The 72089-nt window shown below is 43.0% G+C and overlaps 1 pseudogene across 1 annotated transcript; it reads right to left on the bottom strand.

The window, feature by feature from the left end:
* Nucleotides 1–25929: 25929 nt before the first annotated feature.
* LOC146658442 (uncharacterized) lies at nt 25930–35765 on the bottom strand (annotated as a pseudogene). Its single transcript, XR_014913716.1, has 10 exons — nt 35547–35765; nt 33538–33667; nt 33057–33197; nt 32782–32921; nt 32473–32566; nt 32223–32346; nt 31880–32105; nt 31602–31788; nt 27105–27226; nt 25930–27016 (listed from the first exon to the last, which is right to left on the bottom strand). The product of XR_014913716.1 is annotated as an uncharacterized LOC146658442 (transcript).
* Between the last annotated feature and the right edge of the window lie 36324 nt (nt 35766–72089).

The raw sequence follows: 72089 nt of genomic DNA, 5'->3' as shown, positions 1-72089 counted from the left end.
ACTTCGCCCGGCAGATTCCCCCGGCTCAACATCGCCAGCCGGCAAAGATATTGCCGACATACTGGAGTCAATCGACAAGCGATTGTCCAGTTTCGACGCAAGGCTGTCCTTGGTGGAGATTCTTCACCGAGAATTTAAATGCTTGCGAGAATCCCTGGAGTACAGCCAGCAGCAGGTGGAAACGCTTGCTGCTGAAAATGCCACGCTAAGGGAGTCGGTGAAATGTCTCACAGATAATGTTACCCAGCTCAATAGAGAAAATAAAAAAATAAAAGAAACAGTTATTGATCTACAAGCTCGTAGCATGCGTGATAATCTGGTATTTTCTGGTATTCCAGAAGCCGCTGGAGAGGACGCGGAGACCACGGTAAAAAGCTTCATCAAAACCCACCTGAAGCTGCCGGAGGACACTGTGAAGAACATCGTCTTCGATCGGGTACATCGCCTCGGCCCCATTCGGGCTACGGCCGGGAGACCACGTCCTATCGTGGCCAAATTCGGCCACTTCAAACAAAAGCAACATGTGAAAAGCCGCGGCAGGGAATTAAAAGGAACGGACTTCAGCGTGAACGACCAGTTTCCCAAAGAGATCTTGGAACGACGCAGGGTCCTCTTCCCAATCCGACGCGGCTTCATCCAGAAGGGCTCCCGCGCTGTCATCGCTGTGGACCGGCTGTACGTGGACGGACAGCTCCACCGCGACCCCAACATCACTCCGTGGCTGTATTAACCTCACACCAGATAAGAATCAGCTACACCATTTCCCTATCCACTCACACTAACTTGCATTAACATCTGTTTAACTTACCAGTATCAAATCGCATCTTAAAGTGTGATTTCATAGCAGAATAAACACCGTCACTCTCCGTCAGTGATTTAACTGGAATGTTTACGTTTTGTTTTTTTTGTTTTGTTTTTTTTCTTCTCGTTTTTTTTCCTCTCTTTTCCCCCTCTTGGTTTTATGCTGCTCACCCCTGTCCTTGGTTTCTTTCTTTATTCCTTTCACTGCCTCGATCACCTGCTTCGACACTCATCCACAAACATCCTTTATTTCGATACATACGCACCATGCGCTCAACGGCAGCACATTTACTTCAGTCAGACAGCGCACACAGTCGTTTAGGATACACACACTTAAGCCAAGCCTACTCATATTAGTAATTATGCATACACAAAGTCAGACTCAGGGAGCATCTCGCCACACATTTTTTCTCTCTCTCCTTCTCTTTATTTATGAACAAGTGACGTATTCTCTCCACCTGTCTAAGCGACGCACACAGCATACATCCCTAGTTATACACAAACATCTATGGGTACACTGAGGTTCATTACATGGAATATAAATGGAGCTGGCTCCAGAGAAAAGAGGTTAAAAATATTTAACCAACTCAAAAAACTACAGGCGGATGTTGTCCTATTACAAGAGACCCACAGACCTCTTAGAGGTTCGAATGAACTTAAAACACCTGAGTTTCCCAATGTGTTCTCAGCTTGTTATAATTCTAGACAAAGGGGAGTAGCAATTTTAATACATAAAAATATTAATTTCACAGTACTCGATACAGTTATAGATCCAGAGGGCAGATTCTTAATCATTAAACTATCTATACGTGATAAAAAGCTATGTATTGCAAGTGTATATGGTCCAAATGTTGATGATCCCTCATTCTTTCACGGTTTTTTCAGTGCACTCTCTGAACACTTAGATGGCACACTTGTTCTTGGAGGCGACCTCAACCTTGGACTAAATGAAGACATGGATAGGCTCAATACAGCGGGAACTCAGCGTAATTGGCAGTCCACAAATATAATCAAACAGTATATGAGCGACTTTGGTCTTTGCGATGCATGGCGCTCCCTTCACCCCACCAGTAAGGAATATACTTTTTTCTCACATGTCCATCACTCCTACTCTCGTCTGGATTATTTTTTGGTCAGCAGCTCACTGCTGAACGACATTTCAGACACTGAGATTCACCCTATAGCTGTCAGCGATCATGGTCCTCTATCTTTAACACTAATGCACAATAATAATACTACGCCAAGAAAAAACTGGAGATTTAATATATCACTACTTAAAGATGACGACTTTATTAAATATTTTAAAAAAGAGTGGACTTCATATTTGGACTATAATGACACTCCCGAAACATCAGCTTCTGTTCTATGGGAAGCAGGGAAAGCTGTGATGAGAGGTAAAATAATTTCTTTCTCATCACATAAAAAGAAAAAAGAAAACAAAAATATTCGGGAATTAGAAAAAAAGATCAAATCACTAGAAGAAGCCTACGCGTCCCACCAAGATCAGGAAACATTGAACAAAATACGCAAAACAAAACTAGAATTAAATGAGATAATTGATTAAAAAAAACAAAATTCTTAGTACAAAGACTACGCCTACAAAATTAAGAACATGGTAATAAATCCGGTCAATTTCTAGCAAACCAGCTAAAAATAAATAAAGAAAAAACAACTATATGTGCTGTTCAAGATTCATCTGGGAACACATTATATGAACCGATACAAATAAACAACATTTTCAGGGATTTCTATAAAACGTTGTATTCACCACAAATAAACCCATCTAAAAAAGAAATTGATCAGTTTTTGGACAACATAACTCTTCCAAAATTATTGGACACTCAAGCAATGGCACTGGATTCACCACTGACACCAGGTGAACTCCAGGAAGCCCTGATAAGTATGCCCAATAATAAGGCTCCAGGTCCAGATGGCTTTCCTGCAGAATTCTACAAAGAATTCTGGTCGATTCTAGCACCAGTTTTCTACAGAACGTTGTTGGAAATTAAAGAAAAGGGCAGACTTCCATCAAATATGAATTCTGCAAACATTAATCTCCTGCTAAAACCAGGCAAAGACCCTGTATATCCCTCAAGCTATCGTCCAATATCCCTTATAAATGTAGACCTTAAAATAATCTGCAAAGCTCTCTCAAAGAGACTAGAGAAAATAACCCCCCTCTTAATTCATCCTGACCAAACTGGTTTCATAAAAGGTAGGCACTCATCAACAAATACACATAGATTACTTAATTTGATAGACTACTCATACAGTAAAAACCTTGAAACTACAATATTCTCTTTAGACGCAGAAAAAGCATTTGACAGAGTTAACTGGAAATTTCTATTTGCAACTTTACACAAATTTGGTTTTGGATCCTCTTTCATAAACTGGTTAAAAATATTATATAATTCCCCAACAGCTTGTGTTAGAACAAATGACCAGACATCCTCCAGCTTCTGTCTCTTGAGGGGCACCAGGCAGGGATGCCCACTCTCCCCTTCACTGTTTGCAATTTTTATTGAACCACTAGCAGCAGCAATTAGACAGAATTCAGTAATTAAGGGCATAAAATGCAAGAACGTGGAACATAAAATCAGCCTTTATGCAGATGATGTGTTACTCTTTCTCCAAAATTCACAAACCAATATCTCTGGGGTGATTGAATTGATAAACTCGTTTGCAAGAATATCAGATTACTCAATTAACTGGTCAAAATCTACAGTCCTACCGATTAATTGCTCCTTCCATAATTCCTCTTCTACACCACTGCAATCGGGAAATATAAAATATTTAGGTATTAATGTTTCTCCCAAGCTTGCAGATCTAACTAAATTAAACCATATCCCACTTTTAAAGAAGGTAGAAGATGCTCTGGCTAGATGGAAATGTCTACCCATATCACTCATGGGAAGGGTTGCCGCTATAAAAATGATGGTCTTACCAAAAATAAATTATTTATTCTCAATGATCCCAACTAAACCGCCACAAGATTGGTTCAGATCTCTAGATTCATGTATGTCCAAATTCCTTTGGAAAAATAAACCCCCACGTATAAGCTTAAAAACACTACAAAAGACCAAGGATAAAGGAGGACTAGAACTGCCTAACTTTCAGCACTACTTCTTAGCCAACAGGCTTCAGTTTATCTCAGGATGGCTAAAACATACCCTCTTAGATGAACCTTGGCTAGATGTAGAACAAGCACTCTGCAATAATCTAGAGATCTCAGACCTACCATTTATCAGCTCAAACATCCAACGACATGAATGCTTTAAAAGCATCAACATCAGCTCTTCTCTGATAGCATGGTGGGAGTTTCTAAAATTGACGGCGTCTTCATTAATCCCATGCAAACGTACACCTATCTGGAACAACCCTGACATATTACAAAACAATAATATGATAAACTTTTCAGATTGGAGTGGTAAAGGAATCAAATATTTAGAACATATACTAGAAGGAACAGAATTTATTTCATTTGACAGACTAGTTACACAATATGGGATCAACAAGAAAAGATTTTTAGAATATCAACAAATTAAATCCATAGTAAAAAAGAAATTTAAACCGGGTCAAGTTGAACTACAAACACCACCAAGTGTGGTTCAATTTCTTACTCTTAAACCCCCCAAATTACTATCCAAAATATACAGAATGCTTTCTAAAACAGATGAATCAATATCACTTCCTATTGCAAAATGGGAAGCGGATTTATCAGTTAACTTAGACCTAAACTTCTGGTCTCAGATTTGCTTAAAAACCTTTCATCTAATTAGAAATCCCAGTCTTCAATTAATTCAATACAAAATATTACATAGAGTGCACTATACAGGTCATCGGATGTTCAAGATGGGCTTTACGTCTACCAACAACTGCTCACACTGCCAAACCAATTCACCGGACAATTATATCCACGCTCTTTGGTTCTGTCCACCAGTTCAGAAGTTTTGGCGCGAGATATGTGAAGACTTATCGAAGTGTCTGAAATGTAACATTCCAACTTCCCCCTTAGTGTGTTTGTTGGGCAGTTTAGATAATGTCACTTCAGATAGCCAATGAGTTCCACAGTGTTCTGTGCTGAGACCTGTTGCGAAATCAGTTTTACCCCGGTTCTTTTTATTCCTCGAGCATCCAGAGATGGCACCGAACTCAGTAGTCATTTTCACAAAACTTTTATTCATCTTTACTCATCTTCATTTACTCTTCTTCATTTATCCTCATTCAAGCATGCACTTCTAGAAGGGAAGACGAGGCCGGTGTCCCTCTCCAAATCTTCACCCATTTGTCTGTGAAACACAGTTTTATAAAACCCCCTACGGTGTGCTGCACCCAAACATCCTCTGGGGAATTTCCACTCAGCATTAACTCTTCTCTGCTTTACTTTCACAGCTCAAGTGGGGGAGGGGTACCCTACAATCTACTCCTAAGTTCACGACACAGTCAGCCTTTATTATATTGAGGGCAGTGTCAGTGTCTCTACAACAGTTCTACATTCTATGATAACACATTTCTAAACTCTAAATCAGCTAAATATTCTACAAGTCCCCCTTTTTTATCTGCTCTATGGCAGATAAAACTAAACTAAATCCCTCACCATAATGTTTTCATACTGTGACTCCCCATTTCCCAAAAGTGGCATCATGGTATCTGCCTTTGTATGAGATTCTCCCACAGCACGATTGATGAGTCTTACAAACAAGGCTCTGATACAAGGCACACAACAACACCCACATGTCACTAATACTGCAATAAAACAAACAAAGAAACCATAATTAACATAATGAAACCTTTCCATTGCCCAAAGACAGAGGTCATCCACACTTCCAGCGGTCATCTAATCCCGAATGCTCCTACATTGCGGTGGACGTCTTTAGGCCTTCCAGAACTTTTGTGACCACTGTTTGGGAGGGATGGTTATATTGTGTATCTGGAATGAATTTTAGGTCTCTACGTCCATCCCATGGGGAATGGGAGCAGTAACAAAGGTGTTGCGTTTATATTTTTGTTGAGTGTAAGTGGCTTTCTCCAGAGCCCATTTTAATGTGGAGAAACTCACTTGCAACAATTTTCTCAACGACGTGTAGCAGTTTTAATTCCCGACGTACAGATCTGCTTAAAGAAAAGAAATTCACAAACAAAAATATGTGCACTGTTCAAAAAATAAAAATAAAATGAAAAATGACAAATAAAACTGAAAAACAAAAGAAAAATAAAAAATACAGAAGCCCGGTCTTAGGACTTGTCACAGAATAGTCTTTCTCTTATAGGTGAGAAAACACCCATACTTCAGAAACAAAAACAAAACAAAAAACAAAACAAAACAAAAATTGCTAGTTTCACTCATTTAAACTCTGGCTGCAGGATTCTGTTCACCCCTGCTATCATGTTCCCCAAAATAATACTAATTCAGTCGTCTATGTATCAGTTCTCAACCCACTCAATAAACCAGACAGGATGATGGTAACAGCATTACCTACTTAAAATTGTGTTTGATCTTCATTACGTGTGTGTGTGTGTGTGTGTGTGTGTGTGCGTGTGTGTGTTAGTCGGGTTAATACATTTTCTGTTTTTATGTATCCTTTTATGTACATTCCCCCTTTTTTCTGAAACAAAACTCTGTTTACTCCAAATTTTGTTTCAGAAACATCTAAATGAAAAACTCTGTCATAGTCAGGCACAGCTAAACCCCAAATGCTTGCAGGTTACCATAGGCAACCACACTGTGTGTTGTTAACCCCTTCTACAAATACCCTCTTTTAATGAGTCACGCTTTGTGTATGATTTTTGTTATCTCTGGTGCATATTATGTGCATGTGTGGTGTCACCTTTCCATCTTTCTAACAGTACACTTGCATACCTCAGTGCTGTCCTCCTCCCCCCTTTGTGGTGGTCTGGACACTGTGTCAATCCTCCACTTTCAGGCAGTCGTTTGTCTCCCTGGATTCTTTAACCCAATTTGATTCCCCACACTAAAACAGCCGCCTCAGTCCTCTTCTGCTCCTTTTCTTCTCTCCCACTTTTCAGTCCAATGGCAGTCAGTTTTTTCAGCTTTGTCCCGTGTCTCTCTTTGTCCCACTGTCTCTTTCATTGCCATCTCACTCCAAACATGGCAAATGTCAAGCTCAGACAGTCTTCTCAAAAGTCCTTCACACACAGTGAGGTTGCAGCTTGCTGGAAACGCATCTCCATCCATCCAATCTAGATGGTGGTTCTTCTCTTTCTGATGCCGTTTGCCCACAGCGCTGCTGGACCTCTCTGCTCAGAACTCTGGTATTGTCTCTTGGACTCCTGTCCACTGTTGATGTTCATGCTCGTGCTTCTGGAACTGCACTCGGTGTCTTCAGGGAGAGATTAGCTTCCTTGGAGCTTGCTTGTTCAGGACGAGGACGAGAAGCTGCAAAACAATTCAGCCAAAAATTCTGGCTGGGCGTTTCTATTTTTTCTAATGATTGTAACCTATAATTTTCTCCCGACTGCTGCCCGTGGAGAATTGATCCAGGTCTGTTCCCCACCTGTAATCGACAGACTGAGAGACTTTCATTATTCACTGTGACTGCATATGTTTTCATCACTCCTAAAGCAACACATCTCTACTTATTTTGTTTTGAACTCTACTGACTTTAAACCCCAAAAATGAAATTTTTATTTGTTCTTAACTGCAAACACAAAAATCTTCTTGATGTTGTTGTTAATTATTTAATCCACAAAACTCCAAATTATGTTTTCTTTTGTGTCCAGCAGGGGAAGAAGGTGACCTGTAGCGTCACTGCTTCCCCCAGTTGGAGACAATTTCCCACTCACACTTCCAGACTTTTTATTTTCTTTGTTTTCATGATTTTTCTTTCTCTTTTTTTTATTACCCCATTGTTTTACACCCACACATTAACCTGTTAACTCACTCCTCCAACCTCATCTTCCTTTCACCCCAACAGCTCTCATACAGTCAGCAATCAAATTCTCCATTCATCCTTGAGTACTTGATCACCTTTAAATGTCACTGTTAATTTTATCAATTTATTTATCATTACTTTAACACTAATCCACTGTTTATTTTTTATTTACTTTAGTTAATTTTCTCCTATTTGATCACTACGATTTCTTGACTATTTATTATTTCACAGAAAATCAACTAATCTACTTTGTCTCCCTCTTTGTCATCAAGGAATTCACACACACACACTCACAGGCTGATCACTAGCCCCCACCTTTTCTTTCTCTCTCACACACACACGCACATTTTACTCTTCGTTCGTTCCACCTGTGAACCCGCCCCTCGAGGCTGGCTAACACACACCTCATGCTTCTCGCAGTCCCATTCAAACTTTCTGCGAGACACTTCTGCTGATTCAGGACAACGCCCTAAGCGGCACACAGAGCGGGTGCCGTCCGCTCGTGCAACTCACAAATTATTCAAACTGCGCCGCGGACTCGATACCGCAGTTTCTCTTCCCCTAAAAAATATAAAACCAAATTAAACCCCCAATTGACTTCACAGTTTGTAACAATTCGCGACACGGCCTTCTGCCGCAATTTCTGCACACCACAAACACACACTTTTAGACACAAATTCTTTTTGTTATTTTAATTGACTCCTGTACTTCAGACGAGACACAGACTCTAACTGCGCTTTCACACACACTACACCATCCTCCTTCTGCATCAGGCAATGGTTCAACTCAGCTCGGAATCTAACCGTCGAAAGCAACCGATCCTGCTTTTATGCATACTTCAGACTGTGACAGGGACCTCTCCCCGACTTAGTTATTTAAGGAGCCACGAATCCCCAGGTCACCACCCTGGATCTCCTGCCCTCACAGGTCCTAGCCCCAAGTCCGAGACTAGGTGGGGTAACCAAACCCGTGACACGCACAGCGCTCAGCTGGCGACAAAGCCTTTCAGCCCCGCTTTCTAACTAATAGTAACACACATTTCCTGCTTTAACACACGGGGACGGATCACACACCACCACTTTTTCCTAATAACTAAGACGGATCAGACACCGCCACGGATGAAACACTGATTCTATTAATCCGTAACAAACGTCTCCTGCTTTAACGCACCGAGATATCCTTACGGGGCGCTAAACATCAACCTGAGTTCTTAGCAAAAGTCTCTTGCTTTAACGCACTGAGACGGACGCTAGCCGCCTTTTATTTCTACTGAGTGAATTTACACTGTGATACGTTCAACTTAGCGAACAGATAATTTAGGCTTTAAACAATATGCACGGTTCGAAAATAAACAGGTCGTGCTTACCTTTTAATCATGTGAGCTAGCTCTCTGTTCGCCTCGTTTCACGATCTCAGCTCTGCCAATTCATCTCTGCGCCTCGAGCGAATCCCGGGTTTCACGGCACCAAAGACCATAAGATCTTTTTACATTAAAAATGCTTTCGTTGAATACTAGAAACTCCTACATTTTCATTGGTATGCAGATACCCAGCTATATAGTTCTTGTGAAGCTTTCAGTTAATCCAAAATGCTGCATTAAGAGTAAAAAGAGAAATCATATACCATAATTCTCCCATATTACTCTCCTTTTTTCCCATTAGGGTCCCTGTCTCTCCGTGAATCGCTACCTTATTGTGGTGGAGGGGTTTGTGTGTCCCAGGGATCCCAGGGACTATGTTGTCTGGGTGCTTTTGCCCCCTGGTATGGTCTCCCATGGCAAATTGGTCCTGGGTGAGTGACCAGACAAAGAGTGATTCAGACGACCCTTATGAGAAAAACATCGAGGGAACAATTTACCTTGCCCGGGATAGGGTTACCGGGGCCCCGTCCGTGATCATCAAACAATCAAGCGTTTCATTCAAAATAGTCAACAGGGTCGCAAGAAGCGTGTGGAAAAACCAAGGCGCAAAATAACTGCCCATAAACTGAGAAAAGTCCAGCGTGCAGCTGCCAAGATGCCACACTCTCCCCTTCACTGTTTGCAATTTTTATTGAACCACTAACAGCAGCAATTAGACAGAATTCAGTAATTAAAGGCATAAAATGCAAGAACGTGGAACATAAAATCAGCCTTTATGCAGATGATGTGTTACTCTTTCTCCAAAATTCACAAACCAATATCTCTGCGGTGATTGAATTGATAAACTCTTTTGCAAGAATATCAGATTACTCAATTAACTGGTCAAAATCTACAGTCCTACCGATTAATTGCTCCCTCCATAATTCCTCTTCTACACCACTGCAATCGGGAAATATAAAATATTTAGGTATTAATGTTTCTCCCAAGCTTGCAGATCTAACTAAATTAAACCATATCCCACTTTTAAAGAAGGTAGAAGATGATCTGGCTAGGTGGAAATGTCTACCCATATCACTCATGGGAAGGGTTGCCGCTATAAAAATGATGGTCTTACCAAAAATAAATTATTTATTCTCAATGAGCCCAACTAAACCGCCACAAGATTGGATCTCTAGATTCATGTATGTCCAAATTCCTTTGGAAAAATAAACCCCCACGTATAAGCTTAAAAACACTACAAAAGACCAAGGATAAAGGAGGATTAGAACTACCTAACTTTCAGCACTACTTCTTAGCCAACAGGCTTCAGTTTATCTCAGTGTTAGAGTTTGTATTGTTGATTGTCATTTATGCTTAGAAATATTTACTTATATATGCTTAGAGTTTTGTAATTAGTTGTAGATTGGTAGAGGTTTTGATCCTTGATAGTCTGCAAACTTTGTGTGTATTAGACAGCACTTTGGGAGCATGAGAGGTCATACCGTGTCTTATTGTTTTATGGTAGGATTAACGTAGTTGCGTCTGTTCTAGTCTAAGTGCTCTTTGTTTAGATGAACTGCAGGAATTCCTCACCGTGTTATCTAGGATGAACCATCTAGGGTGAGGGGGGGCTACCCTCTTCCTGACCAAGGATGTTTGACCCTTTGATCAGCAGTCCACACACACACACACACACACACACACACACACACACACACACACACACACAGGCAAGGTACTCTTTGTGTGTATGTAGACGTCATATGTTAATGAACTTATGCATATTCATGTAACCTCAATAAAAGAACAGTGGTACGGGAGAACGGACGAGAGCAGCTGGGGTCAAGCGAAGGAACAGTGCCTGTCCGGTTCTCTCCCGTGCACGAGAAACATGAAGAAGCTTGCCTACTTGTGTCTTGCTTTGCAGTGTAATTATATTGTCTTCAACGTTCCAGCGGATGGGTTCAAGCTACAAACCTATCACTCAGGATGGCTAAAACATACCTTCTTAGATGAACCTTGGCTAGATGTAGAACAACCACTTTGCAATAATCTAGAGATCTCAGACCTACCATTTATCAGCTCAAACATCCAACGACATGAATGCTTTAAAAGCATCAACATCAGCTCTTCTCTGACAGCATGGTGGGAGTTTCTGAAATTGACGGCGTCTTCATTAATCCCATGCAAACGCACACCTATCTGGAACAACCCTGACATATTACAAAACAATAATATGATAAACTTTTCAGATTGGAGTGGTAAAGGAATCAAATATTTAGAACATATACTAGAAGGAACAGAATTTATTTCATTTGACGGACTAGTTACACAATATGGGATCAACAAGAAAAGATTTTTAGAATGTCAACAAATTAAATCCATAGTAAAAAATAAATTTAAACCAGGTCAAGTTGAACTACAAACACCACCAAGTGTGGTTCAATTTCTTACTCTTAAAACCCCCAAATTACTATCCAAAATATACAGAATGCTTTCTAAAACAGATGAATCAATATCACTTCCTATTGCAAAATGGGAAGCGGATTTATCAGTTAACTTAGACCTAAACTTCTGGTCTCAGATTTGCTTAAAAACCTTTCATCTAATTAGAAATTCCAGTCTTCAATTAATTCAATACAAAATATTACATAGAGTGCACTATACAGGTCATCGGATGTTCAAGATGGGCTTTACGTCTACCAACAACTGCTCACACTGCCCAACCAATTCACCAGACAATTATATCCACGCTCTTGGGTTCTGTCCACCAGTTCAGAAGTTTTGGCGCGAGATATGTGAAGACTTATCAAAGTGTCTGAAATGTAATATTCCAACTTCCCCCTTAGTGTGTTTGTTGGGCAGCTTAGATAATGTCACTTCAGAAAAGAATATAGCCCATATGGTTTTCACTGCCCTATGCATAGCCAAGAAAACAGTCCTCATGAACTGGAAAAATAAAAATATTCTTAATTCTAACCAATATAGAAATTATCTATTAGATTACATTAGTGTTGATACAGCCTCTGCCACCACATCAGATCAATTGCTCTGGGCTCCTTTGATCAGCTCCATCACCTAGTGGGGGTGGGGGGTCATAGTTTGGTCCCGCCTTCACTGTTGTGAATGTTGTGGGGGTAGGGACAGGCTTAGGGCGTCGGGGGGTTCCCCGGAGGCATCTTCCTTGGGGGGCTATATCCGGGGGTAGCGGTCATGTCCGGTTAGGGGCTCTGTTGGCTCTCGGGTGACTGTTTCCTCATGGCTGCGTGCAGCGGGGCTAGGGGAGAGTCTGTGCTGACGGACGTGGGTTGCTGACCTGATAGCTTGGCTGCCCCTGGGTGGGTCCGGGATGGGCGTGAGGTTCTGGGGGCGCTCCGTCTCTGGGCTGGGGCCCTGGCCGGGCCTCGGGGGCTTGGGTCCTGGTTGGTGTGTTGCCGGGGTTGTGGGCGGGTGGGTGCATGGGGGCCCAGCCCTTGCGCAGGGTGCCGCCGGTGCGTCGAGCCACCTGGGGGGCTCTTCAACTGGTGGGGGAGATGGTCACATCTTGCAGGAGCTTTCCGCTCTTCAGGAACTCTCTCTGCAGGAGGGGGAGATACAGGAGAGGTGGAGGAAGATCTCAGCCTGGGCGTCTATTGTCTTATGTAGTCTGGAAGATGAGTGGATGGTAGGGTGGGTGCAGTTTTCTCTGTGGTGGGGTTGGGTGGACTGTCCCGGGCTCTGTGGGGCAGGGGGGCGCTGCTGCACTGGGCCCCGGTCTGGATGGGCCTGGGCCCCCTTTCCCTGGTGGGTCGCGGAGTATGGGAGTGCCTACTGGGGTCAGCGGGGGAGCTGGCCCCAGGGAAGGGTCACTTGCCCCTCCCTTCCTTCCCTCCCCATCTTCAGCTGCTTCCCCCTTCCCGCTCCACCACAACACATGCAGGGCCTTGGAGTAGGGGTATGTCACCAGGGTGCAGAGGAGGCTACCCCCCCTCGTTCCCCTTCTGGCTGCCTCTGCCTCAATTTTATCCCACAACTTAGACATTCACATTACTCACACTCTCATTACACATACATATAGGATCTTGGGGATGGGCATGATACACGGAGTCCAAATTACCATCAGGGTGTACACCTCACCCCTGGCGTCGTTGCCCACCTCTCAATTTTGAATACACGTAGACATTGAGGGCTAGCAGGAGGGACTATGCGCTTACCTGCTGCTCTCTGGAAGGTAGCTCCATGCCCTCCTGGGTTTTAAATGCACCTTAGAACACACATGCATCAACACTACAATGAGCGGGTGGAGGGAGGTTTGGAGTCTTCTCTCACCCCCATTCTCTGCGGCCTGCTGGAGCGGGGGGGGGGCTAGGAGGAGTTGGCCGTCCGACTGCGGTCTGGAGTGTGGGGCCTCCCTGCTGCTGCGGAGTTGGGGCGGTCTGCCTCTCCCCACCGCAGGGAAAAGGGTAACACCACCTGGGTCTGGGTGCAGTTCCACCCTCCAGGGGCAAGGGTACCTAGACCCGGTTCGTAGAGTACGCTTGGGGAGTGTGATCGTGTCTGTCTTTATGTCTGTCTCCACGTTGGTTGAGTGTGGAGTAAGTGCATATGAGAGCATGAGGGTGGGAATGGATGTATGTATCTGTGTGTGCCTGTATGTCTGTATCTATATGTCAGGTTGGGTATCAGACGCCACCTCTCTGGGGACATCTCAGGCCCTCCAAGGTTTGGAGGCCTATCTCCCCCCACCACCACTTCCCCTGCCAGTGGCGGACTCCCTCAGACATCGGTGCGTTGATGGTTCTTTGTGTCTGGGGATGGGCGTCCAGGTACACACCGGCTCACTCCTTGGCGGCCACTTATCTGGAGCCTTGGGCTCGCTCGGGCCACTTCGGAGGTGGGGTGCCCTCGGCCTCTCGGCCTGGGGCTCGGTCACTCAGGCACAGCTGGCTGCCGGGTGCGTCACTGCAACTCCCCCTGGCTTCTGCTCCGCGGCTGCTGAGTGAACACTCATCTGGGACTCTCCTCAGCTCTTTCTGGGACAGTGGCGCGGCTGCCCCTCTGTTGGTCTTCCTTGGTCTCTTTTTTTCTGAGGGCCTCTGGATGTCTGGAGTTTTGATCTCCTCCATACCTGCTTTATGCCCTGGAGGATGGGGCTGTGGCCCCCCCACACCCTCTAGCAGATCATTACATGAAGGAACCTTTTAAAAAAAACAAGCGCGTCCATGCTCACAGGTGTACACACGGGTGATCACACACACAAACTACACCCTTTTTGGCTCCTACCTCAAAGCACACTGTGTGCTGTCGATCTTATGTGCTGCACAATAATGTTTAATATTTAGTATTTACTGTCATATTCCCATATATCATTGTGTTGTTGTTTATTCTATTACTCTTGTTCTCTTCTGCTTGTTTTCTTTTTTCTTTCTCAACAGGTGATCCAGGTGATCAATATATGCATTTTCTTTTTCTTTTTTTTCTTTTTTTTTCTTTTTTTCTGCCCATTCTGTTGGTTTTTGTTTTTTGCCATTCTCCATGGCCAAGGTAAGAAAGGCTGAAAGACGACCACCACTGAACAAGACACACAAGCTGAAACGTCAAGACTGGGCCAAGAAATATCTCAAGACTGGTTTTTCTAAGGTTTTATGGACTGATGAAATGAGAGTGAGTCTTGATGGGCCAGATGGATGGGCCCATGGCTGGATTGGTAAAGGGCAGAGAGCTCCAGTCCAACTCAGACGCCAGCAAGGTGGAGGTGGAGTACTGGTTTGGGCTGGTATCATCAAAGATGAGCTTGTGGGGCCTTTTCGGGTTGAGGATGGAGTCAAGCTCAACTCCCAGTCCTACTGCCAGTTTCTGGAAGACACCTTCTTCAAGCAGTGGTACAGGAAGAAGTCTGCATCCTTCAAGAAAAACATGATTTTCATGCAGGTCAATGCTTCATCACACACGTCCAAGTACTCCACAGCGTGGCTGGCAAGAAAGGGTATAAAAGAAGAAAAACTAATTACATGGCCACCTTGTTCACCTGATCTGAACCCCATTGAGAACCTGTGGTCCATCATCAAATGTGAGATTTACAAGGAGGGAAAACAGTACACCTCTCTGAACAGTGTCTGGGAGGCTGTGGTTGCTGCTGCACGCAATGTTGATGGTGAACAGATCAAAACACTGACAGAATCCATGGATGGCAGGCTTTTGAGTGTCCTTGCAAAGAAAGGTGGCTATATTGGTCGCTGATTTGTTTTTGTTTTGTTTTTGAATGTCAGAAATGTATATTTGTGAATGTGGAGATGTTATATTGGTGTCACTGGTAAAAATAAATAATTGAAATGGGTATATATTAGTTTTTTGTTAAGTTGCCTAATAATTATGCCCAGTAATAGTCACCTGCACACACAGATATCCCCCTAAAATAGGTAAAACTAAAAACTACTTCCAAAAACATTCAGCTTTGATATTAATGAGTGTTTTGGGTTCATTGAGAACATGGTTGTTGTTCAATAATAACATTATTCCTCAAAAATACAACTTGCCTAATAATTCTGCACTCCCTGTAAAGGTTTAAATCACTGTCAATTTCAGTCATTTATGTGGGAAATAGATTCAGAGTTTGCCAACATTCCTTATCATACAGAGGTCCATTGGCTGAGCTGGGGAAAAATTCTCAACAGAGTTTTTGAGCTCAGCAAGGAAATCTATCAGTTCATGGACATGGCATGTATTATGTGGTGAAGGCATTTCAAGTGAAGCTGTCAAAAAAGCACCAGTGCAACTTGCCTCACTTTCCCTGTTGCCAAGTTATTTTGAACCAATTCAGCGCTACAGTGTTCCCAAATGCGCACTTTGCTGATAAACTGAGCGCACTGAGTTCGCACGGCGCTTTGGTGACTTTGAAGCACAAAATGAGAATTTTGAGCTGCTTCACAACCCATTTACAGTTGACGTGGAAACTGCACCTGTGCAGATTTAGATGGAGCTGCATTCTAATGGGACACTCAAGGGAAAGTAAGACATTGAATGGCCTGCAGAGTTTATTAGTTCCATTCCTGAAACAATGCCCCAGCTCCGTCTGCATGCAGCTCGGACCTTGTATATGTTTTCATTTATATTTTCTGGGGGTTTTGGCAGCATGTTCATATTTCTAACTGGCATAATTTTGACAGGATATATTTTCATGGAGAGCAAAATATTTAAAGTTAAAGTTTATTTCTTTAAGTTTATTTATTCTGGAATTATATTCCTGTCTGTATTCATATTTATGTTTGAAAACATTGTTGTAGTGTGTTCAATAAATGTTTATCTTGTTTGGCCCGCAACCTAAAGTGTGCCTTGAGGTTTGGCCCCCTGTGCAATTGAGTTTGACACCCCTGATCTAAATGGTCCAAGCTCATGGGTATTAAAACGTTATCAGCACAAATGTCTTCTATGTGATTCTCAGTATGTTATTCAGAGAGCTCTGGTCATAATGCAGAAATAAAGGTGAATGTGCGGTACACACAACACACAATGCGGTACACCACTTCCCTGATGAGAGTTTTGCTTAACTTGTTTGACGATGCAAAGCAGTTTTATTGACTCATCAAAGATGTATCCTAGCTTCTGTGAGAAAGCTATTAGTCTGCTCAACAATTTAGCCTTTACTGAAAGCTGAGGGCTGAATAAGAATGAGAGCAGGCCTGTCTGAATGCCAGCTGAACAGCTGCGGCGCTGCAACCTCATTTGGAATCTGAACCCTCGAACGGCCCTTTCCTGTCAACATTCAGCATTGTGTGAAACAGTGTCTACCAGCCCATCACTGCCACCAGCCCTTCAGCCCCATAGGCATAGACCTGGTTCCAAAAGAAATGATGAGTTTGGCCTCTAGCAAACATAGGGCCCTCTGGACACTCAGAGCTATACATTACTACAAGAAAAGAGTTAAGATGTTTTGGATAGGAAGAGAAAAGGAAATGAAAGAATGAGGAAGGAATGACAGAAAGCAAAGAATGTTAAGGAAAGAAATGGTAGTATATGTAGGCTTGTTCAAATGTGTAACCTGTAGCACCTAAGCATCACTTAGTAGTTTAGTCAGGTTAGAATCTTTTTCCACATCTTTTATGATCACTTTTGTTCCCCGAATACTCAGGTGTGACTAATATATTCACTGTTTCACTGTTAGAGTTACCTAGTGTCATTAAGAAGCCATCCAATCTGTCAACAATGAAAAAAAAGTTTGGTCATTGTTTGCAAATAGCAAAGGAAAATGACACTGCTAGCTAAAACCTAGCTCTAGCTCAGCCAGTAAAATTATATCAGAAATATGCTCACCACAACTTCTCAGGCACTGAAGCCTTGTGTGATGGTCATGTTTTTGTCACTCAGCTAATGTCTGTGGGTCTAAATCAATGTAGCCATAATAACTTTAAAAAAGATGCTTACTTTTTCCCCATTTCCAAACAATGCACACCACATACTATCATGTGAAACAAAATGTTTTCACACATTAAACTTTAACATTCACATCTATGAACAATAACTTAAAGTAACAGTTTTTCTATATGCCTTTATTAGTCTGTCAAATAGTTGTGGAGGAATTTTGGCCCACTGTTCGTTCCAACATTGAGGTTTCTGGCTATTTCTTAATTATTGCTTCCTTAAGTTCCTGATGCATTTTCTTTACTTTAGTAAAAACCAGATCAAACCAGGACTCACTGGCGAGATACAGGGAAACAAGACTAACAAGTTTAATGTAATGAAGAAGTCAAAGGACGATGGAAACGTACTTATGGCTGAACAGGAGGGGCAACGATGAGTAAAAGCAGAGGCTGTGCCCACAGTGAGATTCACACACAAATATATTTATACACTTAAACACAAAACACATTATCACTGTTGACTCAAGCCAGCAGAAAAAAACTGTATTTTCATAAAATATTTGTTATCAGGCTTAAATATGCAAAAATACTATCAACCCAAGTAACCACTGGGCTAAAATTCCCTTTTTGGCTTTTTTGTTCTGTGGACCCAATTACATGGAGGGTTTGTCACTCTACAACTTCTAATGTGGGTTCATTACCATTCTTATGTCTAAATCAAACTAGACAAAGTTCCCATACCAAAAGATGACAACTGGATCTATCGGTTGAGTAGCATTCACTATGCTAAGCAGAAGACTTATCTTCCCCATGTCCCCTTAAAGATTCTGAAAAAAGAGTGAAAGTAAGTGAAATCTACATTTATAAGTGACACATACAGTCTAACATAAAGAGCGTGACGATGAGCATTTGCCTGTGAGAGCAGAGGCATCCCTAGACTATGCTCTTTTGTCCTGTGAGTGTGGAACAGAGGTTAGCTCAGTGAATCAGTGCTGCTGAAGGACACATAGAAGTCAGAATCCAGTTTCCCAACTGCATTTCACCTTCCACTTGCTTTTCTGATGGGACTTAAGAAGTCATTTTAGTGCGCAATTCATGTTTGATGACTCTATTGATTATCCTTTCCGCTCTGCTTTCTGCCCCTCTCTCATTCCTCTGTTTCCATCTCCCTCACCTCTCTTTTCTCCTCTCCAGCCTGCCATTCCCTATTGACTTAAGTGACCCTACAGCTCCACACTCCCTCTTGCTTTCTACCATCTCGCCAGTCCCCCCCCCCCCCCCCCCGCTCATTGCTAGTGGCTACCATTTTCCACGGCCTTGTAGGGCTTTTCTTTTCTGAACTATTTACTATAACATAGAGCAGTGTATAAACTAAAACATGTTTCTTCTGCTTTACTAGCCAAAATGTATACTGCAGTGTATGGGAAAGGGTCATAAAGTGCTGCTTGGCAAGTATTTGGGGGGTGCTCATAGCTAATGAGCACAGTATAAGAAACAGTAATTAATTGCAATTAAGTGATTAGTTAATTCAAATCAATGACATATCTGCCTAAGCTTCATTATGTCAACATTCTGTAGTGGCCATAGAAATGTAAATTGCTGTAGAACTATGTCCCTGCTTCAAAGTCTTTAATGCATTTTAAGAGAATGTGGGGTAGAAGGGTGGGTGGGAAAAGCACTGGACTTGAATCATTATTAATCAAAATTGTTGTTTTTAATTATAATAGTTATCAATAAAACAGCAACAACAATGTGTGTATGAATATTAATTCAGCAGGAGTTAAAGTTAAACTGACGAAATGGGCCATTGACATTGTACCTACACACCAGATACTGTTTTAGTTTAGACTGTAAAATAAATACATTTAAATAAATGTTTACGTTTTAGAAAACCATTCTCAGGTGGTTGTCCCATTTGGGAATTAGCTTCCAGTGAGCTTGCACTCAAACAGAGAAGTTCTCTGTTGGGATGAACTTACTATACTGTCGGGTATTTAAGATGTCATAGGACCTTATTATTATTATTGTTACTGTCCTGTTATTATGTCTTGAGCTCAAGGCTAGTTTTAAAGATGTCTCAGGAAATGGTGCTATAATTATTTAGGGCATCTCACAGAAATGTCACAAATACTGACACAGACTCTGTCCCAAAGGACTGTAATATCAAATACAATATATTGAAATACTTTAAACTAAGATATTGAAATACTTTAAACTAAGAAGAGAGATTTATTTGCAAAACCAGCTTCTGTGGGAAGGTGCACACTTTTCATCCTATGGTGTGTTAAGCCATATGGTTAATGTGCTTCTATTACTTTAATTAAGTCTTGTGTGATACTGTCATTGAAGAATTCTTCAAACAAATCATATATTTGCATTTAAATAAAGCATACTGAAAGTTATGCGTGCCAAAAGTAGGAGTCTGTGTGAGTGGAGTTTTTTGTTGTTTTTGAGAGGGAAAGAAAAAGTTAGCCCTGATGACAGTGAGTGTGTTTTAGAGTGAGTCATACCACCCACTGCTGGTTGAAAATGAAGAGACAAAGGAGCAGACAAGTGCCCTAACCCTGGAGAGCCATCAAAACACTGAAATATACTGAGCTCACTCTGTCTGAAGTGAAGTTGAGGACACTTTGAACCACAGCCAGAGGCAACTACACACTGGGGTGGTGATAAGATAAAAGCGGATGGGCAAGGAGCTCTACTTTGGTGCACAGAGTTATGGTAAGTAGTGTAAACAGTGGAAAAATTGTGAAGCTGATGATGTGTTTAGTCTTGAAGTATGGAGAAAACTGTTTGTTTTGAGGTAAATCAGAGCAATATGATGCAAAAAAACAAACAAAACTATAGTACTGAGCAGGGGTCTTTTCCATGTGTCCCTGTTGCAACATGCCTGAGTAAAATTAGTAAAATTAGCAAGAGTATAGAATGCTTAAGTGGCAACCCCTAACCCTACTCAAGTAAATTTAACCCTTGTATGGTGTTCGGGTCTGTGAGACCCGTGTTCAGTTTTTTTCAAAAGAAAAATTAAACAATTAATTATTTTTTCACGTGTAAATGTGTTGTGTCTTTCCACTCACTCCACTTGATTATAACTGATTTATTTATAACATTTTATATAAAAGAAAAATGAGAAGCACATTAATTCATAAATGTGATCTAACAAAGGTAAAGGGAAAAAATTAACCATGTTTGCTGTTCATATGTCTTGTAATTGGGATGAAGTAAACATCTGTTGAGTAATTTAACATAAAATTGTTTGATAGTGTTAATTTGGAAAGCCAAAACTCTAGCGGGTCCACCAGACCCATGAACACTGGCTGAGTAACAAAAATACGAACACCACACAAGGGTTAAGTTAATGTAAGTGTTAGAAAAAATATACTTCTAAAACTACTTTTATTGCTCAATGTTCATTCACTCATGAGCTGCTGTAACATGAATCCAATGGCTGAATCACCACCTCAGCATGCAGTCAAGTTCTATAGTCTTGCTAATGACCTACTAAAATGGCCTGTATTTGTATAGCGCTTTACTAGTCCCTAAGGACCCCAAAGCGCTTTACACAACCAGTCATCCACCCATTCACACACACATTCACACACTGGTGATGGTAAGCTACATTGTAGCCACAGCCACCCTGGGGCGCACTGACAGAGCCGAGGCTGCCGGACACTGGCGCCACCGGGCCCTCTGACCACCACCAGTAGGCAACAAGTGAAATGTCTTGCCCAAGGACACAACGACCGAGACTGTCAGAGCTGGGGCTCGAACCGGCTAACTTCTGATTACAAGGCGAACTCCCAACTCTTGAGCCACGATCGCCCCATACCATACGATCGCCTGAATACTAATTGTATTCAGGTGTGTTGCAACAGGGACACATGGAAAAGCTTCAGGACAATGGCCCTTGAGGACTGGAGTTCGACACCCCTGGTATAGAGTATATTTAAAGAAATGCAAAAAAATGCACTCAAACATAACCCATATGTGATTCAGTTTGGGCAAAAGTCAGAGTTACAATGTACAGGGAGTGCAAAATTATTAGGCAAGTTGTATTTTTGAGGAATAATGTTATTATTGAACAACAACCATGTTCTCAATGAACCCAAAACACTCATTAATATCAAAGCTGAATGTTTTTGGAAGTAGTTTTTAGTTTGTTTTTAGTTTTAGCTATTTTAGGGGGATATCTGTGTGTGCAGGTGACTATTACTGTGCATAATTATTAGGCAACTTAACAAAAAACAAATATATACCCATTTCAATTATTTATTTTTACCAGTGAAACCAATATAACATCTCCACATTCACAAATATACATTTCTGACATTCAAAAACAAAACAAAAACAAATCAGCGACCAATATAGCCACCTTTCGTTGCAAGGACACTCAAAAGCCTGCCATCCATGGATTCTGTCAGTGTTTTGATCTGTTCACCATCAACATTGCGTGCAGCAGCAACCACAGCCTCCCAGACACTGTTCAGAGAGGTGTACTGTTTTCCCTCCTTGTAAATCTCACATTTGATGATGGGCCACAGGTTCTCAATGGGGTTCAGATCAGGTGAACAAGGTGGCCATGTAATTAGTTTTTCTTCTTTTGTACTCTTTCTTGCCAGCCATGCTGTGGAGTACTTGGACGCGTGTGATGGAGCATTGTCCTGCATGGAAATCATGTTTTTTTTGAAGGATGCAGACTTCTTTCTGTACCACTGCTTGAAGAAGGTGTCTTCCAGAAACTGGCAGTAGGACTGGGAGTTGAGCTTGACTCCATCCTCAACCCGAAAAGGCCCCACAAGCTCATCTTTGATGATACCAGCCCAAACCAGTACTCCACCTCCACCTTGCTGGCGTCTGAGTTGGACTGGAGCTCTCTGCCCTTTACCAATCCAGCCACGGGCCCATCCATCTGGCCCATCAAGACTCACTCTCATTTCATCAGTCCATAAAACCTTAGAAAAATCACTCTTGAGATATTTGTTGGCCCAGTCTTGACGTTTCAGCTTGTGTGTCTTGTTCAGTGGTGGTCGTCTTTTAGCCTTTCTTACCTTGGCCATGTCTCTGAGTATTGCACACCTTGTGCTTTTGGGCACTCCAGTGATGTTGCAGCTCTGAAATATGGCCAAACTGGTGGCAAGTGGCATCTTGGCAGCTGCACGCTTGACTTTTCTCAGTTCATGGGCAGTTATTTTGCGCCTTGGTTTTTCCACACGCTTCTTGCGACCCTGTTGACTATTTTGAATGAAACGCTTGATTGTTCGATGATCACGCTTCAGAAGCTTTGCAATTTTGAGACTACTGCATCCCTCTGCAAGATATCTCACTATTTTTGACTTTGCTAAGCCTGTCAAGTCCTTCTTTTGACCCATTTTGCCAAAGGAAAGGAGGTTGCCTAATAATTATGCACACCTGCTATAGGGTGTTGATGTCATTAGACCACACCCCTTCTCATTACAGAGATGCACATCACCTAATATGCTTAATTGGTAGTAGGCTTTCGAGCCTCTACAGCTTGGAGTAAGTCAACATGCATGAAGAGGATGATTCAATTCAATTCAATTCAATTCAATTTTATTTATATAGCGCCAAATCACAACATAAGTCACCTCAAGGCGCTTCATAGATACAGAGAAAAACCCAACAATCATATAACCCTCTATGAGCAAGCACTTTGGCAACAGTGGGAAGGAAAAACTCCCTTTTAACAGGAAGAAACCTCCGGCAGAACCAGGCTCAGGGAGGGGCGGCCATCTTCTGCGATAGGTTGGGGTGAGAGAAGGAAGACAGGATAAAAGACATGCTGTGGACGAGAGACAGAGGTTAATAACAGATATGATTCAATGCAGAGAGGCCTGTTAATACATAGTCAGTGAGAAAGGTGACTGGAAAGGAAAAACTCAATGCATCATGGGAATCCCCCGGCAGCCTATGTCTATTGCAACATAACTAAGGGAGGATTCAGGGTCACCTGGTCCAGCCCTAACTATATGCTTTAGCAAAAAGGAAAGTTTTAAGCCTAATCTTGAAAGTAGAGATAGTGTCTGTCTCCTGAATCCAAACTGGAAGCTGGTTCCACAGAAGAGGGGCCTGAAAACTGAAGGCTCTCCCTCCCATTCTACTTTTAAATACTCTAGGAACAACAAGTAGGCCTGCAGAGCGAGAGCGAAGTGCTCTAATAGGGTGATATGGTACTACAAGGTCATTAAGATAAGATGGGGCCTGATTATTTAAGACCTTGTATGTGAGGAGCAGGATTTTGAATTCAATTCTGGACAGGAAGCCAATGAAGGGAAGCCAAAACAGGAGAAATATGCTCTCTCTTTCTAGTCCCTGTCAGTACTCTTGCTGCAGCATTTTGGATTAGCTGAAGGCTTTTCAGTTAGTTTTTTGGACATCCTGATAATAATGAATTACAGTAGTCCAGCCTGGAAGTAATAAATGCATGAACTAGTTTTTCAGCGTCACTCTGAGACAGGATATTTCTAATTTTAGAGATGTTGCGCAAATGGAAGAATGCAGTCTTACATATTTGTTTAATATGTGCATTGAAGGACATGTCCTGGTCAAAAATGACTCCAAGGTAATGCCATCCAGGACAAGCACAGAGATGAGTCCACTGTCAGAGGCCATAAGAAGATCATTTGTAACCTTCACTAAAGCTGTTTCTGTGCTGTGATGAGCTCTGAAACCTGACTGAAACTCTTCAAATAAACCATTCCTCTGCAGATGATCTGTTAGCTGTTTGACAACTAGTCTTTCAAGGATTTTTGATATGAAAGGAAGGTTGGAGATTGGCCTATAATTAGCTAAGACTGCTGGGTCTAGAGATGGCTTTTTGAGTAAAGGTTTAACTACAGCTAGCGTGAAGGCCTGTGGTACATAGCCGATCATTAGAGATAGGTTGATCATATTTAAGATCGAAGAATTAATTAATGGCAGGACTTCTTTGAGCAGTTTTGTAGGAATGGGGTCTAAAAGACAGCACGGTGGCACGGTGGTTAGCACTGTTGCCGCACAGCAAGAAGGTCCTGAGTTCAATTCCACCATCAGGCCGGGGTCTTTCTGTGTGGAGTTTGCATGTTCTCCCCGTGTTTGCGTGGGTTCTCTCCGGGTACTCCGGCTTCCTCCCACCGTCCAAAGACATGCAGCTTGTGGGGATAGGTTAATTGGATAATACAAATTGCCACTAGGTGTGAATGTGCGAGTGAATGTGAGTGTGAATGGTTGTCTGTCCTTGTGTGTTGGCCCTGCGACAGACTGGCGACCTGTCCAGGGTGTACCCTGCCTCTCGCCCTATGACAGCTGGGATAGGCTCCAGCGCCCCCCGCGACCCTGAAAAGGATAAGCGGAAGCGAATGGATGGATGGATGGATGGATGGATGGGGTCTAAAAGACACGTTGATGGTTTGGAGGAAGTAATTATTGAAGTTAACTCAGAAAGATCAATTAGAGAAAAAGAGTCTAACTTAACATCAATGGTACTAAGAGTAGCTGTAGATAATATTACATCTGTGGGATGATTACTGGTAATTTTATCTCTAATGATAAAAATTTTATTTGTGAAGAAGTTCATGAAGTCATTACTAGTTAACGTTAAAGGGATTGTTGGCTCAAAAGAGCTCTGACTTTTTGTCAGCCTGGCTACAGTGCTGAAGAGAAACCTGGGGTTGTTCTTATTTTCTTCAATCAGTGATGAATAGTAAGATGTTCTGGCTTTGCGGAGGGCTTTCTTATAAAGCAGCAAACTATTTCTCCAGGCTAAATGATGATCCTCTAAATTTGTGACACGCCATTTCCTCTCCAGATTACGAGTAATCTGCTTTAGGGTACGTGTTTGAGAATTATACCACGAAGTCAGGTACTTGTGATTAGAGACCTTAGTTTTCACAGGAGCTACAGTATTGTAGAATATTTAGCTGATTTAGAGTTTAGAAATGTGTTATCATAGAATGTAGAACTATTGTAGAGACACTGACACTGCACAGTAAAATTTGCAGTGTCAAACTAACACTTAAAGAGTTAAATTTAACACTGTTTCCGAGTCTATTTGGTCCCATTCAGAATTGGTGTTAAATCAACTCTTTCTATAGTGTTAAAATTTTAGAGTAAATTTAACTCTAAACAGAGTAAAAATTTAACACTGAGTAACACCGCATAGTGTTAAATCAACTTAACACTACTAGTAGTGTCATATTATTTACTCTATCCTAGTGATAAATTAACTCTATTTGAGTAAAATCCCACTGATTTTTAACACTGAATTGTGTTATTTGAAATTAACACTGGGGGTTCAAAGAACTCTGATGGGAGTTGATGTTACTCTATACTGTGTTATTCATACACTAATCTCTAGTGAAAAATTAGCTCCCATAGAGTAAAATTTGTAATTAATTTTACACCAAATAATGTTACTAAAACGCTTCCTGTAGTGTTACCTTTACACACAATTCACTGTTTTGCAGCATGAAAACCTGGTTTTTAATAATGCTTTTACATATAAAACAAGTGAGCAAAAACCACAACTAGATAATACATTTAACAGCTTTATTTTTATGTCAGGCTCAAAATATAAAAACATCTCATGTAGTGTATAAAACACTTTAAAACAATGAATTAGTTCAGCATAAAACGGCAATATGGAACGACATACAGGGAGGAATCTGAAATGCCATACTTGATTTGAAGAAGCAACACAGCTCATTTATGTTCAACACCTTCAGCACCATATTGGGATGCAGTCTGACCCTAAATGCATGATAATGGTCATCAAAACACAGGGTTTCCATCAGTTTTCCGCAGAGCAATACAATGCCATCTTTCACAACAGTACTTTTGATCTTACAAAAAAAACGGAATCTCAGACATTACATCTGTACAGATGATAAAGTCAGGGCGGTACTCTATACCGTGTTGTTATCCACTTAGCTGAAAACAAACTGGTAGACAACACAGCTCCAAGCAATTTCTGGACCGTCTTCCAGCTCTCCAAGTGTCACCATCTTTCCTGGTCCTAAAGCTAATCTTTCCAGGCTAAAGGACTCCCAATGCTTTATTTTCTTACTATTATATTTATTTTTACTTGTGGTGTACTGTAAAGGTACACTCTGTAAGGCTGCATCTTTAGCCTGAGTATGAATCTCAAAAAACACTTCCTCCATTGAGGAGACAAAACTATTCAAAGTAGATTGGCTCACAGTAGCTGTGCAACAGCAGAGGCACACATATCCAAAGTGCTCTTATTTGACCTTTTCAGATGTTGTGGGTGTTTCTTCTACATTAGTTGACATCACGTCCCCTGTAGTGCTAATTTCTTTAAATGCCACATCATGCTGTAGGTTAACATCAGTGTCAGCCTGTTGGTCAAAATAGTTAAGGTGTTTGGTATTTAAATATTTTCTAAAACCTGTGGTTTGGATGAACGTGTACATGTTGTGAAGCATAGTGTTCTAAGATGTGCCAAACACAAAATGTGCTTTAAACAGTTCATCAAAAGCACCAAGTGAAGAGGTAGACTTGCATGGTATGGCATTCTTGTCAAGAATAATGAAGAACTGGTGGATGTCATTCTTTTTCACCCCAACAGCCAGGAGGTAGGGTTGAGTGCTGGTAGTGATGGCATCAAGGTGCTCTTGGATATTTGTTCCAGTCTGAAAAGACAAATACAGACAGGCAATAAGAATCAAATGTTTCTTAAATTGGTAATTCATAACATAAAAATAGAAAAGAAACACAAACCTTCTTGAAGACCACAAGACGCCTTTCTGCTTGAGAAGCTGACACCTTTCCTGGTCTCTTCCGACCCTGACCAGATGGTGGAATCAGATGTAATAGCAATGCTGAGAGGTCACTGTCTCAGCCTGAAAAAAATATTTGTTTTTAATAAAGTTGAATCATCATCAACAATATATTTCAATGCATTGATAAAATGTTTGAGTAGACCCAAAAGACAAAAAGGATAACTGTTCTGTGACAAACATTATATATCAATCAATCAATCAATCTTTATTTATAAAGCACTTTTCATACAGAAAAAATGTAGCACAAAGTGCTTTACATAGTTAAAAGCAGCCCACCCCACCCTCCAACTCACTCCCCACACTCTCAATACACATATATCCCCCCACCCCCACCCACACACACATACACACACGCGCACACTTAAAGAGTAAAAATTGGGCTGGGCTCGCATGAGCCAAGTGAGGAAACATTATAACAGAGAGCCGTCTGCACCGGGAGCCGGTCACAGACCGCAGCCTCCGGGCTGGGCGCACAGCAGGAGGGAGGCCAAGGAGCCCCCCAACCAGGCTGAGAGGACCCCAGAGACCAGCAGCCACGGTCAATAACAGCCCCGGTGCAGAGAGCGCCCTCCGAGGAAATACTGGAGATATGACGCAATACGATATATACAGGGTAAAATGATAAAATAAATAAGAACAGGATACAATATAAATATAAATATAAATAGAGTAAGAAGATTAAAAAATGAATAAGAATAAAATCAAAAAATATTAGGTAAATCCTAAATTAATAATAGAATAACAGGATAGAATAAATAAGCATAAAAAATAAATAAACGCTAAGTAAAAGCTAAATTAAAAAGGTGGGTCTTGAGCCTGTTCTTAAAAACATGTACGTTCTCTGCGGCCCTGAGCTCCTCCGGCAGGCTGTTCCACAGACGAGGACCATACCACTGAAAAGCTGCCTCTCCGTGAGAATGTGTCCTGACTTTAGGGACAATCAAAAGGCCAGTACCAGAGGACCTCAGGGTCCGCGAGGGTTCGTATGGTAAAAGCAGATCTGAGAGATAAGAAGGCCCAAGACCATTAAGACATTTAAAAACCAATAAAAGAACTTTAAAATCGATCCTGAAACACACGGGGAGCCAGTGCAGCGATTCTAAAACCGGTGTAATGTGGGCCCGCCCTCTGGTCTTCGTCAGCACACGAGCTGCCGAGTTTTGCAAGAGTTGTAAAGTTGAAATATTCTTCTTAGGAAGACCAGAGAGCAGGGCATTACAGTAATCAATGCGACTGGTAATAAAAGCATGCATCAGCATCTCCGTGTTGGCCCGAGAGAGAATAGGGCGGACTCTGGCTATAATCAGTAATCTGAGTAAAAACAAGTTTTTCTAAGACTTTACTTAAAAATGGTAAGTTGGATACAGGTCTGTAGTTATTAAAATCATTACAATCCAAATTGCTCTTCTTCAGAAGGGGCCTCACCACCGCCGTTTTAAAGGCAGCAGGGAAGACACCCAACTGAAGAGAGCAATTCATCATGTATAAAAGCTCAGCCTCAAAAAATCCATAAAGTGTTTTAAAGAGTGAAGAGGGGATTGGATCTAAAAGACATGTGGTGGGTCTCACTGTGGAGAAAACCTTCTGAAAGTTCTCAGCATTAACCAGGACAAAGCTGTCCAGTGTCTCCTCAGGTACAATTGAGCCCTCAGATGTGTTTACAATCATATCGCGATTAGATAAAATATCAGATCTGATGGCGCTGATCTTTCCCCTGAAGTGGTCTGCAAACTGCTCACAGAGCGAGTCTGTGGGGGTTCTTTTGGAGCTTTTAAAATCAGGGTTAAATAAATGATCTATGGTGGAAAAGAGGACCTTGGGATTATTTTTGTTAATACTGATTATTTTGGCGAAGTATGAATTTCTTGACTTCCTTAATGTATTATTGTACATTTTAAGTTGCTCGGAAAATATTTGATGGTTGATATTATTTTTATTTTTCCTCCATCTCCTTTCTGCTGCCCTGCAATTTCTTTTGAGTTTTTTGACTTCTTCGTTTCTCCAGGGTGATGCATGTTTTACGTTAATCTTTTTGGTGGTGAGTGGAGCAACGGAGTCAAGGCTTTTCTTCAGTTTGCTGTTAAAATAACTAAAAATCAAATCGCAGGGTGCAGGTAAAATCACAGGGGGGCATTTGACTAAAACCCTGGTAAAATTTGCAGCCACTTCAGAGGTTAGATAGCGCCTCCTCACAGTTCGCACTGAGGTCTTCCGCTGAATAAAACCGGTGATGTTAAAAAACACACAGTAGTGGTCAGAGACAGCCAAGTCAACAACAGAGGACACGCTGGTGGACAGCCCATGGGTGATGACCAGGTCCAGAGTGTGTCCTCTGTTGTGAGTCGGCTGCGTGACGTGCTGGATAAAATCCAAACAGTGAAGAATGTTTAAGAATTCTTTTGTTGCAGGGTCAGAAGGATTATCTATGTGCAGGTTAAAATCACCGGTTAAAATTATCATATTATATTTTGAATGTATGTTTGTTAAAAATTCTGAGAATTCCTTGATAAAAGCAGCGCTGTCTTTAGCTGGTCTATAAATTGTGACAGATAAAACTGGAGGGCTGCTGAAAACAATAGCATGGAATTCAAAAGTGGTAAAATGATCAAATAAAATTTGTTTGGTGGTGAGTGTGTTGTTGGCTAAAGATGCAGTCCCACCACCTCTCTTACCACTTCTAATAGAAAAAGAGAAACTAAAATTTGGTGGGGAGGCCTCAGTGAGAACAACTGGTGCATCCGAGCCCAGCCATGTTTCAGTTAAAAATAAACAGTCAAGTTTATTATCTAAAATTAAATCATTAATAATAAAAGACTTGTTCGACAGAGAGCGTACATTTAAAAGTGCCATACTGATTGAGACTGGTGGATTATTGACAATAGAGTTGAATGGATGTTGATATTTTTGAAGAGGCCGGAGGTTATTAATGTTTTTGGAGTTACTGGATTTATGATAATTCTGTTGCTCTCTGTTTGTGATTATGACGGGTATTGTGTTGACTGTGGGAGAGAAAGGTCCTAGTCCAGAGTTTTGTGTATTACTGTTAAAAGTGGAACAAATATAGGAGCTGGGACCAGGGGAAAATCAGTCAGTGGCAGACAGTGGCGATGTGCGGGAGTGCTGTACGCCAAATTGGCGGACAGCAAACGGCGTCCCCAGGCGTTGAGGTGGAGCCCGTCTGCCCCAAAAAGATGCCTCCTCTCCCAGAAGGCATCAAAGTTGTTAATAAAACCCACGCCGTGGGAGATACAGGCAGAAGAAAGCCAGGTGTTAAGGCTGAGCAGCCGGCTGAAACGGCCTATCCCTCTGCCATAGGTGGGGGTGGGCCCAGAGATAAAAGCACTCACCTGCAACTGACCAAGGAGGCTGAAGAGTTCGAGGAAGTCCAACTTCAGCAGCTCAGATTGCTGTTTGGGGATGTCATTGGTGCCGATGTGGATGATGAGCCGGTTAACCTGTGGGTGGGATGCCAGAATGTTGGGAATTCTGTCCACTATGTCAACAACAGTGGCTCCCGGGAACGACAGCGTGAGCGCCCCCCTCATCCGCACGTTCCTGACGATGGAATCCCCGAGGACCAGCGTGGAGAGAGGAGGTGCCACCGAGGGCTGTTGGCCATCTGAGACGCCCGCGCCGCGACACCGGGGGTGTTCAGATGGAGATGCGCCAGCCGGACTGCGTGAGTGACTCCCAGGTAGCCGCGCCGTGGGTCCTCTTCTCCGAGGAGCCGGGGTAAAGCACAGCTCTCCGCGGTGAGTTTGCACCACAGCGTCGGGTTGCCCGCCGCGGCTCCGGGGGCGTAGTGGTGGAGATGGCGCAGACCTCAGCGACACAGCGGGATGGCGAGGGCTAGCGGTCAGAGGAGGAAAGTCCACAGGATCCAGGACATTGAATTTATTCTCCAATACTACCGCACCGGAGGGGTGAGGGTGCGAGAGACGGATCCTCCTGCCCCCTCTGCAGCCACCACGCGTCTCAACCATGGTCCATGGCGCTGGTTGGAGTGGAGTGGAGCTGACCAGAGCCTTGGGTCTGGCCCCTAGCTGAAACCAGGAGTTCTCGTCCTTGGCAGAAGCACCAGCGACGCAAGTTGAGAGCCTGTGTTGACTGTTGGCGGGATCTTGGGACACAGCAGCTGGATGGTGCACTGTGTCGGCTAGCTCAGCGCTAGTAGCGGTGGTTTGAGCTTTGACAAGGAGGATCGTGTCAAGTTCGCATTCAGCCCCATGGATTTGGTATAGCGTGGATATCCTTTGTTCCAGCTCGATCACTTTTTGGCTCAGGTTGATGCAGCTTTCACAGCTGGATGTTGAGGTAAGTGGTGCCATTCCGGAATCTCGTACCGGCGACAGCGTCAAAAACAAAAACAGACACTGCCACTTTAGCTTACGTTAGCTATGCTAAGAATGTGCTAATCAAAGAAACAACAGCTCACCAATGTCAGCATTAACCTCAGTGGCATCCTCAGGAGAGTCAGCTGCCAGCAAGAGTTCTTCCAGGTCACTGGTAGAAGGAAGCTTTCTGCCTTGTTGGATAATCCTTCTTTTGAATGTTGTTGGCCACCTCTCCAGCAACCTGCCTGACACATCCTCACCAAACATCAGTACAAAATCCTGTTCGATCTGTAACAGGGATAGAGAATAGAGAATTATATCTGCTTTCTATAAAATATTAAAGTGTGTTTACATTGTCAAATTAATGACAAATATTCACCAAGCCTTTGATATCTTTGAAACGTGGAAAAACAGACAGTATGTTGCTTGACAGCAGGAGGTCAAGGACCATGTTGTGACTGTGTCTTCATCAGCTGAATTGTTCATCAGAGAGATTGCTTCCTTGCACTCATCCTCACTCAGTGACTTCTCTGTAACAAACTGCAACTCTCGTCTGACAGTTGGTCCACCACACTGGTCTTCACTCGATGATCCATCTCCTGGTGCTAGACAATATAAAATACAGCTTTATCAAAACTAATAACAACATTTAATAACCATTATTAATAAAGAACCACAATGTGGAACAGTATTATGTATTTCCACTGAATTATAAATGTTACCTCTAGATGATAATCGCCTCCCTTTAGCAGTGCATCTCTGTATGGCTTTAATCCTCCAGGCCAAGTACCCAGTGCCACCCTTGCCATCATAATAATGTTCCTTGGAGAGTGACATGTACAGACACTGATAAATGAATAAACAAAATAAGTTATGTAACAATGAAGAGTTGATAAGGACATATATTTTAGCAGGATTTAAAATGTTTAAACGTGATTTTGGTTGTATCAGTTATTACTATGAGCTACTTACATAGCCATTTTTGGAGTACGGGCCACTGAGGTAAGAGAAAAAGGTTACAATTCCTCTGGCATACATTTCTTTTACCTGCCGTGGTGGTGATGTACTGCAAGATCAAAAGGAAAAGAACTAGTCACTTGGTCCGATTGTATTCATTTATTATACGTTCTCCACCAGGTTTGTTGGTGAGAATCAATTCCACCAACTGGAAAACACAATAAAAACATTCTACATGTTGATATAACCACTGCAGTTCAGAACACTTAAACTACAAACAAAAATGACACTGTTAGAAGAATGTGGAAATCTGTTAACTCTTACTTGCTTAGCTTCTGCATCCAGCTTCTGACGTTTCCTAAAAGGGCTGTCTGAAAGGATGACCGTACCCTGTGAATCTGATGAATGTGGCAATGATAACTGGGACAGCTCAGGAGACACTTCTGCAGCAGCTGTTTCCAGACCTCAAAAACAGGAGCAAAACAAATGAGTTTACATGGTCTCTCCATAGACACATTTTATAAACTCTTTTTAATAAACAATGTAATAATGATACTAAAAAAATGACATCCAGTGAAACACACATCACTCAAACAAACCTTTTTCATATTTGATGGTTAGTACCCCAGTTGAGGGATCTGTTACTATATCCTCAAATATATCATCATCCAATTCAGTCCCTGAACTATCAAAAACTTTCACTCATTTTGTTACGGCTGGCACACCAAACTTTGCAAATGCTGGAAACAAGCACACAAGTTTGAATAAACAAAAAGATTACATGACATCTAATGTTTTGTAGCCTAAAATGAAGATAATTTCAAGATACTTTTTCAAAAGTGACTCAAATAAAAAAAAAAAACTAAATTACTAAGCGCCACTAACATGCTTGATAAGTGGTAGATTAGGAGTGACACTCACATTATACAGTTTTTCCACTAAATATACATTCGTAGCTAAGATGATTCCAAAACGTAGATCATTTTCAATTAATCATAAAATGCAGTTTGAAGAGACTAAATAACAAAAAGAACTTAAAGCACATTGAACACCTTTTTTTATACAATGTTGGTTTCTTACCGGCAATCAAAATTCCTTAAGGCTTGGCTCAGATACTCTAGCAAATTTCTGCACACCTCCCAGTTTTGCTTTAAGCAGCATGCTTCCTGTAGACAGTAATTTCTTATAGTCAGTGCTCTTCATTGAACTACTGAAAACAGAAAATGTTAATATTAAACCAGTCCCATAAATACCAGTAAAACAGCCTTGCATTGTTATTTCTTACACTGTATGTTACTTTTTTTTTTCAGTGTAACAAGGTGTTTCAGCCCCTTGGCTGTAGTTTTTAAGCCTTTACTAAATGAGTATTTCACCTACATGAAATATATTTCTCAATACAAAACTAAAATAGTTATTAGTACTTTTACCGTTTGTCTGATCTAACTTAGCACTAGGGAGTCAGTATTTTGTTCATCTTTAGTTTAACATACTGAACAGTCTGCTAACCAAAATGGAAAAAGGTAACTTGTGTCAATACCATCATTAGTTAACATCAAGTTAACTCACTACAAATACAAACACTGCCATCTTAAGTTCAAACTACTAAAAGAAAACATTACAAACTGAATCCTGGATATTTTGAATACTTTATCAAGTTTATACTGCCTGCTGGTTGTAATCATTGTAACTGTAAAATCGCTAAAGGCAGCGGAATTGAAATAAGACAATAACCTTACTGAAAATGACCTCTATAGCTAGGTATCCAAAAAGAAGTGAAATATGTAACATTAGTGTAAAATTTTAATTAGTTAATGCTTGCCTTACATAATTTAAAATGTAACAATAACAAGTGAATTGCCCGTGCTTCAAGGTTAGCCAAAATGCTAGTTAGCTAGCTAATGTTAATATGTAGCTCCCAACACATGGAGGGTTTAATTTAATGGAATTTCAAACATGCTAGAACACAACACAATCACCACTACACACTGAAATAAATTAACAAGCCTTACAGTCTTAGCCAACACTAACTAACAACCTTACGTTAGCATACAGACAGTGTCACATTTGCTTCAGGTACAAAATGAAATATTCAAATTCAAATTCAAATTCAAATTCAAATTTTATTTGTCACGTACACAGTCATACACAGTACGATATGTAGTGAAATGCTTGGACAACTGCTCGTGACCTAAAGAGAACAAAAAAGGAAAAGGCTATGAATAAGATAGGAAATAAATATGAAAAATTAAAAAGGGTAAATTTAACTAGGAAGGAATAAAATATAAATTAAGGTTAAAAATGAAATAACTGTACAACACAAATTAGAATGAAGGGTAAATTTAACTGGGAAGAATAAGATAAAGATAAATATATAAATTAAAGTTGAAAATAAAATAACTGTACAACAAAATACACAATACACAATATAGAACTATATAAGAATGTATGAAGGAATCTAAATATAAATAAATATATACACAATAACAGCAGCTGTACAAGTATTAACCGGAAATGAAGAATATAGTGACCAATGTTGTGCAAAACCAAAGTCCAGAAAGTCCAGTGTGTGTGTAAGAACCATATGTGTGGGTCAGTACTGTGTGGTGGTGTGATTGAGAGACCGTATCACCTGCAGGAAGAAGCTCCTCCTCAGTCTCTCTGTGTTGGTCTTCAGGGAGCGGAATCGCTTTCCTGACCTCAACAGAGAGAACAGTCTGTTGTTGGGATGGCTGAGGTCCTTCACGATCTTCCTGGCCTTGGTCCAGCACCGCCTGCTGTAGATTGAGTGCAGGTCAGGGAGCTCGGAGCAGATGGTGCGCTCAGCTGACCGCACAACCCTCTGTAGAGCTCGTCTGTCCTGCATGGTGCTGTTCCCGAACCAGGTTAAGATGTTTCCCGCCAGGATGCTCTCTATGGTGCACGAGTAAAAGTTCCTGAGCACCTTGGAGGGCAGTTGGAAGTCTCTCAAGCGTCTGAGGTGGTAGAGACGCTGTAAACATGGACAAAAGGAATGTAACCTTATTTTAACATGCTACTTGTGTTTAAAATGTCAAATTGTTGGTTTTAATAAGTGAATATGAACAACTTACCGTGTAACTGATGTAAAGAAAATGGCGTTGTGAAAAATCCTCTTGGTTTGAAAAGGAGTCTGTGGTGGGAGGAGCTTTCTAGAGTAACATTGACACTGCCTCTTTTAACTCCGCGCATTAATACCCACACTGGGAGGCGTTTTGCTCCAGCTGTCGTTATAATGACTCTATTAGAGTAAATACACTTTAACACTGCTGATTTAACACTGGGAAATTTACTGTGTGCCCTCAATATAATAAAGGTTGACTCTGTCGTGAACTTAGGAGTAGGGTACCCCTCCCCCACTTGAGCTGTGAAAGTAAAACAGAGAAGAGTTAAAGCTGAGTGGAAATTCCCCAGAGGATGTTTTAGGGTGGGGGTCTCAACATTTGTAAATGTGGTTTGGAAGTGAGAGGGGTTTTATGACCTCTAGGGAGTTACCTACACCCACAGTGTTTTAATGGTCACGCACACACATCCACACGCACACTTACTCATGAGCACTCACATAGACACTAGGGAACGCGCACATGTAGGCATTCATGTGCTCGTGCACATAGACACAGACACAGAGTTTCCAGCACACCGTAGGGGGGTTTTATGATGGGGTCACTTCTATAAAGCTGGCTGTAACTAACAAAGGGGTGAAGATTTTGCAGAGGGACACCGGCCTCGTCTTCTCTTCTAGAAGTGCATGCTTAAATGAAGATGAATAAAGATGAATAAAGGTTTTGTGAAATGACTACTGAGTTCCGGTGCCATCTCTGGAAGTTTCGACAAAAAAAAGAACCGGGGTAAAACTGATTTCGCAACAGTATCCAGAGCCGTACGTAGTGAGGAGGTGAAATTATGTGTGGACAAAATACTCATTTGCCTAATAATTCTGCACTCCCTGTAAAGAGAATAATGTTACAAAAAAACAAAAACAACAATAACAAGTTTTAATGTGTTGGTGCGTCTTTAGAAATCACATTGCTTTTGACCTGTTTGGGCAGCTGAGAAATGACATTAGGTCATTCATCTTTTGTAAAACTGTCACAGGCTGGGTCTCTGACCCAGCGCTCTGAGTTCATTTTGTATTTGTCTCATTTTAGATTTGTGATTAGTTTATGTGTCATTCCTATTTAGCTTTAATTAAGGAAAGGCAGTTATTATTTATTGTTTCCTTGTTTTCTATGTTTGAGTTCTTGTATCGTTCATCACGTGTTAGGTCTGTTAAGCTTGTGTTGTCATATTTAGTTTCAGTGTTTCCTGTTTTATTTTGAAGGAGTCGTGTGTTCTTTGTTCATTGTATTTAATTTCACTTCCCCTGTCCTGTCATTAGGCTCATGTCAGTCAGCTGTTCCTCCATGTGTTCCCACTTCCTCTAATCACCTCCTGTGTATTTAACTCCTCTGTTTTCAGTGTGTCATTGTCAGATCGTCTGCTTTGTTTGCAAGCCAAGAAGTTGCGTCAAGTTTCCTCATGTCAAGTCCATGGTCCTGTTGTAGGTTTTTAGTTAATTTATCTCACCCAGTTTAGTTTATTGTTAGCCTTGCATTTTGCCTTTTGTATACAGTTATTTTGCCAGCCTCAATAAACGGCTTGTTTTCTGTTATTCAAGTTATGTTTCACATTTTGTTTCTGTCTGCATTTGGGTCCACCCTTCACTCTACACACAGTCAGCCCTGCTGATTGTGACAGAACGATCTGACCAGTCATGGACCCAGCAGACTCTGCTCTCACCGAGTGTCTGGAGGAGATGGCTCAGATCCAAGCGATCCTCAACCGCGTCCTCACGGCACCCGATTTCAAGAGCAAGCTTGTAATGGTTAATGTCGCTGAGGCTATTATGAAGAGGGATCCCCGCCTCCTCCAGCTCCCGGACTCACCTGACATAGTTGATGCTTTTACAAGGATAAAGGAGATGCTGCAGGCCCAGGAACTGTCGAGTCATGTAATGGCTTCCAGCACCTCCCAGTCACAGCAACCCCATAACCAGTCATCTCCACCGCTGCCTCTAGAGCCTCAGAGTGTCCGTATCGGCTCGCTGAGGTTTGCCACAGCGCCCCTCCCTTCGGTGCCGGCACTGCCCCCCTGCTCGCCAGTTTCCTCTTCGCCATCACAGATTAGTCACTCACCCTCACAGTCTCATTCAGACTTCACGTCTCCAGCCTCATTTCTGGCGAGGTTGTGATCAGAGGATGAGGAGCCAGACCCCACAATTAGCCCTGCTTCAGTCACAACTGCTTCTAGAAAAAAGCGGCATTCATGTCGTCAACGTACCTCACAAAGATTTGAAGTGAGTGACTATATTTTGGCTCCTCATGTTTTTTCTAAGGTGAATATTAAAACTAACACTGCCTTACCAGTTCATGGGCCCGCCTATAAAAAGACTGTTTATGATTTTGAAATTACTAAGACTGAGAATGTTTCGGCCAAGTCTTCCACGGACCATCTTATCCCTTTGCAAAATTATCTAGCTTCTCTGTGCATTGATCATGCTACGAACTATGCTTCCAGGCCAGGTTGGAGCCAGGGGCTGAGTTGCAGTTTGTGCAGCCTAAAACAAAATGTCAGCAGTGTGGACCGGAACAGCCAACGTTAACTCAGGTTTTGGAAAAGCGATGAAAAATGTCAAGAGAAAATCCACGGGCAGTTAAAATAACAGAGGCTCTGACTCATTTTATCGCTCTGGATGACCAGCCAATGCCAGTCGTGGAAAACATAGGATTCTTTTCAGCATACTCGAGCTGCGATATGAAATTCCCAGCTGCCCACACATCAGGGAGATGATGGTGCCAAAACTTTCTAAAGAGGTAAAAACAAGCAGTGTGTGCGCGATGTCAGTCCTTGGTTTAACGGCACAGTGGACTGATGATCCACGGGCAGATGGGGAGTTCGTTCGTCAATGCCAAATAATTTTGTTATTTTGTTTGTTTGTTTGTTTACAATATGGACACTCTGCAACAATTTAAAAGTTTCTTTTATTCTCAAACCTAATTTGTATTTATTTTATTCCAAACAGAAGTGTTTATTTATTGTTCCAAAAGCTCGAGACAGTGCCAATAGTTCAGTGATATTTTGTTAAATTACAATGTGGAGACTCTGCAATAATTTAACAGAAGTGCTTATTTTTCACTTGAAATTTTTTTGTGGTCATTTTTATTAAGATATTATTTATTATCGGCAGAGAATAAAATAAAACCTGTCTTCCAATTCATTGTGTGTGTGTGTGTGTGTGTGTGTGTGTGTGTGTGTGTGTGTGTGTGTGTGTGTGTGTGGGGGGGGGGGTGGTAGAAGTATCGGTTTTTGTATCGGCAAGTACTCAGATCCAAGTATCGGTATCGTATCGGTTTGAAAAAATTGGTATCGTTGCATCCCTAAAATCTTTCATTTTATATTTTATGCAACCGTTTGTTTTGTGGTGTTGCAAAATACACTGTTTACAGCAATATTTTTTCATTGTTTGAATACCAGCATGGCCAGTGAAGATGGGGCAGAACCAGGTAGCTCCAAAAAGAAGGACCAGTCAAAACAAATCGAGGACCTTATTCCTAAACGATGGGTTACCTCTGTAGCATGGACCTGGTTTGGTTATGAAAAGTCTGACATGGACCAGAAAAACTTTACTATGCAAATGTTACGCCCCTAATCTAGGCGTGTAGGGACGCACATAAGGTTGGAGGAGAGAGAGACAAATCCCCGCCCTGGTTCCCAAGCCAAACATCCAAACCAGTTGTGAGTAAAAAAAAAAAAAGGTGATTTTATTTAAGGACAAGAAGCATAGCTCCAGGGTGAGCCCAGGCCAAAATAATAAACAAAACCAACTAAGTCCCACCAGAAAAGACAAACTAAACCCTAGGAAAGAAAAAGAACAAACAAATGACAGAGCTATCCCTCGCTCCCTGACCAAGAAAACAGGAGAAAACGATTCCAAAAGAAAAGGCAGCTCACCCCTTCCGCTTCAGCCCATGAGTGCCTAAGCTCTCAGCTAATGCACTAGGAGCGGCTTTTACAATTCACCCTCACACAAATACACAAGATAAGCACAGGCTGGGAAAACCAGGGTCAGGACCGCGACGGCTGTCAGGCTACTCGCTCGTTCCACACACACTCTCTCTCTCTCTCTCTCTCTCTCTCTCTCTCCCCCTGGAGCTGTCAGAGCAGCTTTTTGAACGTGGTCACCTGTTCCATGGTCCAATAAGCTGCTCACTACTCTTCATTAGGGGAGGGACCTGTAAAGAGTCTTAAACACAGTAAAGAGACACAGAACAAACAGCCCACACAGTGTTCTTATGGCCACAGCCGTAACAGCAAATTAAATTCAAATTTTATTTGTCACATACACAGTACAACATATAGTGAAAAGCTTGTGTCGAAGCTGCGGACAGGCTGCAGACTAAACATGCCTGGTCTCAGTCATGTTTACAAACCTTTCAGTTGATTAGAAATCCCAGTCCAATTATCAGCTCAAACATCAAATGACATGAATGCTTTAAAAGCATCAATATTAGCTCTTCTCTGACAGCATGGTGGGAGTTTCTAAAAATGACAGAGTCTTCATTAATCCCATGCAAACGTACACCTATCTGGAACAATCCAGACATATTACAAAACAATAGTATGATAAACTTTCCAGATTGGAGTTGCAAAGGAATTAAATACTTGGAACATATGTTGGAAGGAACAGACTTTATTTAATTTGACAGACTAGTTACACAATATGGGATCAACAAGAAACGATTTTTGGAATATCAACAAATTAAATCCATAGTAAAAAAGAAATTTAATCCCAGTGAAGCTGAATTTGTCACGGCGAGTGAGAGGAGCCGTGTGGAGGAAATGAAGGAGAATCCAAACGCAGGCAGTAGTGGAGAAGTGAGGGTGGTTTATTGAGCACAAAATAAGGACAAACAGCAAATGGAGCTCGAACTAAACTATACTGGGAAACAACTAAACTATAGCGCAGAAACCAGAACATGAAGCAGGGCAAGCAGAGGCAGACGATGAGAGACAGCAGGGTGAACACACGAGCGAGACATGGTGGTTACACAGACGGACCAGCAACTACAATGACGGAGGACACGACTTAAATACACACAGAGAAACACGGGAATTACACACAGGTGGTGGACACAGCTGGGAACAATCAGTAAGATGAGACAGAGGTAAAACTGAACACACTCACATGAGACGCAGACCTTCACAATAAAACATCACACGCAGGATCGACATTGAGAGACAGACAGGAAATGACATATGAAACTAAACCCACATCTTAAACCCAGATAAACAGAAACATGGAACTCTAATAATAGACATCATAATCATCACCATAAACACAACAAGAGAACAAGAAAACAATCCTAAACTAAAACCCAAACATAATAAAACTCAAAATACTGGGTCCCACGGACCCAGAACCGTGACAGAATTACAAACACCACCAAGTGTGGTAAAATTTTTTAGTCTAAAACCCCCCAAATTATTGTCTAAAATATACAGAACACTTTCTAAAATAGATGAATCAATATCCCTTCCTATTGTAAAATGGGAAGCAGATTTATCAATCAACTTAGACCCAAACCTTTGGTCTCAGATATGCTTAAAAACCTTTCAATGGATCAGAAATCCCAGTTTGCAATTAATACAATACAAAATATTACACAGAGTGCACTATACAGGTCATCGAATGCTCAAGATAGGCCTTACGTCTTCTAACAACTGCTCACACTGTCAAGGCAGTACACCGAACAATTATATCCACGGTCTTTGGTTCTGTCCACCAGTTCAGAAGTTTTGGTGCGGGATATGCGAAGACTTATCAAAGTGTCTGAAATGTAAAATTCCAACCTCCCCTTTAGTGTGCTTCTTGGGCAAACTGGATGATATCACTACAGAAATGAATACAGCCCACATGGTTTTCACTGCCCTATGCATAGCCAAGAAAACAGTCCTCATGAACTGGAAAACTAAAAATAATTGTAATTCTAACCAATATAGAAACCATCTAATAGATCACATTAGTCTTGATACAGCCTCTGTCAGTAGATTAGATCAATCCCTCTCGGCTCCTTTAATCGGCTCCATCACCTAGTGGGGGTGGGGGATTGTAATTTGGTCCCGCCTTTGCTATTGCGGTTGATGTGGGGGTAGGGATGGGCTTAGGGCGTCTGGAGAGGCCCTAGGGACATTTTCCCTGGAGGGCTTAACCTGGGGGTTGTGGTCATGACCTGGTTAGGGACTCTGGTGGCTGTTAGATGGTGTTATCTTAATGGCTGCGTGCAGCAGGGCTGGGGGAGGGTATGTGCTGGCGGTTATGGGTTACTGGCCTGGTAGGCTGGCTGGGTCCGGGGCGGGCATGGGGGCTTGGGGTTCTGGGGGTGCTCCGCCTCCGGGCTGGGGCTCTGGCTGTGCCTTGGAGGCTTGGGTCCTGGTTGGTGTGTCACTGAGGTTGTGGGCGGGTGGGTGCACGGGGGCTCAGCACTGGCGGGGGGGCTCTGGTGCATCGGCCAAACTGGGGGGCTTTAAAATGGCAGGGAGATTGTTTCATCCTTGCAGGAGTTCACTCTGCAGGTGGAGGAGAGATATAGTGGAGAATTAACTTAACCTGGGTGTCTATTCTCTTTTGCGGTCTGGGAAATGATTGGCCCTTCCTTCCTTGCCTCCCCATCCCTGACTGCCTCCTTCCCACTCCACCACACCCACCCACACATGCAGGGCCTTGGAGTGCAGATGTGTCACCAGGGTGCAGGGGAGGCATTCCCCTTCTGGCCACCTGTGCCTCAATTTTATTCCACAACTTAGACATCCACATTACTCACACTCTCATAACACATACACATAGGGCCTTGAGGGTGGGCACGCTATATGGCATCCAGGACGGTCTGTGTATTTAACCTCACTAACCTCATTTTTAGCACATAACTCTTTTAAAAATATGTCTCAGTTCACAAAGAGAGATTTTTTTTCTCTTTCTCTTTTTAAGTGCCCTTTCTCACTGTCCCTCTTCCCTTCTGTTTTTCTTTTCCTTCATCTTTCTTTCTCCCTTTCCTATCCCTCAGTCATGTCTGTCCCGTCTGTAACAACTGAAAATAAAATAAAATAAACAATAACAACAAAGGTTGATCAAATGGACCAATACGGCAAGGCCGTGATGATCCATTTGGCAAAGTAAATCCATTGGGTATCTTTGTTGGTCTTCAGACAACAATTCTGATGGCTGAAGAACCAAATGGGACAGGCATTACAGAAATTCAGTAACCAACATATAAACATCATCTGTGCAAAGATATATGTTTGTAAAGTGAAACAGTGAAAAATTACAGCACTGTCAATACATGACTATCCAGACGTTGTACAAAAAAATTAATTAACTCATTCACTGCCAGCCATTGGCAGTGAATGAGTTAAACCCATTGACTCATTCACTGCCATTGACGGCTATAGACGTCAATGGCAGTGAATGAGTTAAGAAAAAGAAATTAATAAATTTTATTAACATAACTAAAAATGCTTTTTTAAAATATATATATATATTTTTGAAGAATTAACCACACATTTACATGGTAATGGCCCTTTTCTGCCATGCACACGGAGCGCTTAATTAGCCTCTGGCCCTTTAGTATTTAGTATTTAGTATTTATTTATTTATTGTCATTGTCAAGAACAATGAAATTGCGTTTGGGGCTTCCATACAACCCAAAAAAAGAAGAAAATAATAAATACCCCTTAAAACCCAAGTGTACATATTTAACCCAGTGTGACTCCAATGCAATAAGACAATCCTTAGCAATAATGTTCGTAGAAATTCAGACAGACCTGAGAAACATGACAAAATACAACAATGCAACCCATTCAATATTATTGTACTGTGAGAGTGAGATATGATATCAGATATGATAGTTATCTATTAAAGAAAGAGGGGGGGAGGCAGGAGGGGGAAGAGAATAAAGATATGATGCACCAATGCAGACCAGTTCATTGCTATTAAGAAGTTGGATATGGTTATTGTCCGTGAGAGGGGGGCAGAGAGTTCAGGAGCCTCACAGCCTGTGGATACAGGCTGTTGGCCAGTCTGGATGTTCTGGCCTGTATAGACCTGTACCTTCTCCCTGAGGGCAGCAGATGGAAAAGGTGGCGCGCAGGGTGATGTTGGTCCCGCAGGATACTGTGCACCCTCCTCAGACAGCGAGTGGGGAAGATATTACTGATCTCTGGCAGACTTGTTCCAATAATTCTGCCAGCTTCTTTCACCACCCGCTGGAGTGCTTGCTGATCGGCCTTGGTGCAGCTGGGGAACCACACTAGAAATCCATACATCAGAACGCTACTGATGGCACAGTTGTAGTAGTTCAACATCAGAGATCTGGGAATGTGTGCGCTCCGCAGTCTCCACAGGTAGTAGAGGCGCTGTTGGGCCTTCCGTGCAACTGAGGTGATATGGTTGCCCCAGGACAGGTCCTCGGTCACAGTTACCCCCAAGAATTTAAAACTGCTCACCCTCTCCACCGCCTCACTGCCAATGAAGAGAGGCAGATGGTTGTTATGACCCCTCTTCCGGAAATCTACAATGATCTCCTTGGTCTTTTTGGTGTTTAAGACCAAGTTATTGTCGTGGCACCATGACTCTAGTTGTTGCACCTCTGTCCTATAGTTTGTCTCATCATTGTTGGATATAAGTCCGAGCACTGTAGTGTCATCTGCAAACTTAACAATGAGATTGGACGCGCAGGAGGAAATACAGTCATGGGTGAAGAGAGTGTATAGCAGAGGGCTCAGAACACACCCCTGAGGGGCACCGGTGTTGACCACAAGGGTGGAAGAGGTGTTCTTACCCACTCTGACACTCTGTCTACGGTTAGTGAGGAAGTCCACAATCCAGTTGCACAGAGAGGAGTTAAGTCCCAGTTGGTGGAGTTTGGGACGGAGTTTGTATGGCCGGATGGTATTAAAAGCCGAGCTGTAGTCTACAAAGAGGAGCCGTGCATAGGTGTTCCTGTGTTCCAAGTGCTTCAGTAATGTGTGCAGCACTGTGGCGATTGCATCCTCGGTTGACCGGTTCTCCCTGTATGCAAACTGGTGCGAGTCCAGGGATGGTGGAAAAGCAGCTCTGATGTGTTTAATGACCAGTCTCTCCAGGCATTTGGCGGGAATGGGGGTGAGTGCCACAGGTCTGAAATCGTTCAGACATGTGACATTTGACTGTTTTGGGATGGGAACGATGGTTGCTGCTTTGAAACAGGATGGTACCAGTGAACAGGACAACGAGGTGTTATATATAGAGGTGAAGACGTCCGCCAGGTCCGCAGCACAGTCTTTTAGCACCCGGCCCAGCACTCCATCTGGCCCGGCCGCCTTCCTGGTGTTAATGCTCCGGAACACACGCCTCAGCTCATGAGTGCTCAGGACTGGAGCAGGATCAGTTGAGGGGAGGGGGGACAGGACAGGGTCGGTGTTCTCCCTATCAAAACGGGCATAAAAGAGATTTAGATCCTCAGCCAGAGTAGAACTGTCGGCTGAGGGTGATGGTGTTCTTCTTTTGTAGTCCGTGATAGCCCTGATGCCCTCCCAGACCTGCCTTGGGTTTGTGTTGTTCTCAAACCTGGCCTCGATACGCCTCCTGTGCTGCTGCTTGGCAGTCTTGATGCCTCTTCTCAGGTTGGCCCTGGCAGCACTGTATGCCTCCTGGTCCCCGGATTTGAAAGCGTTGTTCCTTGTTCGAATAAGTTGTTGAACTCCGTGTGTCATCCAGGGTGGATTATTAGGGAACACACGGAATCGTTTCCAAGTTGTTACATTGTCCACACAGAAACAGATGTAGTCCAAGACAGTGGAGGTGTAACTGTCCAATGCGACACGATTGTCAGTGTCCTGCACCTTGAATGCATCCCAGTCTGTGCAGTGGAAACAGTCCTGAAGCATCGGAATAGCATCCTGCGGCCATGTTCTCACGGTTTTGGTTGTAATCCCAGTGCTCTTGATCTTTTGTGTGTATATTGGGTGTAGCAGAAGGGAGAGATGGTCTGACGGACCCAGGTGGGGATAAGCCTGGGCTCTGTACGCATTCGCCATGTTGGTGTACACCTGGTCCAACGTTCTATCTCCTCTGGTAGCACACTTCACATTACGGTGGAAATTGTGAAGTACAGATTTCAGGTCCGCGTGGTTAAAATCCCCAGCCGCAATAAAGACACTGTCCGGGTGTGCTACCAGGCTGTTATTGATGCTGCTGCTCAATTGTGCTAACGCTAGCTTAGCATTAGCATCTGGTGGAATGTAAACAGCGCAGATGTAAACGGCAGAAAATTCCCGAGGGAGATAGAATGGACGGCACTTTAACACCAACACTTCTACCTCTGTACTGCACAGTCTTTCCGTTACCGTGACGTTCGTGCACCAAAAGTTGTTAATATAGATGCACAGTCCCCCGCCAGTCTTCTTACCCGAGTCCGCAGACCTGTCGGCTCGATAGGCGGTGCGGCCTGGTAGATCAATAGCCGCATCGGGAATGGCGCTGTCCAGTCAGGTTTCAGTGAAAATCATGCACGAACAGTTATTAAAAGTCCGTCGAGTGGCGATCTGCAGTCGTATTTCATCCAGTTTGTAACGGATTGAACGGGCGTTGGAGAGGAATATGATCGGGAGTGGTGGTTTAAACGGACTAGTCTTTAGCCGTGCCCACAGGCCTCCCCGCCTGCCTCTCTTCTGCCTCCGCTCGCAACGTCTCCTCCTGCGGCTTGCTGTTGCGGGTAGCCCCGGGGGTTGCTTAACGATCTCCGGGGGGATGAGATACTCGGATGTTAGTTGAAGATCTCCACGGCTTAGTTGTAGTAGATCATTTCTGTTGTATTGAAGTAACCCCAGACTGTGTGAAATAATACACAGTACCACCAAAAGTGCAAAAGTGTAGGAGCTCCGGGCCGCTGCGTCTGTGCGCGCCGCCATCTTAGTTTTACAGCTTTAGACTCTGGAGGGCTGTAACTTTGGTTTCTTTTGGTCAATTTGCATGATTGACACTTCTTTTTAATTGTTTGAGCCAATAGAATCACAATAACGATGCCACGTTCACGTTACTTCAACCAATCAGACGTTCCAAGGCCAAAACCCACGTGGGCCCAGATTTACTGTATGTGACGTCTGTCCAGTCACATGTCTGTAGTTGGGTCTAAAATGGAGGTTGTTGACGGAAAACGGCTCTGATGCGGCTAGGAAGGCGTGGTAACTGCTGATAATCATGTGGCTACCGGCGAAAATAACAGAAGGGGCTTAAAGCACTTGTTGCAGGCTGCTGAGTTTGCATCTTTTGCTGTGAAGTACAGCAAGCCTTTTGACGGCGTCGCCTTGGGCATTTTTAATCTGTAGCTCTGCTCTAAAAGAACGTACGTACCTGGGCCCGCCTACTATCCTTGGAAAGGTAAAATGATTGGCTAGAATCCAAAGTGTATGACATCTCAGGAAAAAAAAAGCACAGAAATAAAGCACTGAAATATGCGCTGCTTTTCGTTCTGGTTACTACCGTTTATGTCAGAACCGGTGCCGGATACCGGTACCCATCCGTACTGTTCACAGACACAAACTACATCTTTCTTGGCTCCTACCTCAAAGCACATTGTGCGCTGTCAGTCCTGCGTGCTGCACAACAACATTCAATATTTAGTATTTACTGTTATTTACACTTAGCTAGATTAATGCAATGGTGTTGTGTTTATTGTGTTGCTCTCTTCTTTGCTTGTTTTTGATAGGTTTGTAGCTTGAACCCATTCGCTGGAACGTTGAGGACAATATAATTACACAGCAAGCAAGACACGAAGTAGGCAAAGTTCTTCATGTTACTCATGCATGAGGGAGACCTGCCTGGAGCCAAGTGTCGTTCCACCACTTGACCTCCGTCAGACTCTCAGCCAGGTTCCCCATAGCACTCCTTTTATTGTGGTTACATGAATATGCATAGGTTCATTAACGTATGACGTCTACATACAAACAAAGAGTACCGTGTGTGTGTGTGTGTGTGTGGGGGGGGGGGTCAGAGTGTGACCCCATAAATAACTTCCCTAAACCTGCTGGTCTGGAAGTCCAACAGTTCATCTAAACAAAAGGCACTTAGCCTAAAACAGATATAGCCACGTTTATCCTACCATAAAACAATAAGACAAGGTACGACCTCTCTCGTGCTCCCAGAGTGCTCTCTAATGCACACAAAGTTTGCAGACTATCAAGGATCAAACCTCTACCAATCTACAACTAATTATAAAACTCTAAGCATATATAAGTAGATATTTCTAAGCATAAATGACAATCAACAATACAAAACCTAACAGTTTTCTCTTTGCTTGTCTTCTCTTTTTTTCTTTTTTCTTCTCTGAACAGATGATCCAGGAGATTTCTTCTTTTCAAGTGCTCTTTCTCGCTTTCCCTCTTCCCCTCTGTTTTTCTTTTCCTCCCTTCTTTCTTTCTCCCTTTGCTATCCCCCAGTCATGTCTGTCCCATGTGTAAAAGCTGAAAATAAAATAAAATAAATAAATAATAATAACAAAGGTTGATCAAATGGACCAATACGGCAAGGCCGCAGCACGCCATGTAATAAATACTCACAAAGAAAATGACAACTTGTATCCAAAAATCTAAAAATAAAAATAGTTTCATGCAACAGTCAAAACACTCGAATCCAGGTACACGACACCCAGGGATGGTGGACTGACCAATACCCACCAACTACAAACAATAGCAACACTTCTTGGAGTCTGACAACTTTTATCTTCATAAAGATTGCTTTACCACTAACCAGTCTCACTTCTCCCATTGTGCTGGAACTCTGAGGCACAAGACCTTGAATACCTGAGTGCATAGTCAGAGGCTAAAGCTCTCTCAAGCACCTGTTCATATGCTCATCTATCCTCATTCAACCAAATACCACAAAACAGTTTATCAGGGAGGTGGACACCTCATACACAACTGTAAGTACTGTTCTTTCGCAACAGGTTAATGACAAAATGTGCTTTTTTCTCTCACTGGCTTTCTCTGGTAGAACAGAATTATGATGTGGGCAATTACGAGGTCCTTATTGTGAAGATGACATTGAAGGAGTAGAGACACTGACTTGAGGGCTAATTATTAGTCATCTGGGGAGACCGTAAGAATCTTGCCTGCCTTCGATCAGTCAAGCACCCCGAGTAACGATAAGCTGGGCAGACTTTTTTCTTTGCACGTTTCAGCTTTAACATCATTTATCATGTAGATTGTTGTGAGTCTGACTTGATGTTTGAGTCACAACTGGAAAATTCCATTGTCACCCAGGTCAGAACCATGCCATCACTTTCCATCTAAGGTATTTTTTGGTGGATTTCTCTTCAGCAGAACAAGTGGGAATACATCTCAGTCTGGACATTAACCTCCTAGGACCTGGCATTCACATATGTGGACATCACATTTTGGGTTATTTAGACCAAAATAATCAAATTTTGCTCTACAAGGACTTGATATTCACCTACGAAGACATTATACCGCTACTGTTCTATCGAAATTTTAAATCAATATCCTCATATGTGGCTCTCATTTTACTTAGAAACAAAAATTAGGTAAAAAAAAAAAATCTGGTAATTCAAATCATATCAATATCAAAGAGAAATTAAAAGTGCATGCCATGAAAGAGTTCAGGTTTTAGGAGAGTATGCATCAAAAACAGCATCTCAAGTTTGCCTCCTGCTGGCCTCCTGCATCTTTTACCAATGTCTGGAAGACAATCATCCCATATTGTTTTTGATTTTATTACTGGTCTTTCTCCCTCTTAAAGTAACACAGTTCCTATTTCAAGAGACTGAGCCGTCTGTTACCTTGGTGCAGCATAACTTCCACTGCTGTTGCCATCTTTGATGAACCACAAAAGAAGCCTTTGTGAGAACAGTGAAACAGAATAAGTAGTTGGCTGATCAGCAGCACACCCTAAATCCCTGTCGTGTTTCATTTCAGAAGATCTGGTAGTACAATATCTCATTAGAAACACAATCAAGAAAGCTGTCTCCGAACTATATCAGTCCATTTAAAACTGTTGCTGTCGAACTCAAAATTTACAATAACAGTAGAGAGTGCATAATGTTTTCCAACTAAGACCAGTTCAGTCTAGTTCATTATGTTGAACTAGACTGAACTGGTCTATGTTGTCCACTGACAGCGTTCCTTTTTGCGGAAATAAGCGTCTTACCGCTATTGCTACTGCGATGACATTGTACTTTTATCAGGCCATTACTGGAACTGCTGTGTTTGTTATTATTATTAATGCAAATGGATTTCAGGAAATCCATTTGGCATCAGAAGTAGCAAAATTTATATATGTTATGGGTCATGTTTGTAAAATGTAAGTAATTAAAATATAAAATTAAGGTATCACAAGACATGTCAATGGAAAATTGTATTTAGTAGTCAGTATAATCTTTTAGTGATATAAGTTTGCATATGGTAGTATACTGCATGTAGTTATTTGTATTAGGAAATATTCAACCATGTATACTTAGAGGCATATAATCAATTGTGTGTGATCTCTAGCAGGCTGCAGGCTTGGCGTGCACCCCAGGAATGCACCCCCACGTCCTGGGAGAACGAGAGAGCTTGTACCTGGTTTTATTGTTTTATGGCAGGATTAACGTAGTTACGTTTGTTTTAGTCTAAGTGCTTTAACTGCTGGACTTCCTCACCCTTCTCCTGACCAAGGATGTACCTTTTATGACCCTTTGATCAGCAGGACACACACACACACACACACACACACACACACACACACACACACACACACACACACACGTTCAATGGAGTATAAAATAAAGACCTGGGGCAGTGCTCAGCGCGAGTCACTGAGACTGCCCTTGCTAGCAAGAAGTTCTGTGTGTTTCTCTTCTCTGAGTCTTTACTGAAGAAGTGTTTTAGAATATTTTCCCTAACATTATTTGGTCCTTCGAGCCGGATAGAAAATATCAGAACTGTTATCCGTGACTCTGTTCCAGGATCCAGCACTGATTCCCGACGCCGTGGGGAGCCAGCACCGAAGCCTGTGCACAGCCCTCTTGGATGAGGAGAGAGCCCCAGGACATTAAATTTGGGTCTGGGCCGGTGTTATAATCTGGTCCACGGCGGTGGGATTCACTCCGATGATCTGAATCACCAGTGGGACGTCAGGGGTGAGAAACACTATTTTGGTATATAAGACGGCCGCAAAAGTTTAAAGAAATGTGATAAAAAAAAAAGGGTTTAAGTTCGCCAAAAGACTTGTGTTTTGACCAGTTTTAAAGGTAGCTGAAATTATCTCGTGACAAATTAGGTTTAAGTTCGCCAAAAGGAACCGTGTTTTGACCAGTTTTAGAGGTAGCCGAAATTATCTTGTGACAAATTAGCGCGCAAATGTCTATGTGTGTGTATGTGTCTGGAAGTAAGTTGATTTTACAGCACAATACGCTGCTGAACTACTTCCATTTTTGTTTTCTTTGCTGAGGCTCACGTGCTGGTGACAAAGGAGAATGGTTGAGTTTCATCTCATAAAACTGATACCGCTTCACCGTTAGGGTGAAGTCGAAGGCCATATCAGTAAACCACTCTGAAGTCAAGCGTGCCAGCGACGGCCCAGCAAAATCTTTGAAAATGGGGGATAAACAAGTAAAATTAACACCTGATGAGAAATGTCTAGAAAAACAGCAAGCCGGAGCACGATTAATCCAAAAGAAAGAGAGAGGAATGCATCGTGGAAGAGCAAGAGGTAGAAGAAACAAAAGTAGACAGTAACTCAGAATAGGATAGCAGCTCAGCTGAAGAGAGCAGTTCAGACTAGGAAGAACATAATAATCCCTCACCCAGTGAAGATTAGAGATCACAGTAGTTTGAAGTAGTTTAAAAAAGGGTTGGAAACAGACCCGACTGAATAGATATAAATACAAGAGGAATAAAGTAAAATAAACAAAAGGCTAAATTACAACTTAATTTAATGCATTCAAACCAATAATAAAAAAGATAACAACCTATAAACTGGTATTAATAATGAAAGCAGATAATTCACACAAACAGAACTATGATAACTGTGATAACTGGAGTGTGCAGCATTTCCGTGAGAAGCTTTTCTGCACCTTGACTTGTGTGTAGAGTGTTCATAGCATCAGCATCATGTTTTTGTTTATTTGTTTTGTTGGGTCGAAAATAATTAAATAAACTGGTGATCATATTTATGAATCACCATGGTATCATCGGCCATGTGATTTATTTATGCAGATGAAAAAGTGAGTGTGAATGTGTTTGACGTCACAGTGTTTTTTTGCGCTGTGTAAAAGTAATTGCCTTTGATTGTGAGTGAGAGCGGTGATTCTGCAGGTCACGAGCTATTGTAACGAAAAAAGGGGAAAAAAGAGTGAAAAAGGGAAAGAATATATATTGTAGATGAAAAAGAAAAATCATAGGAAAAAGGTTTTGTGTTGATTAGCCAAAAACAACTACAATTTTATTTTCTGCTTTTAAGAAAGGACTGTTCACAAAAACACAGAGAGAGAGATGTGTGGTGATTAAGCAGTGATGATAATAATGAAAATGTTTTAGTTTGTCACTTTTAGGTGAAAAGCAGACCTGAATCAATTTTCCACATGCAGCAGTCGAAAGAAAGTTATAGTTTAACATCATTGGAAACATGCAGGCCAAATTTCTGGCTGACTTATTTAAAGCACCATGTGTCTCTCAAACTCACAAGCAGCTCTCACTCCTCCCTGAAGACAAGGAATGCAGCTCCAAAGAGCAATAATATGACAGATAAAGAGACAGCAGCAAAAGTCCTGAGCAAAGAGTCCCAGCAAGCAGCAGCAGTGTGGACAAACAGCATCAGAGAAGAAAAGCAAACCCATCATCCTGACTGATCGGATGAATGGCACTGTGAAGCTGAAACTTCACTATGCATGTGAAGAAAACTTTTGAGGACAACTGAGGAGACTGTTTGGAGTTTGACATTTGCCACCTTTGGAGTAAAATGACAAGAAGAGACAGTGGAACACAGGACAAAGCTGAAGGAGAACTGCCGGCTGTTGGACTGTTGAAGTGGGAGAGGACAACAGAGTGAGAGGACAACAGAGTGTGCAAGTAGAACACAGAGGAATGCTGTTATTTAAATGTGGGAAATCAAAATTTGGGTTAGCAAACCTGGGGAAAACAAAACTGACTGCTTAAGTTGGAAAATTGTGAAGGAGTCTGAAACACTGCAAAAAAGAAACATATACAAACATATACAAAATCACACAGAACATGCATTAACCCTACCTATACAAACACAAAATAACTCATGAAGATTAGACAACATCTTAAGCGTGTGAGTCTGTTTATTATCTTGTCCAAATCACTTAGTGTGATGCAAAGACCAGTGGACTCATAGCACATTAGTTAAGAAATGATCAAATAATAGTAGAGAAGCATGTAGGAAAGGCAGCTTTAAGAACATGCTCTGCTGGAGATGCAGCTCCACAGACATTGATTAAACCTGCCTAATAACACAAACAATGTGTGCAATGAAAATCAGCTTGTTATCTTTCATCAGTGTTAAAATAGTGTCAATTTAGTAGACACTTGTTATCAAATACTGAATTTATCCAATGTAAAAAATTGACTCTCTAGGTTGCAGGACAACAATTTAACTTTTGTGGGAAAAAAGATTCTGGTTTGACCAACCAGTGATCAGACAATAAATTTAGTTGTTAATATAGTAAATTGGGAGAAGCTTCCTGCTTGATTGATGCAGCACAAGTAATTTACTGTATGAGGGAAATTGTTTTTTGTGATACTATTTTGAACATGCATTTCTGTTGTCCTGTCAACTTAGTGGGTTAATAGCTGATATGCAAATTAGTTGATCGTTCTTAGATTAAGGAAAGGTGATTGAATTCTAGCACGAGTGAATGAGATTTGTTGGAGTTGTTGTGTGTTGAGTGGAGACTCTAAAACACTGAGTTTCCTGTTTTGATGTGCGAGTGAATCCTGTATTTAGATACACAACTCTGAATACGTCAGAACAAACTTCTTTTGTGAAGTGCATGACAGCATGTCACATGTTTTATGATGAAGGGAAAAGGAAAACTGAATAAAATAGATCTGTGTGTGTGAAGAGCACAGACCTGGTGATTAAACTCATAGCTAATATGACATTAGGGTTATGCTGTGTGTTTTGCAGCTGATGGTTGGTTTGGAGTGAATCTAGCTGATGATTCTTCTTCTGTTGTGAAGTTGAGCCTGCCAATTAGTATGATGGTATGATGAACCATGCTAATGGTATGATTACCCTCCTGAGATGAGGAGCTTGTGTCATGACTTAACAAGGCCTTTTTATTTTGATACTTTCACAGTGAACTAAAAGTTTTGTTCGATAATATCTGTTATTTTTCATTTTTCATTTTTTGAACAGCCACTGATTCTTTTTTTCTTTAAGCAGATCTGCACGTCGGGAATTAAAAGTGCTATACCACCTGTCGAGAAAACCGTTATAAGTGAGTTTCTCCACATTTAAAATGGGCTCAGGAGAAAGCTACTTATTTGGGACAATATTAGATGAGCGTCCCTGCCTAAAAAGGATTCAGCGAGGTAATCCGATCTAAAAGTTCTTCTTTTTCTTTTTCTTTTGAAATGATGTCATTTTGCTGGAAGTGGAAACTAAATGCGACGACAGGTTCCACTATCAGCAAAGAAAGAATGAATGAATAGAAATAAAAAACAAACTGACTGACTGGTAAAAGCTGACAGGACTTGACCACGACTCAAGGTTAACCTCCACCTAGACAGGACAAAAGGGTGGATGATTTTATGTGTTTTTGTTACAGGAGCAGAAAGATGACAGCAACATTCGAGGTTGCATGACGATTTAACCTTTTAAATGCCATTTTCTCTGTCTGTGAATTTACTATGTGTGTGTCATTCACTACCTTGTGTTGCTCACAGAGATTACTGTGAGAAAGAGTGTATACACCTGCGCAGCGCTAACATTTACATTTTGATGGTTAATCATGTGTTTGATCATGTGATTTATAAGAGGATTAGAGGATTAGTTAATGTGTTTTTTACTATAGGATTTCTGGGTTTATATGTGAATGACATTCTTTCTACAGCTAGGGATGGCTAACTTTATGGTGTTTTTATGGCACCTCTGGAATGTGGATGGCCGACGCCTGCCCACCAGGATAATCAATGTGTGTTGCTAATGTTTGTTTTTTGAGACTGCATGTACAAGATTCAGCAGAAGCGGACAAGTGACATGAGACAAACAAATAAGAGATGCGGTGTTATGGAATAGTTAATATGGGCTCATTTGCTGGCCACTCTTGAGCCCATAAATAATATATGAGTGGAGTGACTTTGCTTACGAGAAGTCACCGATTACCAGAGGTGGGACCAAGTCATTGTTTTGCAAGTCTCAAGTAAGTCTCAAGTCTTTATCCTCAAGTCTCAAGTCAAGTCACAAGTCTGAAATTTTGAATTTCAAGTCCTTTCGGGTCTTTAAAAAAAAAAAAAACGAAAAAAGAATGTTGCAGTTATATGCTACAGTGGGGCAAAAAAGTATTTAGTCAGCCACCGATTGTGCAAGTTCCCCCACTTAAAATGATGACAGAGGTCAGTAATTTGCACCAGAGGTACACTTCAACTGTGAGAGACAGAATGTGAAAAAAAAATCCATGAATCCACATGGTAGGATTTGTAAAGAATTTATTCGTAAATTAGGGTGGAAAATAAGTGTTTGGGCACCTCAAACATGGAAAATCTCTGGCTCTCACAGACCTGTAACGTCTTCTGTAAGAAGCTTTTCTGTCCCCCACTTGTTACCTGTATGAATGGCACCTGTTTGAACTCATCATCTGTATAAAAGACACCTGTCCACAGCCTCAAACAGTCAGACTCCAAACTCCGCCATGGCCAAGACCAAAGAGCTTTCGAAGGACACCAGGAAAAGTATTGTAGACCTGCACCAGACTGGGAAGAGTGAATCTACAATAGGCAAGCAGCTTGGTGTGAAAAAATCAACTGTGGGAGCAATCATCAGAAAATGGAAGACATACAAGACCACTGATAATCTCCCTCGATCTGGGGCTCCACGCAAGATCTCATCCCGTGGGGTCAAAATGATCATGAGAACGGTGAGCAAAGATCCCAAAACCACACGGGGGGACCTGGTGAATGACCTGCAGAGAGCTGGGACCAAAGTAACAAAGGTCACCATCAGTAACGCACTACAACGGCAGGGAATCAAATCCCGCAGTGCCAGACGTGTTCCGCTGCTGAAGCCAGTGCATGTCCAGGCCCGTCTGAAGTTTGCCACAGAGCACATGGATGATACAGCAGAGGATTGGGAGAATGTCATGTGGTCAGATGAAACCAAAGTAGAACTTTTTGGTATAAACTCAACTCGTCGTGTTTGGAGGAAGAAGAATACTGAGTTGCATCCCAAGAACACCATACCTACTGTGAAGCATGGGGGTGGAAACATCATGCTATGGGGCTGTTTTTCTGCCAAGGGGACAGGACGACTGATCCGTGTTAAGGACAGAATGAATGGGGCCATGTATCCTGAGATTTTGAGCCAAAACCTCCTTCCATCAGTGAGAACTTTGAAGATGAAACGAGGCTGGGTCTTCCAACATGACAATGATCCAAAACACACCGCCCGGGCAACAAAGGAGTGGCTCCGTAAGAAGCATTTGAAAGTCCTGGAGTGGCCTAGCCAGTCTCCAGACCTCAACCCCATAGAAAATCTGTGGCGGGAGTTGAAAGTCCGTGTTGCTCGGCGACAGCCCCAAAACATCACTGCTCTCGAGAAGATCTGCATGGAGGAATGGGCCAAAATACCAGCTACTGTGTGTGCAAACCTGGTAAAGACCTATAGTAAACGTTTTACCTCTGTTATTGCCAACAAAAGTTATGTTACAATGTATTGAGTTGTATTTTTGTTATTGACCAAATACTTATTTTCCACCCTGATTTACCAATAAATTCTTTACAAATCCTACCATGTGAATTCATGGATTTTTATTTCACATTCTGTCTCTCACAGTTGAAGTGTACCTCTGGTGCAAATTACTGACCTCTGTCATCATTTTAAGTGGGGGAACTTGCACAATCGGTGGCTGACTAAATACTTTTTTGCCCCACTGTAATTCAGTCTCAAACTACAGCACGCACATTATCAGGCTACAACACGGTCGACAATTATTGCTTACTTAAAATGTAGGCATTATCAGTGAAATATAAATGCAGGGGGTTTCACATTACATGTGCTTCTTAATCCACTAGAAGAATACTTTATGTTGTTTTAAAATGTTGAGAACATCAGTAATAAAATACATCCATTAAATTATGTTAACATTTGGGTACAGCCATGCAGTGTAAGGCCTTCCTTTTTTTAAAAGAAAAGAAATGAAAAACCAAAGGAAGAATTCCTTAATGAGATAACTTGGGTGTATTAGTATTGTAAAAAACCAAAAATAAATAAAGTAGCTTGATCAGGAAAGCTGTCTACTAGGGATGGGTATCGAAAACCGGTTCTTGTTGAGAACCGGTTCCCACTGTTTCAATTCCTTGGAATTGTTTGCCATTTTTGCAAACGATTCCCTTATCAATTCCAATCGCCCCGAATGACGTCACCATGTTGTGGAGCGTCATTTACCTGGCAGGAAACACGGCGCCTAAGCGGCTTAAACGCTCAAAAGTTTGGTTATACTTCACCAGAACGGATGAAAACAGGGCAACTTGCAATACTTGCAAAGTAGATATTTCATTTAAGGGAGGAAACACTACGAATATGCAAAAGCATTTGCTCACAAAACACGCGATGACCTTAAATGAATGTCGTGTTTTTAATTCCTCTCCGGACTCGTGAATCTCAACCCAGCAGCAGCGGTAACGTTTGCACGTCCTCTCCCGTTAATGCGGCAGGTAAATAATCAACTAACAGTGCATATCATGTTAGCGCGATCTGCCTTATTACAAAACCTGCCATTACTGTGCGCTGCATTTAGGTGACCATGATGAGAGAGACAGACAGAGTCTGGCTGCCTCAGATGCTGGCAGTTCTCGTTGCAGTCTACCGGTAGCGTCTCCTTTCAGGCCAGGATAGACGAATGCCACCGAGCAGTGACTAAGTTTGTGGTAAAAGGCTTGAACCCATTTACCACAGCAGATGATTTTCGGTAAGTGAATGTGTTTAATTGTAGGCAGGGACATTACTGGATATTCTTGTGTAATTGCTACAGAATAATTTATGTTATACTTCTATATTGCTATAGAAGAATATTTATTTTATTATTTTACATTTACAATTTTTTTCCCCGGGGACCTTGTGACACCCCATGGAAGAGCCATAGACTGGATCTCTTAAGGATCTCTTAAGATCTCGCTGTTGGGTTTGTAAGGTCATGCTACTCCTAAATTTCTATCTTGTTCAAAGAGAAGATATACAACAAAGTTCTAAGCTAATCGACCTTTGTGTTCTCCTTTTTTAAAAAAAGAATCAATAAGAGAATCGATAAAGAATCAAATCGTTAAACAGAATCGAAAATGGAATTGGAGTCGTGAAAATCTTATCAATACCCATCCCTACTGTCTACTGGGTTTGATTTTCCATCCATCCATCAATCTTCTTCCGCCGGGTCAACAGCAGCCCAAGCAGAGAAGTGTTATGATCCCCAGGAATAGTGCCACAATAACAATAACGATGAAAGAGGCGAAGCAGCGCTACGGGAGGAAACTAGAGTCACAACTCCAACAGAGTGACTCTAGGAGCCTGTGGCGGGGACTAAGGACAATAACGGACTATAAAGCACCAACAACCGGTATGACGAACGCGGCCGTGACTCTGGCAGACGAGCTGAACACTTTCTATGCTCGCTTCGAAGCTGCAGCTAAGGACTCCAACAATGCTAGTGCTAGCGGCGCTAACGGCTGCAGACAGGAAGATACTGCCAGCACCGGAAACGTGCTCGTCATCTCCGAGCATGAAGTAAGGAGAGCCTTCAAGAGAGTGGACACCAGGAAAGCAGCAGGACCAGACGGCATCCCAGGTCGTATCCTCAGAGACTGCACATACCAGCTAGCTCCTGTGTTCACTGAGATATTCAACATCTCTTTATCTCAGTCGGTGATCCACACATGCTTCAAAGAGTCCATCATTGTTCCTGTCCCGAAGAAACCCCATCCTTCTTCTCTCAATGACTATCGCCTTGTAGCCCTCACCTCAGTAGTGATGAAGTGTTTTGAACGCCTGGTCAGAGACTTCATCATTTCTTCACTACCAGACACACTGGACCCACTACAGTTTGCTTACCGTCCAAATCGTTCCACAGACGATGCCATCTCTCATCTCCTCCACACATCACTCACTCACTTGGACACTAGAAGGGGGAATTATGTTAAAATGCTCTTCATAGACTACAGCTCTGCATTTAATACCATAATTCCCTCCACACTCACCACCAAGCTGGAGCATCTGGGACTCAGCTCATCTACACTCAACAAAAATATAAACGCAACACCTTTGTTACTGCTCCCATTCCCCATGGGATGGACGTAGAGACCTAAAATTCATTCCAGATACACAATATAACCATCCCTCCCAAACAGTGGTCACAAATCAGTCCAAATGTGTGGTAGTGGGCACATCTGCTATATTGAGATAATCCATCCCACCTCACAGGTGTGCCACATCAGGATGCTGATCTGACATCATGAGTAGTGCACAGGTGTACCTCAGACTGCCCACAACAAAAGGCCACCCTGGAATGTGCAGTTTTGTCTCACAGCAAAATGCCACAGATGCCACAAGCAATGAGGGAGCGTGCAATTGGCATGCTGACAGCAGGAATGTCAACCAGATCTGTCGCCCGTGCATTGAATGTTCATTTCTCAACCATAAGCCGTCTCCACAGGCGTTTCAGAGAATATGGCAGCACATCCAACCGGCCTCACAACCGCAGACCTCGTGTAACCACACCAGCCCAGGACCTCCACATCCAGCAGGTTCACCTCCAAGATCGTCTGAGACCAGCCACCCAGACAGCTGCTGGAACAATTGGTTTGCACAACCAAACAATTTTTGCACAAACTGTCAGAAACCGTCTCAGGGACGCTCAACTGCATGCCCGTCGTCCTCATCGGGGTCTTGACCTGACTCCAGCTCGTCGCCGTAACAGACTTGTGTGGGCAAATGCTCACATTCGATGCCGTCTGGCACGTTGGAGAGGTGTGCGCTTCACGGATGAATCATGGTTCACATTGTTCAGGGCAGATGGCAGCTGAGAATGTCCCAGTTCTTGCATGGCCAGCATACTCACCGGACATGTCACCCATTGAGCATGTTCGGGATGTGCTTGACCGGCGTATACGACAGCGTGTACCAGTTCCCACGAATATCCAACAACCTCGCACAGCCATTGAAGTGGAGTGGACCAACATTCCACAGGCCACAATTGACAATCTGATGGACTCCATGCGACGATGTGTTGCACTGCATGAGGCAAATGGTGGTCACACCAGATACTGACCGGTTCTGGGTCCCCAGACCCCCAATAGCGCAAAAAACTGCACATTCCAGGGTGGCCTTTTGTTGTGGGCAGTCTGAGGTACACCTGTGCACTACTCATGATGTAAGATCAGCATCCTGATGTGGCACACCTGTGAGGTGGGATGGATTATCTCAATATAGCAGATGTGCCCACTACCACACATTTGGACTGATTTGCGACCACTGTTTGGGAGGGATGGTTATATTGTGTATCTGGAATGAATTTTAGGTCTCTACGTCCATCCCATGGGGAATGGGAGCAGTAACAAAGGTGTTGCGTTTATATTTTTGTTGAGTGTATGTGTCAGTGGATCTCCAACTTCCTAACTGGCAGACCACAGGCAGTAAGGACATGTCTCAGCCTCCACCACTCTCAGCACTGGAGCCCCCCAAGGGTGTGTTCTGAGCCCCCTGCTGTACTCTCTGTACACACATGACTGCGTGGCCACTACCAGCTCCACCACCATCATCAAGTTTGCTGACGACACTGTCGTGGTGGGCCTGATCTCTGATAACAACGAGACGGCCTACCTGAAGGAGATTATGAATCTGGAGAACTGGTGCCAGAGGAACAACCTCCTTCTAAACGTCAGTAAGACAAAGGAGCTGATAGTGGACTTCAGCACTAAGCAGGAGAGGAACTACCAGACCCCTGTCATCAACGAGTGCCCAGTGGAGAGAGTGGACAGCTTCAAATACCTCGGAGTTCACATCACGCAGGACCTGTCATGGTCCTGTCACATCAACACCGTGGTGAAAAAGGCCCGTCAGCGTCTCTACCACCTCAGACGCTTGAGAGACTTCCAACTGCCCTCCAAGGTGCTCAGGAACTTTTACTCGTGCACCATAGAGAGCATCCTGACGGGAAACATCTTAACCTGGTTCGGGAACAGCACCATGCAGGACAGACGAGCTCTACAGAGGGTTGTGCGATCAGCTGAGCGCACCATCCGCTCCGAGCTCCCTGACCTGCACTCAATCTACAGCAGGCGGTGCTGGACCAAGGCCAGGAAGATCGTGAAGGACCTCAGCCATCCCAACAACAGACTGTTCTCTCTGTTGAGGTCAGGAAAGCGATTCCGCTCCCTGAAGACCAACACAGAGAGACTGAGGAGGAGCTTCTTCCCGCAGGCGATACGGTCTCTCAATAACACCACCACACAGTACTGACCCACACATATACAGTGGGGCAAAAAAGTATTTAGTCAGCCACCGATTGTGCAAGTTCCCCCACCTAAAATGATGACAGAGGTCAGTAATTTGCACCAGAGGTACACTTCAACTGTGAGAGACAGAATGTGAAAAATAAATCCATGAATCCACATGGTAGGATTTGTAAAGAATTTATTGGTAAATCAGGGTGGAAAATAAGTATTTGGTCAATAACAAAAATACAACTCAATACTTTGTAACATAACCTTTGTTGGCAATAACAGAGGTCAAACGTTTACTATAGGTCTTTACCAGGTTTGCACACACAGTAGCTGGTATTTTGGCCCATTCCTCCATGCAGATCTTCTCGAGAGCAGTGATGTTTTGGGGCTGTCGCCGAGCAACACGGACTTTCAACTCCCGCCACAGATTTTCTATGGGGTTGAGGTCTGGAGACTGGCTAGGCCACTCCAGAACTTTCAAATGCTTCTTACGGAGCCACTCCTTTGTTGCCCGGGCGGTGTGTTTTGGATCATTGTCATGTTGGAAGACCCAGCCTCGTTTCATCTTCAAAGTTCTCACTGATGGAAGGAGGTTTTGGCTCAAAATCTCAGGATACATGGCCCCATTCATTCTGTCCTTAACACGGATCAGTCGTCCTGTCCCCTTGGCAGAAAAACAGCCCCATAGCATGATGTTTCCACCCCCATGCTTCACAGTAGGTATGGTGTTCTTGGGATGCAACTCAGTATTCTTCTTCCTCCAAACACGATGAGTTGAGTTTATAGCAAAAAGTTCTACTTTGGTTTCATCTGACCACATGACATTCTCCCAATCCTCTGCTGTATCATCCATGTGCTCTGTGGCAAACTTCAGACGGGCCTGGACATGCACTGGCTTCAGCAGCGGAACACGTCTGGCACTGCGGGATTTGATTCCCTGCCGTTGTAGTGCGTTACTGATGGTGACCTTTGTTACTTTGGTCCCAGCTCTCTGCAGGTCATTCACCAGGTCCCCCCGTGTGGTTTTGGGATCTTTGCTCACCGTTCTCATGATCATTTTGACCCCACGGGATGAGATCTTGCGTGGAGCCCCAGATCGAGGGAGATTATCAGTGGTCTTGTATGTCTTCCATTTTCTGATGATTGCTCCCACAGTTGATTTTTTCACACCAAGCTGCTTGCCTATTGTAGATTCACTCTTCCCAGTCTGGTGCAGGTCTACAATACTTTTCCTGGTGTCCTTCGAAAGCTCTTTGGTCTTGGCCATGGCGGAGTTTGGAGTCTGACTGTTTGAGGCTGTGGACAGGTGTCTTTTATACAGATGATGAGTTCAAACAGGTGCCATTCATACAGGTAACGAGTGGGGGACAGAAAAGCTTCTTACAGAAGACGTTACAGGTCTGTGAGAGCCAGAGATTTTCCATGTTCGAGGTGACCAAATACTTATTTTCCACCCTAATTTACGAATAAATTCTTTACAAATCCTACCATGTGGATTCATGGATTTTTTTTTCACATTCTGTCTCTCACAGTTGAAGTGTACCTCTGGTGCAAATTACTGACCTCTGTCATCATTTTAAGTGGGGGAACTTGCACAATCGGTGGCTGACTAAATACTTTTTTGCCCCACTGTAGTTCTTACACACACACTGGACATTATGGACATTGTTATCACTTAAATCACTTTAAGCATATTTGCACTGCACAAGACATAATGTGGATTGCACAACACTGGTCACTATATTCTTCATTTCCAGTTAATACTTGTACAGCTGCTGTTATTGTGTGTGTGTAAATATATATATTTATTTATTTATATTTCTTCATACATTCTTATATAGTTCTATACTGTGTCTTTTGTTGTACAGTTATTTTATTTTCAACTTTAATTCATATATTTTATCTTATTCTTTCCCAGTTAAATTTACCCTTCATTCTAATTTGTGTTGTACAGTTATTTCATTTTAACCTTAATTTTTTATATTTTATTCCTTCCTAGTTAAATTTACACTTTAATTTTTCATGTTTATTTCCTATCTTATTCATAGCCCTTTCCTTTTTTTTCTTTAGGTCACGAGCAGTTGTCTAAGCATTTCACTGCATATCGTACTGTGTATGACTGTGTACGTGACCAATAAAAAATTGAATTTGAATTTGAAATCCCTGCAAATACAGGTAAAGTTCAGGAGCAATGAAGACAGTGCATTCAGTTTGCCTTTCAGATTGCATCTCTTATTCAAGTTTCAACAAACATGAACAGTATTAACAATATCCATCTGTGCATTACTCTTTCAGTCCCAGTGTCCTTACAGTTTAAATCTGTCCATTTACCCAAGTCACAGGCAGAAAAATAAATGGATTCACACACTACACTTTCAACCATTTTACATGTACTTCATGTGATCTCAAAGTGCAAGCAAAACAAATGTCACATTCAATCTTGCTTAAGCGATTAAAGGTCACTGTAAGTCTACAGTGAACAGACAGCAATATTCAACTGTATTTAAAGGAAACCACACTCTTATCTGGTTGAAATTACAGTGGACAACTGTACCTGTTCTGAATGCTGAAATTGAGCAAAAATAAACACTCATCATTTACAGCACACTGGAGATGAAACTTACTTATGGAAAACATGGGCAACTTCCTTCTATTTCACGTCATTAACACACATATTAAACAGCTTCATACTTTTCAAACCTCAATTATACTTAAGCAATAAAACATCTGTGTATCAAAAACTTTATATAAAATAGTAAAGTGTGTGGAAGTGCCAACCTGCATAATGAAAAGAAAATTATTCTACATGCATGACCTTCCTGCAAGACAATGCTCTGGGGCATATGGCCCACAATACAAAAACATTACTGTTACATTTCTGCTTGCGCATCCTGACCCCGCTGTCTGAGACTGATGTGGGTCCACGAGTGGCTGCTTGTAAGTGTTACAAATACAGTCATACTTCTTTACAACTTAACATGGAGATGAACCCTTACTATGTAACAGACAGTGGTAGTATTTTTTACCAAGTACTAACCTGCAAATACACATACAGTTCAGGAGGAATGAAGACAGTGCACTATTCAGATAGTGGGCGGAAGTCCATCTATCGCCTTAGGCACTCCACCCAGTCTGGGTTTGATTTTCATTTTTAAAAAAATATTATTTGAGAAACGCAGGAAATCATGGGTTCTAACGCAAAATTTAAATGGCTGCAGTCTGGCCCATTAGAGGGGGAGGTCTAGGCACTCATGCTGGCGAAAGTGGTTCAGGAACAGTTTGTGGATGGCCTGCCCACGGAAAACGGTGCGTTGGGTAGCGATTCCCTCCGAGAATCCTTAACGTGGTGGAGGGGTTTGTGTGTCCCAGGGATCCCAGGGGCTATGTTGTCTGGGGGCTTTTGCCCCCTGGTAGGGTCTCCCATGGCAAATTGGTCCTGAGTGAGGGAGCAGACAAAGAGCGATTCAGAAGACCCTTATGAAGAAGACATCGAGGGAACAGTTTACCCTGCCCGGGATAGGGTTACGGGGGCCCCGTCCTGGAGCCAGGCCCGGGGAGGGTGCCCGAGGGCGAGCGTCTGGGAACGGCCGAGCACAGCCCGAAAAGGGGACATGGACCCATCCTCGCTGATCTGAACCCGAGCGGTGTTTTGTTATTGGACTTCTGTGCAAATCACAGTTTGGCCATAACGAACACCTTGTTTGAACATAAAAGTGTCCATAAGTGCATGTGGCACCAGGACGCTCTAGGCCGCAGGTTGATGATCAATTTTGTAATCGTATCACCAGACCTGCAACCATATGTTCTGGACACTCGGGTAAAGAGAGGAGCTGAGCTGTCAACTGATCACCACCTGGTGGTGAGTTGGATCAGGTGCCGAGGGAGGACGCTGGACAGACCCGTGCACCTAAACGCGTAGTGAGGGTGTGCTGGGAAAATCTAGCAGAGACCCCAGTCTGCAAGATCTTCAACGCACACCTCTGGCAGAGCTTCAACACCATTCTGAGGAAGACTGGGGACATTGAGTCCGAATGGACCATGTTCAGCGTCTCCATTGCCAAAGCTGCTGCATTGAGCTGCGGCCGCAAGGTGGTTGGTGCCTGCCGTGGTGGTAATCCCCGAACCAAATGGTGGACACCAGAGGTGAAGGGAGCCAACAGGCTGAAGAAGGAGTCCTATCGGGCTTGGTTAGCCTGTGGGACTCCGGGGGCAGCCGACAGGTATCGACAGGCCAAGCGGAATGCAGCTCGGGCAGTGGCTGAAGCAAAAACTCAGGGGTGGGAGGAGTTCGGAGAGGCAATGGAAAAAGACTTTCGGACTGCCTCGAAGAGATTCTGGCAAACCGTCAGGCGTCTCAGGAGGGGAAAACGGTGCTCTACCTGCACTGTGTATAGTGCTGGCGGAGCGCTGCTGACTTCAACTGAGAAAATTGTCACGAGGTGGAAGGAATACTTCGAGGACCTCCTTAATCCCACTGACACGTCTTCCGAGGAGGAAGCAGAGTCTGGGGATGAGGGGAAGGACCCGCCAATTTCCGGAGGCGAGGTCATTGAGGCAGTTAAATAACTCCTTGGTGGCAGAGCCCCTGGACTGGCAGACCGGGGTGGTGGTCCCCATCTTTAAGAAGGGAGACTGGAGGGTGTGTTCCAACTACAGGGGGATCACACTCCTCAGCCTCCCCGGGAAAGTCTATGCCAGGGTGCTGGAAAGGAGAGTTCGTCCACTAGTTGAACCTCGGATACCAGAGGAACAATGCGGTTTTCGTCCTGATCGCGGAACACTGGACCATCTCTTCATCCTCTCAAGGATACTTGAGGGTGCATTGGAGTTTGCCCAACCACTCTACATGTGTTTTGTGGACTTGGAGAAGGCATTCGACCGTGTCCCTCGGGGTGTCCTGTGGGAGGTGCTGTGGGAGTATGGGGTGTCTGGCCCATTTCTACGGGCCATTCGATCCCTATACAACCGTTGCAAGAGCTTGGTTCGCATTGCTGGCAATAAGTCGGACTCGTTCCCGGTGGGTGATGGGCTCCGCCAGGGCTGCCCTTTGTCACCAATTCTGTTCATAAATTTTATGGACAGGATTTCTAGGCACAGCCCAGTGGCGGAGGGCTTTCACTTCGGTGGCCTCAGAATTTCATCTCTTCTTTTCGCGGATGATGTGGTTCTGTTGGCTTCATCGGGTGAAGGCCTCCAGCTCGCACTGGAACGGTTCGCAGCCGAGTGTGAAGCAGCGGGAATGAGGATCAGCACCTCCAAATCTGAGGCCATGGTTCTCAGCCAGAAAAGGGTGGAGTGCCCACTCCGGGTCGGGGATGAGTTCCTGCCAAAAGTGGAGGAGTTCAAGTATCTCGGGGTATTGTTCACGAGTGATGGGAGAAGGGAGCTGGAGATCGACAGACGGATTGGTGCTGCGGCTGCAGTGATGCGGATGCTGCACCGGTCCGTCGTGGTGAAGAGAGAGCTGAGTGTAAAAGCGAAGCTCTCAATTTACCGGTCGATCTACGTCCCTACCCTCACCTATGGCCACGAGCTGTGGGTAGTGACTGAAAGAATGAGATCGCAGATACGAGTGGCGGGGATGAGCTTCCTCTGAAGGGTGGCTCGCCTCTCCTTTAAAGATAGGGTGAGAAGTTTGGCCATCCGGGAGGGGCTCAGAGTAGAGCCGCTGCTCCTCCACATCGAAAGGAGGAAATCCTCATCAGCACAATCACATCCACCTGTCCCTCCAACCTCGCTGGCACCGGCCCTTGAGCTCACTGCACCACCCCTGCAGCTGAGCCACGGATCATCCTCCGCCGTGCAATTCATAAACCCTGGTTTTCTACAAAGCTACGCAACCTGATTAAAATCAGAGACTCTGCCTTTAAGTCCAACAATAGGGAAGCTTACACTACAGCCAGAGCAGACCTATCATGGGCCATCAAAGTGGCAAAGCAGGAGTATGCAGAAAAGATCAACACACACTTCATAAGTTTAAAGAACACTCGGCGCATGTGGCAGGGCATTCAAACAATGACTGGCTACAAGCCAACACCTCCAGCATGCAGCAGTGATCCCTCCTTGCCAGATGAACGGAATGACTTCTTTGCATGTTTTGAGGCAGAGAACAAAGTGCCAGGACGGAAGATGCCCCCCAAGTACTCTGTCTGTCCAGAGCAGACGTCAGGAATACACTTTACAGAATAAATCCGCGAAAGGCTGCAGGACCTGACAATATACCTGGCAGGGTGCTTCAGGAATGTGCTGACCAGCTCGCAGGCATCTTCACAGACATCTTAAATACATCACTGAGCTCAGCTGTGGTACCTGCATTCCTCAAAACCAAGAAAATCATCCCATTGCCAAAGAAGTCTACTGTGACCTGCCTCAATGACTACCGGCCATCATCACAAAGTGCTTTGAAAGGCTGGTATTGATGGCACATGAAAACCACTGAGTCTGGACCTGGTACAGTTTGCTTACCACCCAAACCGCTCCACAGATGATGCCATCTGGTCTGCTTTTCATCTTTCTCTCTCCCATCTCGACAAAAAGGACACTTATGTCAGAATGTTGTTTATTGACTTCAGCTCAGCATTCAAGAAAGTCATTCCTCAGAACCTGATAAAGAAGTTGAACCTACCATGAATAAACACCACTCTCTTGGACTTCCTATCTGATAGGCCTCAGTCTGTCTTCATAGGAAATAACACTTTCAAAGTCCTCTGACTGAGTACAGGCTCGCCGCAGGGCTGTGTACTCTGTCCACTACTGTTTACCCTGCTAACACATGACTGTACTGCACAGTACAGCCCAAATCACATAATCAAGTTTGCAGATGACACATCAGTGTTGGGTCTCATCACCAACAATGATGAGTCTGAATACAGAGAGGAGGTGGACTGGTGTCAGAATAACAACCTCTCTCTACATGACCATCTCTTTAGTCTTCTGACTAAAGAGATTGTTGCTAACTTCAGGAAGAGCTCAACGGCCCACACCCCATCAACGAATCTGCTCTTGAGATGGTCACCAATGTGAAGTTCCTCGGTGTGCACATATCAGATGACCTCTCCTGAAACCTGAACACCACCACCATCATGAAGAAAGCCCAACATCTTCACTTTCTTCCGAAGCTGAAGAAGGCCAGTCGCCCTCCTCCCCTCCTCATATCATTTTACCAGGTAACCATTGAGAGCGTCCTCTGCTGCTACATCACTATTTGGTACGGGTACTCCACTTTTGCAGAAAAGACGTCTCTGCAGTGAATAGTGAGGACAGCAGAGAGGATCATTGGAGGCCCTGTCCCACCCATCTCCCACCTCTACGACAAACACATCATCCGACGTGCAAACAGCATAGTGAAGGACACTTTCCACCCCTCACATACACTGTTCTCCCTTTTTCCATCTGGCAGACGGTTTCGCACCATCAAAACCGCAACGGCCAAACAAAGCTTTTCCCCCAAGCAGTCAGAGCACTGACTCTGGAGCGGAGTCTCCGGTGATACACCCACGGAAGATTTTCCAGTGGTGCAGTCTCCTGATGACACCCTACGACCTACCTTTGACCAAGTGATAGTAATTGATATTCACCTGGCACACCCTGAAACCATGTGGACCTACCCACGCTTTGTATAATAGAATGATAGGCTTTATAGAATGAGTCGTGACAGTCGCACAGAGGAGACACACGACAAGTTTCCTGGCGGCCTAAAAGCCACCAGGAAATGATTTTCCAGGCGGCTCATTATAACCCCATGGCAGCACATATGAGATAAAACTCTAGAGCGAATAATGGCCTGATTTTATTTGCTGGGCAACCGAGTACAGGAGTATACTGATTCCAATATACACCAATGGTGCGTCCTGCCCGGACTGTCAGCTGCTTAATCAGAATCAGAATCAGAATACTTTATTCATCCCGAGGGAAATTAGGGTTACAGCAGGCAGCACGCTAATGGCGCATGCGCCATGCCAGAGGCACCATTGCAATTAACGGAAGTCCTATTCAAGCGCATTGGCAAGGCCATTTTGCCGGAGTGTCATGGTCCTGAGTCTGTGATAAATGATTTTGGTTGTTATTATCTTGTGTTTAAGGTTAATTCCTGTTGTCATGTTCTTTGGGGTTGGTTGGGTGTGGCGGAGGTGTGGTCCGGGGCGCGGCTGCAGGGGAGGAGTGGTGCAGTGAGCTCAACGGGGCGGTGCTGGAGATGCCGGTGAGAACAGCTGATGGCGATTTGGACTGATGATGGTTTCCTTCCCTTTTTATAGTGAGACGGAGAGGAGCGGAGGAAGAGGGAAATCAGCTGGGACCGACAGCTGTCAGACTGTGTTCAGTCATAATCCAGGGAAAACTATAAATAAATGTGGAATCTGGTGATAAAGACCTGTGTGTGTGTGTACCTGTGTGTAGTGCATTTCACATTGGGTTTTGGTTATATTTTGAGCTCCTTCTGCTCTGTGTCTCTGTGCCTGCCCTGGTCCCATGTCTCTGTATTTCCCCTGAGTCTGTGTTTGTAAATTGAGTCTGTGCATTTCCTGTTTTACTTTGAAGGTCAGTGTCTCAGGTTAATGTATTCTGTTTTGCTTCCCTCGATCTCGATGGTGAAGCGGCTGAATAAAAATTCGAAGTCCATAATTCATAAGTTCATTTACAAGGATGAACGCAATTTGGATTTCTGATTAGACCCTTTGTTGTTCACAGTGCCCCAGGCCTCCACACGATTTTCTCCCTTTGAACTGCTGTTTGGCAGGAAGCTGAACTGGGAGGAAGGTCCAAGCCTGGCAAAAAATGAGATTCAGTACGTCATGGACCTGAGAGGAAAGCTACACACACCGGGTAGGTTATCATGAGAGTATCAGCTTCAGGCCCAGAAAAGTCAACAGCAGAGGGGCTAGACTCAGGTAATTTTCACCGGGAGACAAAGTCCTTGTGTTACTCCCTACTTCAAGAGGAAAGTTACTCGTCTGGTGGCTAGGGCCCTTCGTGGTCACATGGCGGGTGGGTGGTGTTGACTATGAGGTGGTACAGTCAGACAGGGGAGGAGTCAAACAGGTATATTACCTCAACTTCCTTAAAACATGGAGAGGGGTTGAAACCGCTTCTCTGGTGAGCCTGGTGAAGCAGAGAGATGAGCAGCGAAATTCCACCATTCCACCACCACCATCTCACACAGACTCAGAGAGCAGATGTTCCTGCTACGCAACAGCATTTTGCGGATGTGTTCTTCCCCATGCCTGGCCATACAATGCTCATAGAGCACCATTTTGAAATGCAACCTGGCATGATGGTGCATTCACGGCCCTATAGGTTACCAGAACATAAGCAGCAAATTCTTCAGAAGGAATTGGCTAAAATGCTGAGAACGGGAGTAATAGAAGAGTCGCATAGCACAAGATGTAGCCCAATAATTCTGGTCATAAAGAAAGGGTGAGGGTCGCAGATGCCAACAGACTTAATAAACTGATCCGTAAGGCCAGCAATGTTGTGGGGATGGAGCTGGACTCCCTCAAGGTGGTGTCGGAGAGGCGGATGCTGTCCAAGATAAAGACAATGTTGGATAACACCTCCCACCCACTCCATGACATGTTGGTCAGTCACAGGAGCTCGTTCAGTGAGAGACTGAGATTACCGAAAAGCACCACTGAACGACACAGGAAATCATTCCTGCCTGTGGCCATCTCCCTGTACAACGCATCCACTTAACACACTGTTTGCTGCTACAGCTACACATGTTTCTTTTCCAAATATTTATTTATAAGTGACTTATGTATGTATGTATGTATGTATATATATGTATATATTGTACTATTCTTAGTTAGCGTATTGTCTGTCTTGTCTTAATGTTGGTTTAAAATGGAGCACTGTAACAAAAAATAATTTCCCCAGGGATCAATAAAGTATTCTGATTCTGATTCTGAAGATGGGTCTACATGGTTCTGTGTTGACTATTGCAAAGTGAACGAAGTGTCACAGTTTGATCCCTACCCCATGCCCCGGATTGATGAGCTCCTGGACCGGTTAGGCACAGCCCGATTTTTGACGACACTGCATTTAACCAAGGCCTACTGCCAGATTCCCTTGTCTGTGGAGTCCAAGGAAAAGATTGCTGTGGGCAGTCGATTCCTTGTGCTGTTATCTCCTGGGGCACTCATTCGCTCTTTGCTCAGACCACACCCTGGTGCAGTGGTTCCACCCATGAAGATGCCAATGCCTGGATCACCTGGTGGTATTTGGCTTTACAGCCAATTTAAGGCGACACAGCTACAAGATGTCTCCATTTCAACTTGGGTTAAAAATTCAGACTTCAAACTACATACCAGTTTTTAAATTACACGTAAAACCAGAATTATGATAAAAAATACACACAATGTTTTTTTCTGGACAAAACAGTGGTGTTTACAGCGGGAAGAAATGACAAAAACTGTGTTTTCCAAAGACAACGTTGGCAAACACTTCCTGCTTGTGTTACAGGCCTTCGGTGGGGTCTGTTTTTAAACTGTTTTTTTAACAGAAAAGCAGAGACAGGAGACATCAGTTGCGTTCGGGCCGCAGGCTCTTCCTCGTCTGGTTTATTAACAGAATTTAACAACGTCCTTTTCTTTTCATTTAGACACACACATTTCTCTTTTAACAACACAAACATTCAATTAGGTCCATAGCTCAAACCCTTTTGGTTACCTTGCACTCTCGCAAGAATAAACTTACAAAATAATCATTGTATATGAGTGTCCTTATTTACAATAAATCTGTAACCAATTCTACTGCATTTCAGCATCAAAAACATTTCTATGCAGCACCACTAACACTGCAATTAACCCGCTTATATACCATTATACATTCCTTATACTTTAACAGATTCAACAATATATTACATTTGTAACCAATAAACA

The sequence above is a fragment of the Rhamphochromis longiceps genome, linkage group LG11, assembly GCF_057381845.1.
Source record: "Rhamphochromis longiceps isolate RC_006_pf linkage group LG11, R_longiceps_female_GT1.1, whole genome shotgun sequence".
NCBI classification, from domain to species: domain Eukaryota; kingdom Metazoa; phylum Chordata; class Actinopteri; order Cichliformes; family Cichlidae; genus Rhamphochromis; species Rhamphochromis longiceps.
Note: the sequence above shows the minus strand (reverse complement) of the source record. Positions and strands in the feature narration are given on the sequence as shown.